The sequence below is a fragment of the Chrysemys picta genome, chromosome 11 (assembly GCF_011386835.1).
Source record: "Chrysemys picta bellii isolate R12L10 chromosome 11, ASM1138683v2, whole genome shotgun sequence".
Lineage (NCBI taxonomy): Eukaryota > Metazoa > Chordata > Testudines > Emydidae > Chrysemys > Chrysemys picta.
The window spans coordinates 14,103,115-14,174,832 of NC_088801.1; the positions used below are offsets into that span (position 1 = coordinate 14,103,115).

General features: G+C 45.4%; 1 protein-coding gene and 2 long non-coding RNA genes across 9 annotated transcripts; 1 reads left to right on the forward strand and 2 right to left on the reverse strand.

Annotated features, from left to right (window-relative positions):
- Positions 1-2,114: 2,114 nt before the first annotated feature.
- Positions 2,115-36,875, reverse strand: MARCO (macrophage receptor with collagenous structure). Of its 7 annotated transcripts, XM_065561588.1 has the most exons (17): positions 28,999-29,178; positions 28,412-28,551; positions 22,868-22,969; positions 21,293-21,523; positions 20,081-20,116; positions 18,680-18,751; positions 18,554-18,586; positions 17,708-17,761; positions 16,481-16,516; positions 16,029-16,127; positions 14,884-14,973; positions 14,705-14,749; positions 11,513-11,548; positions 11,247-11,348; positions 6,874-6,909; positions 5,609-5,791; positions 2,115-3,185 (listed from the first exon to the last, which is right to left on the reverse strand). In XM_065561588.1, the coding sequence occupies exons 3-17, from the start codon at positions 22,905-22,907 to the stop codon at positions 3,055-3,057; spliced, it is 1,224 nt and encodes a 407-aa protein (XP_065417660.1). In that variant the 5' UTR covers positions 22,908-22,969; positions 28,412-28,551; positions 28,999-29,178; the 3' UTR covers positions 2,115-3,054. The 7 variants fall into 7 exon arrangements, with proteins under 7 accessions (XP_065417660.1, XP_065417662.1, XP_065417661.1 ...); XM_065561590.1 differs by lacking the exons at positions 28,412-28,551; positions 28,999-29,178 and adding an exon at positions 36,684-36,875; XM_065561589.1 differs by lacking the exon at positions 28,412-28,551.
- Positions 8,557-42,306, forward strand: LOC135974312 (uncharacterized). The gene is made up of 3 exons (XR_010591539.1): positions 8,557-8,691; positions 33,302-33,379; positions 42,181-42,306. It is a non-coding gene; the product is annotated as an uncharacterized LOC135974312 (long non-coding RNA).
- An 11,921-nt stretch (positions 42,307-54,227) lies between these two features.
- LOC112059110 (uncharacterized) lies at positions 54,228-68,586 on the reverse strand. The gene is made up of 4 exons (XR_002888338.3): positions 68,446-68,586; positions 63,247-63,443; positions 56,658-56,818; positions 54,228-55,028 (listed from the first exon to the last, which is right to left on the reverse strand). It is a non-coding gene; the product is annotated as an uncharacterized LOC112059110 (long non-coding RNA).
- Positions 68,587-71,718: the final 3,132 nt, after the last annotated feature.

Here is a 71,718-nt window from a genome sequence, read left to right on the forward strand (position 1 = left end):
TGGATACCATCATTCAATCACATATGCCCGTCAATAAATATCTGCTGCATTTTGACAAAGGCAGGGTTCATCATTTTATCATTTTGGTTTTGTTACGCCTCTCACCCCATCTCTGCTGAGCTTTCAGGGGCAGAGACCTTGTATCCATAGTTTTCTCTGAAGCATCCACTAGAACAATATTGGTGCTATATAAACAGTCAGAACTACTAATTGTGTGACCTTCTTTGAAGACCATCAGCGTATGCCTTGAAGATAAAGTTTTAACCCTATTTTTTGGCACAGCGTTTGACTGCTACCCCACGTACCCAACACAAAGCAGGTACGACACATGTAAACGTGTACTGAGGTCTGGGCATACATGGAAAGCTGTGTGCCCTGCTAAGGGCAGAAACTGAAGAGATTTACAAACGTGTACACCTCTCAGATACAATGGTGATGAGCGGAGTCCCAAAGCCCAGATACCGACCTTAATACAGGAAATCCCTATGGCCCGTGTTCTACAGAAGGTCAGACTAGACAATCACAATGCTGCCTTCTGGCCTTGCTCTGTGGAATCTCCTGAATGAGAATTCAGCCTTTGGAGAAGGAACTTTAAACTCCAGCCAGGGCCCTATAAGAGCCATTCCTTCAGGAGGTGCACTGAGCCTGTGCCTTCAGTGGGAATTGACCGGAGTAAAAATGGAGTGAGGGTCTAAGGATCTGGCCTGATCATTTTGATGAACCTCCCTCTCCCATGTCCCATTAACAAAATCAGAAAGCGCAAGGACAAGGAGGTATCGGCCAAGGCAGCAAACCACCGATACTGTTTGTAAGTCCCTTCATTGCAGAGAGTGAGGGAGGCTTGATCCATGTGGCTTGCTATTACAAAATGATGGATGAATTAATATCACACAATACAGATTCACTGATTGCCAACGGAAGTCCTATGAGGAGCTACTTTAGTCTTTAATACTTTAATAAGGAGCATTATTCACCACACTGTTGAGACAGGCCAACTCCCTTAATTTATGGGGGATGCGCCACATTTGGATGGTCCACTGCTTCTAGCGCAAGTTTTAAAAATGCTTGTTGCTGATGAGGTTTCAGCCTCCTGTTTTTGATGATGCATGTGCCTTGCCTCCCACTAAATCTGATCCGAGAAAGGAAACTGGATCTATCAGTCAACACTAAAGAGAAAGGAACCTGAGTAGAGACTGGAAAACATTAGCAGATTTCCTTCTCTTCATAAGGCTCATCCCTCTCTCCAGTTATCTACTCTGAGTTTGAAATGAGTTGTGTATTCTGATCACCTACCGGTGATGCTTGAGCCTACTCAAGAATCAGGGTCCAGAGAATCTTATTACATGAGTTCAGGGGACCAACTCCCCCTTGCCTCAGAAACCGCTCCTCCTCTGTGATGTGATCTCTCTCAGGGGATGCCTACACTAGAAACGTAAGTCAACCTATATTAGGTCGACTTGCAGCCACTGCAGTAATTACTGAGGTGGTGCATGTCCACACTACTCTCCTTGGGTCAATGGTGCGCGTCCTCACTAGGAGCGCTTCTACTGACCTAAGAGGGGCAGTGTGGGGAGCTGAAAGCCTGGTCTCTTAAGCTCTGCTGGCAACTCCCTGCTGGGAGTCCGGCTACACCACAGGCTCCTGGAGGGCTTCTCCCCAACTCATTCCCCATCGGGAGCTGGGAGGGGAGGCCACCTGGGCTTCTTGCCCGGCTCACAGCCGGGAGCAGGGTCCAGCCACCCAGCTCTCCAGGGGCATATTTCTTGTCAGATTTCTTGTCAATTTCACAACTCCACATCACCCTAACTACACTGATATAAGCCTTATGCCTCTTGTGGAGGGGGATTTATGATGTCGGTGTAGTAGGGCACTTCCACTGGTGAGAGGAATGCTGTAGTGTAGACACTGACATAACTGGGTCCATGTAAACTGCCTAACCATGTAGTGTGGACCAGTCCTTAAACTTTGTGGCAGGGCCCAGACACATTTCACTTTGTATGTGACGCTGTATTATTGCAGAGAAGAAAATTCCACAGTCCACTAAGGAAAAAAATATAGACAGGGTTGCACAATAATATCAAAGCATAGGAAAAGGGGTTTTGGTAAACTTATTTTTTATTTTAAAGTAACATTCCTGTAAGCAAGATATATTGTACACAGCTCTGTATGGGCTACTGTTCATCCACCACATTACAATATGTAAATGTATGGTGCAGGGGTGTGTTGTGGATCCTTAAGAAGAAAGAAGTGCTCAGTACAAATAAAAATCAATGCATCAGACATGGTTCTGTATAACAGACAGTAAAGGATGGAAGCCATTATGTATCTACATATAGGACAGTTAACTCTGCAAGCTGACTTCCTGTCAGAATATTACTGTGGCTAATGCATGCTCCTGCTTTATATTGGTATATATTTCTATACTTCCATAGAGCCTTATGTCTGAGGATCTAAAAGGACTTTTGAATATGAATCAGTCTTCAGAATACTCCTGAGAGGTCAGTATCATTACCTCCATTTAATAGATTGGGAGACTGTGAAACCGAGAAACAGAGAGGTTAAGGCCCAGATCCTCAAAGATTTTCATGTGCCTAACTCCTCACTTTAAGGATCTGGGCCTTAGTGATTTGGCCATGGTCATGAAGGAGGTCCAGGGAAGAGCTAGGAAGAGTGCAGGGCATAGTCTCTTACGTTTATGCTTTAACTTCCACTATCCTTCCACTCTGTGTAGAATACATGATTGCTGGATACCAGACCGGCCAGGTTACCCAAAGATTTACGCGTGTTTGAATGACTTGGGTATTTCATTGTTTTGTAGCAACTGGATTTCCTGGTTTACTTTTGGCCTTACTGGTTATTAAAGATTTAAGGAAAAATGACTTGCCTCATTAATGCATATTTTTAAAATAGGTAAAGAAACCAACAGTTTTACAAACACAGAAACAAAGAAGCAAGTCCCAGTCATGGACAACAGCAGCACAGGCTATTGGAACTTATGGAATTAAGACATCTTGTGCCAGACAGCAGTGTATCCGTGCCCATTTCTACACCGTCTTAGGCACATTCCACACCAGCATCTTCCATGTGGCTGCAGTTATGCTCCCCCCAGTCGCTTTTTTCACAGTCAAAAATGGAGGCTTCTGTTCCACTGCACTCCACGTCATCAAGCCAAATTGGATTAGAACCTTTTTTGGGGGTGTGTGGTTAAAAATAAAAAAAAATAAAAGTAAAATAAGTCACTGTACGGCATGGGAAACAAATATACAGTCACCCAAAGAAATCTGTAATGTGAATCACAAAGAAGATATTCTTTAGGTTTCACACTTCCCTTAGGGCTAGACTGAGCCTTAAGGCACAGCTCTATGTCAGGAGCGGGTACCTGTGTCACCCCACAAGGCGGCCTGGGAAGGAACTGTGACTGAGTCACATTTCTCCTCCCTGCTTTGCCATGGCTCCCAAGAGAAAGTAACTTATTGCAGCCTTTTAATGGGTGTAGCTGACTTCCCCTCACACCAGCTTGGCATTGTGGGCTGGTGCACTGGGGGCTGGAGTCAAAACTTAACCTATTCCCGGCCCTCCCTCCACCCATCTGCAGGCGAATGGGAACAGTGGGCCTGCAAAGGCTGCTCTTCCCAGTGCTCAGTGACCAGGGGTGGCTCTATGTGTTTTCCTGCCCCAAGCACGGCAGTCAGGCGGCTTTTGGCAGCGCGCCTGCGGGAGGTCCGCTGGTCATGCCGATTCGGTGGCATGCCTGCGGAAGGTCCGCCGGTCCCGTGGCTTCGGTGTACCCGCAGCCAAATTGCTGCCGAAGCCACGGGACCGGCGGACCTCCCGCAGGCATGCCGCCGAAAGTCGCCAGCCTGCCGCCCTCACAGCGACCAGCAGGCCGCCTCCCGCGGCTTGCTGCCCCAGGCACGCGCTTGCTGCACTGGTGCCTGGAGCCACCCCGGTCAGTGACCTGCAGTGCAGCTAACTCAGATGGCAGGAAAGGACTCTTTGTACAGGTTACATCCATTCTGGCTCACAGCAAGGAGTGAGGAAGAAGCCTCCCCTGGTGCACCTTTACCACCGTGTGTGTCCTGGTAAGAGCAGGTCACAATCCTGTCTTTTGTTACCAGTGAAAAACAGCACAAGTCCCCCTCCCCCTAGGGAATACATAATGAATTCCTGAAACAAAACAAAACAAAGGAGGGGAAGGAGCTGGCCGGATTGCAATCAAAGTTGTCACCTGACATGTTGGAGGTTGTCTCTCAGCTTGAATCTCATGCACTTTGCTGCACATATTGCCCATAGTCCCTTCCAAATGGAAGGGATAACACTTACTTAAGAGGCCTTTGGGTACCCTGCTGCAGAGAATTACACTTGCCACTAATATAGGGCATAGCTAAGACAGTGCAGAGATTTAGGTTAGGTGGTTTCATCCAAACAATCTCTACTCTTTGGGTCTGCAAAACTGAGCTGGAAATTTTGCAAGAACAGACTTTCTAGTACTATTGTGGCACTTCTGCTTCCAGCTTTGGCTAGAAGTAGGAAGTGCAGGGGCACATGGAAATGAGAGATCTGAGAGGAAACAATATTAAGTGAACTTTTGTGAACTTTGGAAAAGTTGAGTGAGTTCAGGTTGTGGGTAAAACTTGAGGGTGGGTGGAGGATAGAAGGGTTTTCATTTTAATTATAATGATTCACCCCAGTGATCGTCTCCAATCAGGGATATGTGCACTAATCCCAGCAATCCTATTTTTTTTTAGAGAATTCTCTAAAAAACTTTGCTTCTGTTGACTATCCGTGTATCTGAATGGCTTGTGCCCAGTTGTCCCAGAACACTTCCATTCAACTGTTCTGTAAGTTCTTGATTGCTGGGTAATTATTCTATAGGTTATGATACTGCCCTCTCTGCTTTAGCAGAACACCCATTTGCTTCAGTAGGAGTTTTGTCTCGGTAAGAGTGGCAGGGTCTGGACCAGTGGGGACACATGGGGCAGGGTCATCCCCAGATTTGCTGCTTGGCTTATACTGAGCATGCTCATACGGACTGTGCATGCTCAGTAACACTGCTGAAGCCGGCTGCCCTGACTCCGCCCCCCGCCATCGGCAGGGATGGGTTGCCTCTGGTCTGGACCATCATAATTTCTCTTTCGGAGGCCAGTGGGGTGGGTGGGTATTTTGACAATCGGGAAATAGAAATAGCAGGGGATAAAAGGGACAAATGGAAATTCTAGAGTTATCCTCTGAGGCGGCATGTCTGGAAAGCCCATGCAGCTCACCTGTAAATGCAAGTATCTCAGTATTCACCATCAAGAAACCATATACTTTGTACAACCTTAGACTGTGATCCTGCACTTGGAAACAATTTTAGGACTTCCTACTGTGAAGAGCAAAAATCCCGTGCAACAAGAGCGGCACCAAACAAGTGTGGCACCCTGGACTGAAAAAATTCCAGCTATCTGAATACCTGGCTGTAAGTGGCTTGGGTGCCAGGAGGCCATGAATACTGTTCCTGTAAAGGTTGAATCTTGCATTGAACACCAGCCACACTATATAAAATCACAGATCACAATTTGGGATCGGGAATGTAATTGGTGATTTGGGTGATTAGTTATTAACTTACCTGGAGATACTTTTATGGTGCGAAGTGCATGACTATATCCCAGCATTTTGCAGACCACGGTTCCATCTTTTTTGTCCCATTTATCATCACATATTGTTCCCCACTTTCCTTTGTACATAATTTCGACACGGCCCTCCTTAGCTGTTCCAACGAGCCTTATGTTGGGGTTGGAGTAGCGTTCCGCTGATGGATTATGTGGTTATGAAATAATTGCAGCAATTATACACAAGGAAAATAAGATGTTTGCATAAGAAAAAATGACAGAAGAATAGTGTTAAACCCCACAACACAAATGAATGGTCACACCTAAATGAACATGGCTACATGGAAACAGGTTGCTGTTGTAGCAAAAATGAGATCAGTTCAGGACCCTGTGGTAGATATGATGAACACAGGCATAGCTTGAGACTACTGAATCAATGTTAGGCCTGTTATTCGTACAGGTTATATGCATTATTGTGGGCTTGGGATTGTATTCTACTCCAATGGGGAGGGTTACTGCAGCTCATCCAGGAACTAAAAACAGTGGGGTGTGATTACTGCAGTCCCTGGGACCAGTAAACAGTTCCAGAGAAGTACCACTCTCTGTGGTGGTTTGCATATACTGGTTCAGATTGTGTTCAAGAGACCCAGGAGACTGGGGTATAAAGAGACAGGCTTTTATTCTGAGGCAACAAATGGGCTTGACCATTTGTCCAAAAAGGGGGCGGCGTATCAAACCCCATGGAAGGACTGGAACATGCCGGGATGTCACAGGGGACCACTGGTAAGCTTAATTATGCATTTAGACCTTTTATTGTTTTATACGTTGTTTCTGTACGGCTCTGAGAGAGCTGTTGGTTACCCGTAACCACTGGCACATGCCGTTCATAGCCCTTGGAGAGAAAACAAAGCACAGAAGCTGGACACTAGTCAGACCTGCTGGGATAAGCAAGGACACTGCAGGGAGGTGGGTTGCAACCGAACAACCCTGCTCAGCAGGAAAACTGATGCAGGTCCCTGCCCAGAGATTGGTGATGGTGAAAGGCCTCCTTGAGCAGACCCGGAAGGGCTCAGAGGTGCAGTTACTTCAGAAGCGTCACTGACAGCCCTGATCCTGCAAGCTCTTAAACACTTGCTTCACTTTATGCACGTGGGAGGTTCTGTTGACATCATTGGGACTATGCAAATGGTCAAAGTTAAGCATGTGTCCTGGGTATACACTGGGTTCTATATTGTACTGGTGTTACATGGCAAGCTATGAAGATGAGATAAAGGTCTAGTACCTGGTTCACCCCTGTCACCTTTGTTCCCTGGAAGTCCTGTTCCAAATTAAAAAAAGCAATCATTAGACACACTTTCAAGGTAAAGTATAATGATTACCATTATGTCTTATACTTGTGTTGATGCATGCAAATGTTCAAACAAAACTCCAGCCCCCTCGCACATTTAGAATTTGAAATGTACTCCTGGAATTAAAGCCCTGATGCAGTTAAGCCCCTGGGACAGCTTTGGAACTCATGATAGCAGCATGTTAAAAGCAGCAGGAGTATTATGAACTGCAGAGTATTCGCAATGCATAACACTGGTGAAAAGGTCCTGTGATGGTGTATATACATCAGTGTGCAGAATCCAGCTATATTAAGTGGACAGTATTTTACTGGTGCTGCCATGCATATAATACGTATTTTAAATGTTAAAAAAAACAGCTCCAGAGAAGACATTTTAAAAATGTTGTTTTTTAAAAATACATTTACAAACAACCTCCAGCTGCTTATGTGCTTTTCAAAATATAAAAGTCCCTTTCTCTATTTTATGGTCAAATGGCCTACAGCAATTCATTTGACCAGCTCCTTGCTGTCAGGCGCTGTCTCTCACTATGTGTTTGCACAGAGCCTCGCACAATGGGGCCGCAATCTCAGTTCACATCTCCAGCCACTACTATATTACAATTTAAAAAACCCCAACAATAACAATAAACGTTCATAATTATTTGCACTTCTATAGTGCCTTCCATCCAAAGATTGCAAAATGCTTTAAGGACCTCAATGACTTAATTTAAAAAAAAAAAAACCTACACGAATAAAGGATTACCACCTTCCTTTTATAGATGGGGAAACTGAGGCAAAGAGAGGGAAAGGTCCAGATCCTCAAAGGTGTTTAGGCACCTAACTCCCATTGAAAGGTGGGAATTAGACATCTAAATACCTTTGAAGATCTGGGTCTAAGTGACTTTTATCCAAAGTCAAACAAGAAGTTAGTGGCAGAGTCAGGAATAGGAGCTGGGTCTTTTGACACCACAATGCCACTTGGGCCCTCTTAAAGGGTAGTTTAGTTGGAATGCACAAAGGAATCCCAAGTGGACTTAAAAAAAAAAAATCTTCCCATCCTTTTTCTTTTGCTAAAAGCACTAAATATACAACTCTTCCTTTTAAAAAAGGATAAATATATAAATGGACATACACAACCTATTTTGTAATCTAGTAGGTGTGTTTTCTGCATCATTAACCAGAGTTAGATGCAGAAGAAATCCAAAACTACCTGGCTGCATATTGGCATCTGAGTCGGGTGTGGCCTAAAGCAGATTTCAAATACGTGCCAGGACTGAATTCAGAAATCAATTCTTAACGTACGATCCAGTCTCACTGTTCTGATTGGGGCCAAATCAATTTGAGCTCAGTGGGAGTTTTGCATGTGTAAAGCTGGCTGGATGAGGCCACTTTATATCTAGTTCATCAGCAAAGATGCAGCCACCGTCTGAGTGGTAGTGGGCAGGGACTGGTTAGTGTCACAGTGAAGTGGAGTGATGTCTCACTATAGGGCTATCTGCTCATGTTGATGTTCTGTGTTCAGGGGCGGCTCTAGGCACCAGCAAAGCAAACACGTGCTTGGGGCAGCCCATTTGCAGGGGTGGCAGGGATCCAGCATGGGAGCTGAGAACCAACAAGGGGCCCTGGGAGCTCCTTGCCTATAGAGCCAGCCCTCGAGCAGGGAAAGAACTACACTTCCCAGCATTCCCTTGGCCACTACCAACAGGAAAGAGGGGGAGGGAGTGAGGTAGCTGAGACCTCATGCTGCAGTGAATGGAGAGCTGCACTGGGAAGGTAGGGATACCATATTTTAACATTCAAAAAATAGGACACTCCGCGGGGAGGGAGGGTAGCCCCACCTTGCCCCTATCCACTCCCCCCACAGAAACCCCAACCCATCCAACGCCCCCTGCTCCCTGTCCCCTGATCATCCCCTCCCGGGACCCCTGCCCCTAACTGCCCCCCAGGATCCTACCCCCTATCTAAGTCTCTCTTCTCCTTGTCCCCAACCGCCCCCTCCTGAGACTTCCCCCCCTAGGACCGCATCCCCTACCTGTCCCCAACAAACCCCCGGGACTCCCATGCCTATCCAACTGCTGCCTGTCCCCTGACTGCCCCCCCCCCCAACCCCTGACCCATTTAACCCTCCCTTCTCCCTGCCCCTGACTGCCCCCCCGAACCTCCGCCCCATCCAATCTCCCAGGCCCCTTACCGTGCCACTCAGACCAGCGTGTCTGGCTCCACACAGCGCCAGACACACTGCTGCATACATGCTGCCGTGCTCCCCCGCAGAGCCACAGCCCCCCCCCCCCCCCCAGCACCTGCCTTCCAGGTTTGAACACCTGGAAATTCAGGAGTGCTCAAGCTCAGTTTGGGCAGCTGTTACTTCATTTCTCCCAAATCAAATATACTGATCCACTGTAACTTGCTGTAGAAAAAGTAGGATAAAATTGAGCAAGAAATGCTTCCCAGTGGTTATAAGGACTGGAATTGCTATTTTCAACAGCCATTGCCTTTTTTGTTTGTTTGTTTGTGTAAAAGGAAGACAGTGATATTGCATTGGCAAATTCGCCATAGAAAGAAAGAGAGGAACAAAAGAATAATAAAGGCACCTCAACTTTTCTTCATTTATGTAGGACAGTCTTATAATATGCATCCAGATATCCTTCAATCACACAAGCTGAAAATTGTCCCACTTTACTGCAGTTCTGTAACCATATGGGAACCAATCCTGTCTGTGTTCTGTGCACATCTAAAATTCCTGCTGAATGACCCGCCCTGGGAGCGAGTTACCAGTGACCCAGGGCTGGGGCAGCAGGAGGGTGCAGGTGGGGGTGGGGTGGGGAGAGAGCACAGGGCTGGGGCAGCAGGGGGGTCTGGTGAGGAGCCCAGGGCTGGGACGGGGGGCAGACAAAATTTTTTTTGCTTGGGGCGGCAAAAAACCTAGAGCCGACCCTGTCTGTGTTGTTACTTCTGGGCCACGTAAGCTGCTGTCTCGGCCACTTTTGGGCAACGGGGGACCTCGGAGCTTCACACAAGGAGGAAAATATTACTTCAGTCCTGTGCAAAGCGTGAGTTATTGATAAAAAGAAGGCTCCAACATTAGTAGCTGCACTGGTGCTGGAACCACCAGAATAAATAAGGGCTGGACTGAGCCTTTACATCTTGCCCTGTGTAAAGTAATAGTGTAGCTGGACTACCTCAGAAACAGCCCAGGGAGGAACTGACTCTCCTCCTCAGGCTTCCCCTTTGCTCCTTGGGTTGTGGGAGTAATTTACTTCACAGGGTGCAGGGTTTCCCCCTTTTTTGGGCCAGCTCTGCTGGCTGCCTGGGGTTTGGAACCAGGGCCCTATCAAGTCCCTGATCTCCACTCATTACCTGCCCACCTACCCTCCCTGCCCATTGCTTCCTCCCTCCTCCCCTGTATACAGAGTTATGATCTGAGAAAGGTAAGCAGGGGGTCACATCCCCTTATGTTGCAGGGGCCAGTTAGAATCTAGAAAGAAAGAAGGAAACAAAGAAAGACAGACATTTGGCACAGAATCCCATGCTGCATCAGTGCCTTTTAATGTAGCATCCAAAAGAAATATCTCAACTCAGATGCAAGCAGTGAATGAAATTTCCCCTGTCATCGCTGCACTGAAATGCACTTGTCCAAAAGGCAAATTTATGAAACAAGATGACATAGATGAGTGACATTAAAAGAAAATGTGTTTGTCTCTCATACAGAGTCACATAGGAATTGTTCAAGAACTGGGCATTATTGCCAAAATACTACCACTGCAATGCTGGTACAATTGCTGGTCCTCCAAGTTATGGGTGTCTATGGGCCAGTCTCATGATGACACCTAACTTTACTAAGCACTTTTGAAATGTTTCTTCCAGTCAGTCAATCTTTTCCTTTCCTTATTACAATTGCATCCCTTTATGTTCACTCCTTGTTGCATGCAGACAAATAGATATTGTTGAATTCTTAATTTCATATAAGTTACAGAGGAGAGGTGCATTGCAAGGTGTCTCTGCTGAAATGATACAAGGGAACAGAAATTAACTGCACTGGCAACCAGGGGGACAAAGGTGGCTGGACCAGAGAATCTGACCTCATGACTTTAAAACCCTTTGCATAATTTTTACCAAAGTTTCCAGAAAGATGATACTATGAGGTAGCATCCAAAATTTCAGGAAGATTGGTTTCTTTGTGTGGGAACTTGGTAGTGGGGTTGAAAATCAGGTTTATAATGGAAAGCTAGCAGCAAGCTTAACCATGGAACAACTACTGCAACTTTATAATACACACACAATGCAAAACATACCAGCTAATCATCAGAAACCTTGATAGATAGTCTTACCTCTAGGTCCCATGTCTCCTTTGGATCCTTTCATTCCTGGTTCACCTTTTGGACCTTGAATGCCAAAATGCCTACTACTTTCACCATGTTGGCCTCTAAACCCTAGGTGGAAAATATCAGAGAGCTGATGCCTTTGTCAATTTCTGAAGAAAAGAGCATGACACGTATTACATGCAATCACCTTCAAAAGTCAGTGAAACATTCCATGTAAAGTACCCGATTGTGTAATCATCTATTTGCATAATTTAATACAGCAAGTGCTTTACCTGAATTTCCCTGTTCTCCCTTTGGTCCTGGAATGCCTAAAGTCATCAAAACCAAAATAAATAAGTCAAATAGATATTTTCACACTTTTAAGCTTCCTCAAGCTTACATTTATAGTCAACTTTTCAATTAATGCAGATGGGAAGGCACGTTGGTTCTCCAGCTAATGGTTAATGAAGTGGATAAGGCACGTGCAATATATTAAAATAAGAACTTATTAACCTAGGAAGATTGGGTTTTCAGATCCAAGTCTTAGAGGATAAGTGGACCTTTCACTGCTAACATACCTAAATTGACCCTATGTGCCAGATACACAGCTGGGGTAAGTCACAGTAGCTCCATTAATGTCAACAAAAGGAAATTGGAATGGGTTATCTTAACCTGCTGCACTTTATGTTTTTAAGTTATATCAAAAGGTGCCTCTATGGACCCTTGGCACAGCTACATAAGTATCCTGCCATGGCAGCCTGGCAGAGCTCCATGTCCACTACTAAAAAAAGAACAGGAGTACTTGTGGCACCTTAGAGACTAACAAATTTTGGAACCTTAGAGACTAACAAATGTCCACACTTGTAGGTCCATACTCCATGAGTCCGTCATGCATGGGATTGAGCATACTGCCTCCTGGCTTGAGCTGGTCATTCATTCCCGTGCATCCCCCTATTCGAATAACTTGCGTTGCTGATGCTGAACTTGTCTTGTTTTCCTTTACCTGCTACTCCACTCTGTCCCTTTTCACCTTTAGGTCCCCTCTTTCCTGGGATTCCTGACTTTTTTTTTTTTTAATAAAAAAAAGGGTGCATGGATAAAAAATACCTAGCAGGATATTATTTTACTAAATTAAAAATGCTGGTAGCTATGTGCCCTTCTCCCCTCTCTGACTAGGCATGCCATTTAAACCAGGAAGTCCCCGGGCACCAACTTCTCCATTTAGACCTTAAAGTTGAACAACAACAAAAGTGAAGTACAAAGAACTATAAAGGATAAAGGAACCAAAGTAACATAACATTTCTCCAGGGGCTGATCCTCTACTGCCCCACACCTTGTGTAGTCATCTATTCCTGTGCAGAGTGAGAGCAAAGTGGGTGTAAACTGCTTCCACGTTGGAATCCTCCACTCGCTTTCACTAGTGGTATCATTTTATAACCAACTTTGCAGAGTGGAAATGAACATACAAAGTGAAAGGCAGTGGAGAATCAGGTCCATACAGCATTTCAGTCTGAAGGATCCCAAAGCACTTTCCAAAATTTAGGTCAAATTCTGCCCTGGGATGCACACACATGGGTCACATTGACTTCAATGGGAGTGATGTGTATAGAGCCAAAAGGAGAATATGGCCCTGTAAACTCACACACAAATAAATTAGGACTCTATGGAAATTTAATAGGATTCTATATAAATTGCTCAAAATCTATAGATGTTAACAGAAAAGAAGATCTTTTCTATAGACTTTCTAAGTCATCCCATAGAATTTTAGAGAAGGGATATAATTCTGCAGGATAGTTCACAAAGCCCAGAGAAAGGATAGCAGCATCTACGAGGACTTTTCCATAGGGGTAAAGAACACTCCATCCATATGCACCTGCAGGGGAAATGTTCATAGACAGAAAGCATTTACCTGTGTTGCAATTTTTCCAGGGTACTATGGGACAGATTTGCCTTTCATTTACACTGAGCTAAATCAGGAACAACTCCATGGAGTTACTACAGTGTGAAACTGTTGCTAGCAGGATACTCAGTATCAGTATCTACATATCTAAATGCCATGATGAGTCAGGCCATGAAGCAGGGGAGACACCATATGAATTTAGAATTAGACAAAAGGGGCCTGATTCACCACTGCATTATTCCAGTTTGACACTGGTGTTGCCTCAGTGGAGTGAAACTGGTGTGAAAGTGGAGTAATACAATGGCGAACCAGGCCTTAGAGGATTAGAAAGGGACTTACTGGGTGAAATTCTGGGACCCGTGTAACAGACTGACAATTTCCTGCAATATCGTAAATGAATTTTATTGAATGAAGTTAAACCTTATTGAATTAGTTTTAAAATATTTGAATTCCTTGTATTAAAAATGCAATGGTGCATGTGTTATTGTGGAATTGTATGTATTTTCATACAGCTGGGGGTAATTACACAAATTCACTCAGGTTGTAAAGAAACCCCCCCCCTACCCCCCCGGGAGAGATACATATACTAATTCAACCTAGATTCTCCAGGGACTGACCAACAAAGGAAGGATTTTTGAATAAATAGCCTAGTTTTAAACTGGCGCATGGCCTTTTTCCTGATCCAGCAAATGGACGGACCCTAATCCACAGTAGGCCCCAATCTTTCGGGTAGGGTTGGAAGGACTGGCCCTGCAGAATCCATGTTAGGGTTGGGGTTAATTCTGTTAAATTTATTAGCATGCACGTTGGTTCTTTTATGTTTTAATGTGTTTTCTCTGCAATGCGTTATCCCTTAAGAATAAAGTGCTGTGTGGTAACTTATAACTATCAACAATCATTCTGTTATCAGTCTCTGAAGAAAAAGCAAGCAGGTGGCCTTGGTCAATCTATCTGTGCTGGGAAATACACAGTGAAGGCAAGGAAGTATGCAGCCTGGGAATACCCGAGTCAGATGGTCTCCACCCAGAAAGGCAATGCCTGGGGAACTGGAAGCCGGAGAGTGGATGCCTTTGCTGAACCATCGAGGGGAGACAGAGGTGCAGTTGCCCTGGACTGTGATTGCCTATGATATGCAGGAGGTCAGAAAAGATGGTCGTAATGGGCTCTCCTGACTTTAAAAATCTATGAAAAATATAGAACAAAAGATCCTACTTCTCCTTTCACTTACACCCATTTACAGCAGTTTTACACCCGTGTAACTCGACTGAGTTCAGTGGAATTACTCTTCAAGTCCAGTGGTGTATGTGAGACAACAGGCCTTGAATCTGTAGCTTGCTGTGGGATTGGAGGGAGGGCCGATGTGTTTATAAGACTCTTCCTTGGTAATTGGGACAAATGGACATTTCTCAGTTACAATGATGGTGGGTTTGAGTTTCTTTTAAATTAGACTTTCAGGGCCAATCCACTACGGCTGTTAATTGACCTCGATTAAGTTAGAGCCGATTTACACCAGCTGTGGACCTGCCCTTTTTTAATGAAATGCACCTTTAAGTGTCATACCAACTTTTCTTTTTGACTGGCTTACCTGCCTCTCCTTTCTGTCCTGGAAGCCCTGGTGCACCCACTCTACCTACAATACAATATTGGTATTAGCATTAGTGATATTTGTACAAATCATTAAACATGGCATCTCCCCTTTCCTCCACCAGCCCCCTGCCAGATTTGGCTTTCTGCCTTATTAACTTACCATTTAACCTGACTAACCTGCATCTCCCTTGTTTCCAGGAACACCAATTGATCCTTTGGGGCCCATCTCTCCCTTCTTACCCACTTCACCTTTACTTCCTTGAAGACCTATTTAACAATACAATGAATGTGTGTGAATCAAAGGGTTGGAGTCAAATCTGTCTCTCTCTCTCCCATCGGCTCTAACAGCAACAGCATCTGGGCCTGGGTCTGCCTTTCTAGATCTGACATTTCCAGTTGGTAATCAAGATACTTATGACAAAAGAATGCAACAAAATAATACAAAAGAATGCAACAAAATATTTCGGAAGTGATTGCAATCCCCTCCTTCCCTGTTCTGTTCCAGCATTTTCCCGAGATTCCTTGAATTGTTTAAGATCCGTTTTGCCATTTCTGAGCCAGACCCTCAGCTGGTGCAAATCAGTGGAATTCTGTTAAATAAATAGAACCCTACTGATTTGCACCAGCTGAGCAGCAATGCTACATTTCCAAATGTTTTGTGTATAATCATCATTCTCCGCTCATATGTATCACTTCCACTGGTTTCCACTCTCCACCCTGTTTTCGGCTCATTCTCCCTGTCCACATCTCAGACGTGGCTGATGAATACCAATGTAATGCAAGTTACACAGGTGAGAAACACTGCCTAATTCTTCTGTTTAACTTACACAAAACTCTAGCTTATATGGGGTTTAAACCACTCAGAGGCAGGCTTTTCTATCACTCTAACCAACCAAACCTGCACATGATTGTGCATTTAAATTGAATTGTATTCGTTTATACCATATAAATCCTTCTGTAAACACCACTGTTATAATCAGGGATGTGCTGATAATTTAATACCTGCTTCTTTCATTACACATATATATCCCCAAAAGAGAATATAAAAACTCAGAGTAATGAGTCAGCATTTCTGGAGGACCACCCTCGTTGGTGCACTGGCATAGCAAGAAACAAAATGGCACCCCACAAATAAGGCAAATAACCTTCATCCATCCAATCCCTTTATAGACTGGTAACCCCATGGTCAGAGATATCTGAATCTTTGTGGAAACAACTCACAGAGTAATAATACATTTTACACTGTAAATGGAAAAGACTGAACTAGGAAGGCATGTGAAATTATTAAAATTGCATAGGTAAAAATAAGCAAATTGTCTTACCTGTAGGCCCCCTATCCCCTTTCATTCCTGGTTCACCTTTTGGACCAGCAAGGCCCCTGTCCCCTTCACTTCCATCTTCACCCGGTAGTCCTCTAAAACCTGGATGAAAAATACCAAACTTCTATTGCTTTGTTGCTTTGACCATCCTATGACAGACCCATTACACACACTACAAAATGCAATACCAATATAAGAGTCAAATTCTGCTCTTGTTGTAGATCCAGAGTGACTCCGAAGATGCCAATGCAGTTAATTTTGAAATAGATATCTGTCACTGAGGGCCAAATTTGGGCCTCTCTGTGTAAATTCAGTACTGGCCGCTGGATTCTATTCTCATTCACTGGTTTTACTTGGGTTTATTTCTGCTAACTTCAATGGAGTTATTCCTGATTTACACAGGTGTGACCAAGAGCAAAATCCATAGTAGCAACACAATGAAGGAAATGCATTACCTTGGACTCCTCTTGTCCCCTTTGGTCCTTCTATTCCTGAAATCCCAATACGTACATAATAATAATGATGAATGGACATGAAAGGCAGATATTTTTGAGCCTATGCAATCCACCGGTATTGGGCCAGGTTCTCAGCGGGTGTAAATGGATACAGTCACTCCACTGACGTAAATGGAGCCATGCTGATTTACACTAGCTGTGAAACTGGTCCAACTATCTATGAGCCAAATCTTGCTATCCTGGCTCAAAGACCGAGGTCAGTGGGAATTTTTCCCTGAAAAGGCACTGAAATGTATAGGCAGCGAACTGCAGGATTTGGCCTGAAGTTGTACTTCATTGTTGTAAATCATGCTGCACAGCAAGGAAGACGCGGATGCTTGATGTTTAAAATGCTTGTTTGGCATAAACGTAGACAAGCACCACGGATGGATGAGATGGGGGAGCAGCAGAGCGGACTTGCTGCCTGACTGGCTGTGGGGGCCCTTACCTAGTGAGACTGGTGCGGTACCAGTGCAGAAAGGCTTGGGGTCCCCAAGCCGGGGGGTAGCAGTCTCCCTGCATTCAGAAACATCTGATGTGCATGAGCATTCTGCTCCCCAGCGAGGAGCCTTGGGGAGAACGGAGGGATGAGGGAGAACCTGGTCAATCCATGGTTTGCCATGGTCCTAAATGGAGGACCAGGGCAGCGACCACGGGACTACAAATGTTGTGAGTGCAAAGCACAGCCTGCGGGATAATTCCTTCCCCAGCATGTACCATTTGGGCTGTGCAATAGCTCCAGGATTTAGTCCTAATGAAAGGCCACATTCCGATTTCATTTACACTAGTGAAAAATTGGGAATAAATCCATACACTTTAGTGGAGTTACTCCCAATTTATCCTAGTATAAATGAGACCAGAATCTGGTCTGAAGACTGGGTCTCCAGGAACAGGACACACAGGACAACTGGATCGTACGTTGATTACAACATACAAATTTTAGTGTGCATCTTATAGAGCAGTGGCTGATCAAATTATGTTGTATCAGTGTGGCTCTATCAGTAGGACTGTCATCTCTGAGACAGAAAGTTAAGTTACCCTCCAGTTATGACTTATGACCCATAAAACACCATGTAAATCACTTAGATTGCTGCTGCTTGTCCTGGTTTTACCAAACTTTGTGTATTCAGTTCTTTGCTTAGCTCTTCGTTTACTTTTTAGGAGGTGCTGCTACTAATCCTTTCTTACCTGCTTCTCCCTTGTCTCCCTTGGCACCTGGAGCTCCTACTCCTCCAGGTATCCCTAAAATATCAAAGGAAATATGTGGCTTGAGCATTATGTAGGATAACGTTTGTACAGTGGCTGTAAAGGTTAGTAACTCAGTATCTGGAGTTCCATCCTTTCCAGATGAACCTTTCTCCCCTTTCTGAGCACCCCCAGGGCCAGAAAGACCTCCAGCACCCTTTTCTCCAGGATTACCTTGAAATTGAATTGGCAAAAAATTAACATGGATTCTTTTGTGAAGACTGAAACCACAGCTCCCAAACCAGTAAACTAACCGAAAAACACACACAAAACCTGCAGCTACAGAAGTTCGTCACACCTTCCTATTTGTTTTCTACAAGTGAATGGGGTGAAATGCAGGGAATATCAGAAGCGTTATAAAGGACAATGCGCGGGATGTATTCAGAGGTGGATTACAGTTTTGTGGGGCCCTGGGCCAGAGCAAGTGGCCTCTCCCCCATCATCCCCCCGTGCTCCTGCCAGGGAGCAGGGTTAGGGTGCGGGGGCTTCCCCCACTCCCTGGCAGGAGCGCTGAGCGGGCGGAACAGGTGCGCAGGGTGCCCATTTTTCCGGGGGCCCCACTGGATACATTCACATTCTCAGAGTTTGCAGTGGGAAGCATGTGCTTAAAAACCATTTCAGGTTTAAAAACAGTGGCCAAAATGTTCACATCCGAAGTGCTGAACTTTGGGTATCTCAATCCATATTTAGGCACCAAAATCAAAGTGCCAACGGGAAGTCTGAGAATCAGGGTGTTTTTATTTCTATTTGTTCTGATGATGCAAGGGAGGGTTCATTTCCACAACTTACCCTTCTCTCCTTTCTCCCCAGGAAATCCAATACCTAAAATACAAATACATCCACTTTTGTTCTCCTCTGCTTGTCTACATTGTTACATATGTCCCCACCCCTCTGAGTTTTATGTTATTTGCTTACCCTTTGACCCCGGTTCTCCTTTGCTTCCAGCTGGTCCTCGGGGACCCATGTCTCCCTTCTCACCTTTTCCTCCTAGAAGATGGATTTGACAGCATAATGAACAAGTGTAAATTAAAGGCGGTGACTCACTGAATTGAACAACAACATTTCCATTGATTGTAATGGGACCAGGATTTGACCATAACTAGGACCAGAGCCTCAGCTGGGTGTAATTTGACATAGCTCCATTGAGTGCAATTGAATTATGCTAATTTACATCCAATGAGAATCTGGCCTTGTGTATATTTCAGCATGTAGCCAACAGGAGGAGTAAGCACTTGAAAACTTGAAATCCTTTTCACCTTGACTTCCTTTCTCCCCCTTGGCACCTGAGTTGAACAGAATAAAGCCTTCATTTCAGGCAGGCAGAGATAACTTGGCTAAGAAAAAAGGTTGCAAATATAGGCACTAGTTAGACACCAGTTTGAAGTATAAGTCTTGGGGAGATTGAGGAACAGACAGTCAGTGTTAGAAAAGGGAAGCAGGGTCTCTCTTAAAACGCCATGTGAATTCATCTAGGAGAAGTAATCTTCACATCTGGGGAATTTTAGGAGCATGTGCAAACCCCGCCCCCTCAAGTCAGTGGGCCCAATCCAGCTCCCACTGAAGTCAATAGATGTATTTCCATTGTCTTCAATGGGAAATGCATGAGGACCTTATTCAGCTTGTCTACTGCAAGAACAAGTGCCAGAATGTGGGGTGCAATCCTATGAAAGGCTGAGGCCCCTAGTGCCATGTGGGAGCTGCTCAGCACTTTGTAGGATCACACCTTAATCACATAGGAAAACTGGCCTGTTGTATTACTCGTTGTGGACTAGATGGAGCCTGTAGGCTCAACCCTGAGTAAAAGGTGCTGTGAAATTACTCTGCAGCGGTGGCTCCCACCCGGTTCCCATCAGTTCCTCCCCTGGTCCCATCCAGATTCAAGAAGGGAGGAGAGGATGAGTAAGTTACTGATAAAGCTCTTGATAAAATACAACTTACTTCTCCCATCATGTCTGCCCAGTTACCCTGGCTAGTGAACAGCAGCAGGGAGGGGAGACAGAGTTGAGATTCTACTAGCTCCCAGCTTCTCCTCACCCACTTGCTCAGAATGGGGAGTATCCAGAGAACAGGGACTACGCTCTGCACCCAAGCCAGACTCCCAGCAGGCCATACGAGGGGGTGTGGGAGGAGCTTGACTTCAATGGGACCATTCACGTGCGTAAAATTATGCAGGGTAATTACATCTTTGCAGGAGTGGGGCCCAAATGACTTATTGAATAGGGCTCCAAAATCTAACTTCCGATTCTGTACAGAGCAGGGGAAGGGAGAAGGAATGAGAGAGAGGGGAAGCTGTTCATTGCTCAAATATTTACTTACCTGGAGGACCAGGTTCTCCTTTGATTCCAAGTTGCCCTGAAATGGATATTTGATGTGCATTTTTAAACTGTCAGCACTCAATCGTTGATTAAACAGTACGTTAACAAATTTAGCTCTGAGTTGAAAACGTCACCCTCCCTGCAGGAAGACTAGAAGTCCTAGAGAGGCCTGAAAAAAGTCTGAGCAACATTATGTGGGTGTGCTGGGGGTAGGGGGGGGGAGGGGCTGGGTACAGGCAGCCCACGCCCATTCCAGCACAGGAAATAGAATCTAGCTGCAACGAAGTGGGACCACAAAAGGATGCGCCAGCCTGGGCTCCATACTTCCACCCTATGCATAATCTTATCCAATTCTTCTTATTCTCTGGATAAATTCATGGAGGTTAAGGCCATTAATGGCTATTAGCCAGGATGGGTAAAGAATGGTGGCCCTAGCCTCTGTTTGTCAAAGGATGGAGATGGATGGCAGGAGAGAGATCACTTGATAGCTACCTGTTAGGTTCATTCCCTCTGGGGCACCTGGCATTGGCCACTGTCGGTAGACAGGATACTGGGCTAGATGGACCTTTGGTCTGACCCAGTATGGCCGTTCTTATGTTCTTAGAGCCAGATCCTCAGCTGGTACAGATCATCATAACTGCATTCATTTTTTGTGGCAGCCACTGTCTACTACTCTGTGTTTATACAATGGGGCCCTGTTCCTGGTTGCTCCTTAAGTATTACTATATTTTCACAGCAGTGCCTCTCTCTCATATCGTGCTTTTCCTCGGTAGATTTCAAAGCCCTGCACTTTGCAATCGTTAACGTATTTATCTTCACAACACTCCTGGGAGGCAGGGCAGGACTGTTATCCTCATTTTACACATGGGGAACTGACGCACACAGAGGCTAAGTGACTTGCCCAAGATCACACAGAAAGGCTGTAGCAGAGCAGAGAACTGACTCCAGGTCTCTCAAGTCCTAAGGCTAGTGCCCTAACCACTGGACCATCCATAATAATGAGTCAAGTTAATGGAGCTACACCATTTACATGAGCTGAGGATCTCCCCCCACCCCTTCAACCTTAGAGAAGGAAACTGGAGTTTCCCATAGGGACCACTGAATTGTGCATTTTCTATTTAAAGAAGGCTTTGACTCTTGTACAGCACTATCAGGCTTTGAGATTATGAACAAAATATGACAGTCAAAAAGATAAGGTGAAGCGGAGAGATACCTGCAGCCAGTGTGATATTGTTCATCCTCATCAATAAATTGTGGTTGCTGACCCTAATGGTGTCGATTTCCTCTTCTAAGCTTTCGATCAATGTTTCTTCATCTTTGGTGTTCCTTCTGTAAAAGCTTCTCTCTGGAAGAGTTTCATTGTAGAAGGGGATGACCAGTTCCTCTGGTAAATGAGAGTCGTCTTCTCTTTGGATTTTGCGTATTTCCTCCTGCATGTTAAACACTGGGAAAATGGAAGGCATCAGGGAATAAATATTCTCAATCTCCTTCTATCATCCTGGGAAATTCCTGCTCTACAGGGCAATTTCTATTGACTAGCCCTGAATTCCTGTAAAACAGACACTTCTTTCTTGCACAACAGGTAGAATGTAACCTGAAACCGGGGCGTATGTACTGGGCACAGCTCAGCCATGCCTCCGCTGCTAATCTGGCTACACTGGTGTTTATACTCATGCTAGCTCAATGAGAGTACATTGAGCAGGGCAATACACCCCTAACTTAGTGCAGAGAGAGCCATTGGCTCTCATCGATTTATGTAGGCATTTTTAGTACGCCCTTCATTATTGTATCCAGGTGCCACATATGCCTGGATATGTGGCCAGATATGCAACATATCTAAATGTGCATCTGGGGGGGGGGGGAAAACAGTTTCTAATAGAGGGAGCCTTCATTCTTAGAGTGCTCGGGATCATCTACTGTCCTCCAAAAGTTTCTCTGAGGAACTGAAGGAAGGCGGACTTATCCTCTGCTCTTCATGGCACTCATCCCTTACCCCCCTGAAACATTGAGATCAGCTTCCTGGCATGAGGAGAGAGTGCACAAAACTCTCCCCATCCTGTAAACACACTCGTTCTGTGTGTCCTCTTTAAGAACCAGCCCTGAGTGACAGATGGGCAGAACAACTGTTTATAGGAGTGATATGGATTGCTCTTGGATATTAGCTGGGTAATGCTTAAATAGTCTACCTGGCTGTCTATTTATAATGCACTGATCATCACAGTATCTTAACTGGCTGAGCGAAGAAGGACTCTCCCAGGCAGGAAGAAAAAAGATATGAGAATGGTGGGAAGGAGGAGGAACTGAGGAACGGGGGACACACAAAGCACTCTGGAATGTGGGACAATGGTATGGAGGAGGGACACGTGAGAGACTCAAAGAGCCTCCTGGCATATGGCAGAGATGGAATGGGGGGCACTCAGAGCCCTTCCCATGGTGGGGAAGGGGAGAATGAAGAGGAGAATGAGGAACAGTGGTATGGGGGCACACAGAGCCCCAGGCATGATGGGAAAATGGGGGACACTAGAGGGAGAGGGGGATGGGGCACACAGAGCCCCTGGCATGGGGAAGAGGGGAACATGGAGTCCCATGAAATAGAGGGGTGGAAGAGTGGCACACAGGAGCTTGCTGGGGCAGCGACTGGAGGGATGCACAGAGCCCCTGGTCTGTACTGTATGCTCAGCCTATTGAAGCATGCAGCCCTCTAGGATGGCGTATTGCAAAAGCATCAGGCGCAGATATGTTGCTAATCATTACAAGCATCTTTGGATTTCAAGGCTTGTGGTTTTACCTTTTATCGCCAATAGTCCCAGGCCTAGAGTTAGCGTCATTAAGTAGATTGCCAGTGCAGTCCAAACACAGCATGCAGAAGGCTTCTTCTTGCTTTGTGGTTCTAAAGTCCAGCAGAAACAAGACAAATTTCCTTTCAAATCGTGTTCACTGTGACATCCTCTGTTCATTTACAGCACACACATTTCTTTGGCCAATTCTGTGCAAATAAAGTATTTGTACCATTCTTGAAACACGTGCCTTATCTACACTTGCAGGGGCATGTAGCTGCTGGGAAAAGCAAGCTGTGTGCACACTACAGTGTGTAGTTACACGCAACAGTGAAAAGCTCTGGCACCGGGGAAGTAGCAGGAAAAGGGTCTGGCAGGGGGGAGCTCCTGGAGTCTTTCTCCGCCGCCTCCCCCTGCCAGAGCCTTTCCCCACTGCAAAAACCATTCACTGTGGTGGGGCAAGGCTCTGACAACATAAGAGCATAAGGTCAGGAAGATTCCTGTAATAGAAGGCACTGTACACAGAGTTACAGTAGGAGAACTTGGTTGGTACTAAAAGGGGAGGAAGTCCTGTGAAAGGGCTTTAATTTTAGAAGCTACAGTATTAAAAAACACCACACCGAACTTTTGAAGAATTGTTCTTCAAAACAGCTATTCCGTCCCCATCTGCACACACTAAAAGATCCAGAAGCATGTGATCCTGAGAGCAATTTACAAACTCTTAGTTAAACAGGAGTTTCATGCAGTGAGTGCTAGGATTGTACAGGCTGTAAGTCCAGGCAAACTTAGAACATAAGAATGGCCATAGTGGGTCAAACCAAAGGTCCATCTAGCCCAGTAACCTGTCTTCTGACAGTGGCCAATGTCAGGTGCCCTTAATTGAGTTTAGCGAAGTGTATGATGCTGAGTCATAATGATTAAAAGGAGCATCATCTTCATTAATATTACAATAGAATTGTTTTGAGTCAGCAACAGTGTTTTTATATTCACCTGCAATTCATAAATTTACATTTTTGGTTAGCTTTTGGTGATTTGAATATCTGAAATATTTTAGGCATTGAAATTTTACACAATGGAAATGTATTTAGATTATTTAAAAACCACCAGAAGAAAAAATTATTAGTATTTGCTGGAAACTATCTCCTCAGCATTTTTGGCTGGAAGAGATGTGTCCCAGATACATCTCTTGATTAATGTTCAGATACATTTAGGAGCAAAAGTCACAGTAAAAAGGCATTGCATATGTAACGCAAATAGATCAGCTATTTTCTTCATAGAACAGCCTAAATACTTATAAATCAATTTAATTAAGCAATAAAAGTACTTTACCATATAGTTCAAATGTGGTGGTACCAGATGAAGCAAACCTAATCTTGTCTGACATTGTGAGTATTTTGGTATCATTCGAAATTCCATCTTCATTGTTACTCTTTGGATTTTCCATGGTGAATTTTTTATAGTTAACCTAGAGTCCTGTCAGATTACAGACACCGAGGAAATAAGGAACTTTCTACTTCATCTGCTGAATTTATGTCATCTGCTATGCATTCCGATTAACTTGATTTTTCTAGACTTGCAAGATACTTCTGATGTGGTAATTTGATCAGTTCCTCAAAAATCCTATAACTAAGATGTTTAGCTTCTCCCTTGTGCTTATATTAGAACACAATCTGGATGGACCCTGCAGTTTGATCCTGCAAGGTGAACTCAATAAGAATAAACAACAAAGAGTCCTGTGGCACCTTTAAGACTAACAGATGTATTGGAGAATAAGCTTTCGTGGGTGAATGCCCACTTCATCAGATGCACTATTCAATAAGAATAGTGAATGCTCAACATCACTCAGATTTGCTTAGCACTTTGTAGCATTTGAAGCCTAAGTGGCCAACCCATATGCAGGTAAAACTCCCACTGAAGCCAATATGATGTTTGGTTGAACACAGACTTCAGGATCAGTTCCTTAGGGACAGAAGGCTAAATGTTGAGTGTTAACACAATAGTGTAGCTTGCACTGAAATGACATTTAGTAAGTGCGCAAAATGAGCATGATTGGGGAAGGCACTAACAGGAACGTGTAAGGGTATGTCTACACTGCAAATAAAAGAGGTGTTCTTACCTCGGGTTAGCTAACTCAGGTTAAAATAGCAGTGAAGACATCACAACTCACCTTTTAACTCCTTTAAGGTTAGCCTCTTGAATATAAGACTATAGAGGAGACTGGGGTTGAACGCAAGCTGCTAACCTGAGTTAAAAGCTGAGTTGCTGTGTCTCCATTGCTATTTTAAAAGGTGTGTTCCTAACTTGGGTTATTTGCAGTGTAGACATACCCTAAAACAAAGCAGGGGACCTGAAGATCACTGAGGTGGATTTCAAGTAAAAGGAGTATGTAGAGAAAGCTGGGAGGGCTGATTTCTCTTATACAGTCCTTTTAGCCCTCGTCTACACTTGCAGCGGCATGTAGGGTACATGTAGCTACACGCTGCAGTGAAAAGCAGGCTGCATCTACACTGTGGTGTGTAGCTACATGAGGTGGTGAAAGGCTCTGGAAGGGAGGAGGCAGCTCCCCCTTGCTGTCTGGCTCTGCCCTCCCAACCTTCCAGATCCACCGCCCAGTTGCATTTATGAGGGGTTTGTGTAGCCTTCCAGGCTGTACTTCCTTCCTTTGTGATACATTGGGGCAGGCTCTTTGCTCCTTTTCTCCCCGCCCCTCTACAATGCGGAACAGAGGGTTAATTAACATGGTGATAAAAAATGTGTCTGGCCATGAGAGCCTTATTTACAGTCACGCCCCCACCGGTGAACTGATGATAGCAGCATCAGTGTAAAACTCTTTAGTGTAGACTAGGTTGATCTGTGCTGAGAGCTAAGTTAGGTAAACAGGGCTCCTGGTTACCTACAAAAGGACAAATCTTATCGGCAAATATGAAACTGCTGAGGCATTCTGATTACTTACTGAACTTCACCCAAACCACTCCAAGGAAGTTCACATCATCTCTGCTAGGACTAATGCATTAGTACATTACTTTGTGAAAGTTTGGCCTAATGGGAGCAGCATCAGGCGTTTAAGTAATTACTTAAATAAGAAATGACAATAAGAGAAGGGCCACAGGGCACAAACGGATCTTTAGATGAAGGAGAATGCTGATCAAACCTTGCAACTGGGATGACAGTGATAGAGAAACATAATAAGAAAGTGATTTGCTAAAGGCTGCGTCTGCTGAGAATCACAAAACTCCCTATTTTTCAAATTCAAATACACCAGGTCTCATCGAATCAACATTACAAAAGTGGATCCTGAAAGCAAATGAATGGCAAATGCTTACGCCTTCCATTATTCAAGAGCATTACAACTCATTATCATCTAACAAGCTATTTAACAATATGTTTTAAAACACAAGCACACAATTAAGAAACAACTGTAAAATAGGACTAGAAGATTGGGAATCCTATAGGATTCCCAACTACCTGATGAGATTTTGCAGTACTCCTGGTCACTGATGTCTTTATTCTAGAATCCCAGTAATCAACCTATTGGTAACATTTTGCATATGGTAATTGTGGGATATGCATGAAACTATGATGCTTTCCCCCCTTTTTTTAAAATGCCATGTACTTGATCTCTACCTTTCTCAGAAGCCTGCCAGCATGGAGAGACAGCAGCCAGTTTGCTCTGAGAATTGCTGCAGCCCGTAGGGAGGAGGAACACACACTGTGCTCTCTCAGGGAACATAAGTCAAGTGGTTCTCAATCAGGGGTACATGGCTGAGGCATGTAGGCCCAAATCTGCAAGGGTATTTAGACACCTAGTTGCTGTTGAAATCACTGGAAGTTCAGTGCCTACATACATTTGAGGATGTGGGCCTTGGTCTCTCTGTGCATCAGTTCCCCAGCTGTAAAATGGAGATAACAGCCCTCCCCTACCTCACAGGGGTGTTCTGAGTAGGTGACCAGACGTCCCGATAAAATCAGGACTGTCCCAATATTTAGCTGTTTGTCCCACGTCCCAACCGATGTACGGTCGGGACGCAATTTGTCACGATATTTGGCGCCTGGCCGCCCCTGACCCTAGGAGCCAAAGGGACCTGCTGGCTTCTTCCTGGGAGCCACCCCTAGGGTGACCAGACAGCAAGTGTGAAAAATCGGGACGGGGATGGGGGGGGTAATAGGAGCCTATATAAGAAAAAGACCCAAAAATCGGGATTGTCCCTATAAAATCGGGACATCTGGTCACCCTAGCCACCCCAGATAAGCGCCGACCAGTCCCTGCCCCAACCCTCAGGTGAGGAGGCAAGCGGCGGGCGGGGCAGCCAGGGGCAATGGGGCATGCATGGCATGGCCAGATGCACATTGGTCCACCTGGTCCTGTGCTGCCAGCGTGGCCCTTCTTGTTGGGGGCGGGCCCACACAGCTCCCCCACCAACAGTCCCCAGACCTGCTATGCCCAGTGCCCCCCACAAACCTCCCCACAAATGCAGAGTGCCCCGAAACCACCACAACTGCCCAGAACCCCCCACACAACTCCACACTCCCTAGTTCCCCAACACACACAGATCTCCTCCTCCCCCGCAACCCAGTGCCCTTCCCCACAGCCCCCCCCACAACTACACAGTGCCCCACACAGACCCCTCTGCCCAGTGCCCTGACACACACAGATCTCCCCCACTGCCCAGCGCCCCCCCACAGACCCCCTACTGCCTAGCACCCCAAAACACACCAACCTCCCCCACTGCCCAGCATCCTCCACCCCATTACAGCCCAGTACCACCCACCCCCACAGACCTTCACAGACACTCCCCCACACCCTGCCCCCCTCCTCTTGCCACACTCACCCACTCTGCTGAGGGGGAGGTGACTTTCAGCTGGGCTCAGCCAGCAGCGTGGCCAGGGCTGGAACTGGAAAGTCACGGGCTGGAGCCGGGGCCCTGCCAGGCGCGCCATTTCAGATTTTGGTGTGTGTGTGGGGAGGGAGGGGGGAACAACTTTAGCCGTTATTCCAAGGGCTCCTTAGGCTCCTGAAAACTCTAGGGGTTTTTTTTGTAGATGGCTTAGAAGTTAGCTGACAGGAGAATTGTATCTAATTCCTATGTAAAAAAGAGGAGTTAATAAATATCAGACCCACTCAACTCTAATACTAACATGTTCTCATCTTGCATCAAGTCACTTAAGGAACACTGGTTAGGTTGAAACATTTAATGTACATTCTTTGTCACTAACTCTTGAATACAATTGAAACAATTGTAGAAAAATCTAGATGACTTTCTATCACTTTTTTGCAGTTCATCAAGCTTGGAATAGACCATTTAACTTTGGAAACATCCTACGAGGGCAAGGCCCCATGAGTTTATACTGCACCTGCCTGGGGCTCTAGAGGCGTTACCTCACTACAAATAATAGACTAGAAACTGACCTTAAACAGGAGTGAAACTGACACTTTCACAGTATTGCCAACCCCAAATGTGCAAAAATCCTGAGTCAGGCTCACCAAAAATCATGAGATTGGCTTTAAAATCGTAAGATTATGTAAAAATAACAGATTTGGGGTTCTTTTTATTTACCTTCTGCTTTTTGAGCCTTTAAGGTGCACTGGGGTCACATTCTGAAGCTTTCTCCACAGCCATGAGGACGAGAAATCTCATTTTTCTTTAAGAATGAAGGCTGAAATCATCATATATCCACTTGACTCCAGGAGCTGGGGCTTTAAGGAAAACGATCATCTTCAAGAGACTCATGACAAAATCATGAGAGTTGGCAACACTGCTTTTACTTCTGTTTAAAGGCTAGTTACTGGCCAGAAGGCTTTTAAACACAAAACTACGGCGATTGAGTTGCAGTTCTCACAGGAGAATATTTAAAACCAAACACTAAGAAAATTCTATATTTTACAGTTGAGGAAAAAAAACAGACTTCTAAGGTATCTCAGGGCCACTGCAGGCAGGAAAGGAAAATAAACAGGCCCAGGAGCTCTGGGCAGCTCTTCCTCTTGAAAGAGAGTTGGAGGGTCAAATCTTCTAGTCCTTAAATCAACTAAACCTTTATTGCCATCAGTGCCTCCACTCATAGATAAAAACATCACAGTGAACATGTGATAACATGTGTGGTCAATAACTATACACTTCATACTTAAATATCTGAGCCATCTTACCCCGTTACACATCTTATATGCACTGGCTCAGGGACTGGATTTTCTGGCATATTCTGAACAGTGCTGAGCACACAGATGGTGAATAATGCAAATCATGACAATAATCGTCGACTTTACGGACTCTGTGGATGCAGTTTCTGTTCTTTGTTCTGGAATTGTCCTGAATGCAGCTGAAACCCTAAGAAACTGAGGCATAAACACATTTGATACTTAGATGACACTTTCTCATTCCTACCTGTTCTCAAACTCCGAACAAAAAAATGACAAAACAAAATGGTTTGCAGTTTACATGTAAAATTGCCCAGCAGCCATTGCTGTACAACTCAACCTGGGGCAGAACCTGCCACCCTTGGCAGTTAAGTGCTCTCCTCTCATCTGAATGTACCACAGGTAGAGTGGGAACTTCTCTATACACTGCTAGCCCCGCCTTGGGTTTGACCCCTTCTTTTCACCTACGCCCCCAAATCTCTCCCTTTTCTGAATGTAACCTAGGGTCTGTGCTATGCTGTATTTTTTCCTGAGTTCTCTCTAAAACAACCCCTCCTCCCTCTCCCCTCCACAGACGGATTCCTCTTGTAGAAAGCTTATGTTCAAATGAATGTTCTTTTTGCGGATACAGACTAACAGGGCTGCTACTCTGAAACCTCTTTTACAGGCTAAACTTCCATATCTTTAATTTAATCACCAGCCCTTTCTTATCTTAATCACTCTGCCTCTGTTTGTAAACAAAACACTGACTCCCTGCCCCAGGGGCACCTCTCCTCTGCAGAACTTACATTTCACACTCATGCTGTGCTGTAATTAAGAGCTCCACCTGGGAGCTTCCACAGCTGTATGAAACTCTTGGGAGGAGCTTCCGCCCTCGCCCACTAATTGGCAGCCTTGGGCCATGCGCCCCTGCCCTGTGGCTTCTATTGGGGGCTGGAGCTGGGGCCATAAGCCCATCCCATGGCTTGTGGTGGGGGCTGCAGAAGGGGCTGTATGCCATAGGCACTGACTTCGTGGGTGCTCCGGGGCTGGAGCACCCAGGGAGAAAAATTGGTGGGTGCTGAGCACCCACCGGCAGCTCCCTGTCCCCCTGCTCCAGCTCACCTCCACCTCCTCCGCGAGTGCGCCACCACATCCTGCTTCTCCTCCCTCCCAGCACTTGCGCCGTGAAATAGCTGTTTTGTGGGGCGGGGGGGTGGGAACGCGGTGCACTGGGGGAAGAGGCGGGGCCGGGGTGGGGATTTGGGGAAGGGATCCAATAAGGGCAGGGAGGGGGCGGAGACTTTGGGGAAGGGGTTGGAATGGGGCAGGGCCAGGGGTGGGGAAATGGTGGAGTCAGGGCAGGGCCGGGGCGGAGGGGGCACGAGCCCCCACTGGCGCTGGAGAAAGTTGGCGCCTATGCTGTATGCCCCCCTCGCAGCTTCCTAGGGCTGTGCGTCCCCCTCCCCTATGGCTCCAGTTGCGTCCTGATATTTTACTCCTGCGATCTGGTCCCCCTAGTTGTGAGTATAAACATATTAAAGATTGTAAGATGCTCAGATACTGCAGTAATGCAAACCAGGTAAATGCCATGGATGCATAGAGACTACAATTCAACACCCCTTGTGCTTAATCCAGTATCCCCACTCACTAGCATGTGAGACTTTCGGAAGCCGGGGGCAGGCCCTGTTCCATCACTCATAAGTGCCAATTTTCTGGCAAAAGGGGTCTCTCACTGCTAGTTATATTGTTAAAGCTACTTTATAGACTATGCCATCAAAAATTTGGAAATTTCATAACATGATTCCAACAGGGTGTAAACCAAAACAAATGACAAAATCTTCCCTGAAGAATCTTTCACCCGGCTCTAATATACGTTTATATCACAGTAAGGACGAAGGAGCGATCATTTATTGGATTTGCTTCCTTAGCCTCCGCTGCACATTCACTATAGCTGCTGGCTCCTCTCCTTCTGTGATGCTTCAGATCCTGCTGTGCTATCTCTGGCTGCACCAGTTGATTGACTTTGATTGTGCAATGGGGTTACTAAATAAGGGGAAAACATGAATGCTGAAGCAGGGTGCCCGACTGGGTGGAGGGCTTGCTAACGCAATGTGATTATTAATAAAAGAGCAGCTTCCAGCACATTGTAGGGGCAGGAGGAGGATGAGCGGCTACACCCGTGATTCCTTTCATTGACGGTAAGCAAAGGGACTCATTTGGGATGCTCACCATCTTCAATCCTTGGGCACATCCCTTCCAGAAGAACAGGAGGGCCTTAAAGACAGGGGCTCTCTCTCAGCACCAGCAACTGCTGCTCTTCTCCTTCACCACCTGTCACCTCTTGGACATCATTTTCCTTCCAGCCAGGGGTCAGTGTAGCCAAACAAGCAGGAAAACCTCCCTCTCAGAGGGAGCTGACAGCCTGGCTTTATCCTCGGTGGGGCATACCAACAAGGCCCGAGAAAATCCTTATACTTTGTCAGCACTTACGTAGCTTGTCATGCCAGTGAAGTCTTACTGATCTGAACGGACTGACTCCAGGGACTTCACCCACATGACATTCTCATAAGTAAATTAGGGAAATGTGGTCTAGATGAAGCTATCATAAGATGGGTACATAACTGGATGAAAGATCGTACTCAAAGAATAGTTATCAATGGCTCATTGTCAGATTGGGAAAATGTATCTAGTGGGGTACTGCAGTGATCAGTCTGGTGTCCAGTACTATTCAACATTTTCATTAATGGATTCGATAATGGAGCGGAGAGGATGCTAATAAAATTTGCAGCTGACACCAAGCTGGGAGGGATGCAAGCACTTTGGAGGACAGGATTAGAATTCAAAATGTCCTAGATCAATGAAATTAATAAGATTAAATTAAATAAAGACAAGTGCAAAGTATTACGCTTAGGAAACAAAATCAAATGCACAACTACAAAATGGAGAATAACTGGTTAAGTGGTAGTACAGAAAAGGACAACAAAAATGAGTAGGTGTATGGAATAACTTCCATATGAGGAGAGATTAAACAGACTGGGACTGTTCATCTTGGAAAAGAGACAACTAAGGCAGGATATGGTAGAGGTTTATAAAATTATGAATGGTGTGGAGCAAGTGAATAGGGAAGTGTTATTTATCCTTCACCTGACAAGAACCAGGGGTTGGCCAATGAAATTAATAGACAGCCAGCTGAACACAAATGTAAGGAAATACTTCTTCACACAATGTACAGACAACCTGTTGAATTCGGTGCCAGGAGATGTTGTGAAGGCTAAAAGTATAACTGGGTTCAAAAAAGAATTAGATGAGTTCATGGAGGATAGGTCCATCAATGGCTATTAGCCAATATGGTCAGGAATGCAAGCCCATGCTCTGGGTGTCCCCTAAGCCTCTGACTGACAGAAGCTGGGACTGGATGAAAGGGAATAGATTATTCGATATTTGCCTTGTTCTGTTCATTCACTCTAAAGCATCTGGCTTTGGCCACTGTTAGAAGACAGGATACTGGGCTAGATGGACCATTGGCCTGACCCGGTATGGCCGTTCTTTTGTTCTTATGTTTGTTTTCCTGCGTTTTGTTGGCTTAGTGAGGTACAGTCTTATGCTCAACTTGATGACATTTCTCTGTTTGTAACACGGTAACTTTTTAATGCCCCATCAGACCAATGCCAACATTGCAGAGAATGTTCTAGGCATCAGTAGGTGGAACCCTACCTTTTTTAGGGAAAAATCAGGAAACTGGAAGAGGGGAAACATGGGATGGGGGGGAGAACAGGAGACAATGGTGTGAGGGAGGATGACATGGAATACACAGAATCCCTGGCATATGCTGGATGAGAGGGTGGGGAATACAGAGCCCTGGGCATGGAGAGGACGAGGGGATTGCGGGGGCGGGGGATGTCCCTGAAATAGAGACTTAGAAGGGTGGCACACGGGGAACTTGTGGGGGGAATGGAGGAATGCAAGGAACCCCTGGTGCCTGCAATGCGTTTGGCCTATGGAAGCAACAAAGTGTGAGCCCCTCTAGTTCAGTAATGTCTCCTGCTTCCTGATAGCAACCCCATGTCTGCATTTCCCTGTTAATGCGCTGCCTAGCTAGGCTTTGCTCTGACAACCAACACTTTTTTAAACTTCTCTAAGAAACTCGATAAGCAAGTTGCCCCCGCACTACAGCTTCCGCACAGCTTTCTGACCAAGATAATTGCATCCAGAAACCTGAAAAGCTTAAGTGTTATTTGCTTCCAGACCTTTTCAAAAGTAATACCCCGGCACTGGCTTTACAATATTACACCAGTATTCTGCTCCTCTCACCGGGAAATCTCATTTGTTTTAGTGCAATTACTCGAAGAATAAGGTGCAACTCAAGGTGAGAAATGCCAAGAAACAATGGTGATGGGCAGCACACCCTAAGGTAAGATAGCAAAGGGGGCGGAATCTGGCCTTAGTTTTATGCAAATGGTGTGCTCGGGTGCAAAAAAAAAAAAAAATAGGTTTACTTTTAACTCCTTTGCCTTCTGACTTTCAACTTCCAGTCAGGATTGGGAGTGAAGGCCCATCCACACCAGAAAAGGTTTGCCACTCTAGCTATACTTGCAAACTATCCTAGTGTAATCTCAGTTTATACCAGGGGAAAAAAAAGTTCTTTTGGCAGTATGGTTTATGCTGGTTCCCTGAGCGAAATAAGCTACACACACAAAGTACTTTTATGCCAATATAATGGTGACTACACTAGAGCTTTTGCTGGTATAAAAACGGTGTAAAAAAATGCATACCCCTAAGCGACACTGCTTTATCGGCAAGGTTTCTAGTATAAACCGATCCTGAAACACAGAAGGCCATGAGAGTGGGAAACAAGAGTTTTATAGAAAATAGGAGGCACATGAGAGCTGCCCGGATAACTGATTGTATGCTAATAACTTTACACCAGACTCTCAGCCTGAACTTCAATAGTGTAGCTACAAGATTGTTGATAAATTGGCTTATTTAACCTCTGATTCACCTAATTAGTGTGTTTCCTGTCTCTCTCCCTTTAAAAAAACAAAACAAAAACATTTCATTATTGAAATGAGTATCAAACACATGTCCAGCCTTCAATTTTACAAACACGGGGCCTCATCCTGAAAGCACGTAAGCACATGAGTAACTGAGAGACTAAGGGCCCAACGCAATGCCCAGTGAAGTCACGGGGAGCCTGTTGAGTTCAATGGTAATGGGCATTGAATCGGGTCCTAAGTGATTCGTCCATGGTCCACAGCCAGTCACTGGCAGAGCTAGGAACACTATCAATCAGGCTCGGGGCTCCCAGTTGAACACCTCATTCACTAGACTACACTGTACTGGGTGCAGTTCTGGGTACCCCATCTCAAAAGCGATACAGCAGAAGGAGGATAGGAGTCCAGATAGGAGTGAAAGAACTCATTAAAGGCCCTGCAGAGACATTCACATGAGGGGAAACTGAAAAGACTAGACTGAATCAAACCCCTGGATCTGAACACCAGTGGGTCAGTGCTGGCCCTTGTGTTAACACAAAACACTTGGACTCAAATATCGTCAGACTCGGAGTTTTCAAAATTCAGATCCAAATTTTCCTGTTCGGGCCCATTTTTTATAACGTGGCCTGGCAATTTCCCCAGAACTGGGGAGGTGTGTCAGCAGGAGATATTTGCAGCAGGCAGGGCCCCTTTACAGTGCAATATCTTACTCCAAAGAGCGTCTCAATGCCCAAGGGAGGGGACCATTTGCGTTGAATCTCCTTGGGCTGATTATGGATTGGCACCAGCCTCCCTGCTTCCCTTTGAGACCACCAGCTTTACTTTTCTCAGGGGGATAGCCATGAAATGAACACATTGCTTTGCTCATCTCTTCTTCCCCTGCCCGGGACGCAGATTCTCTTATTCCCCAAAGGGAGCCAGGAGTCAGCACGGAGTACATGAGTGGTATCAGCAGCAGTAGGGAGGGGTGTGTGTGTGTGTGTGTGTGTCAGAGAGAGAGAGCGCGAGCCCGCCACTGCTGTGCAACCTGAGAAATGGAACCAGGCACATCCTGAAAGTCTGCGTGTGTGTATACAGGTTCCACAGCTGTGGGCAGTAGCACGCACCTGCCGACTCCCCCGGGATTCATGAAGAAGCACTTGTGCTAAAGCAATAAAAGCTCAGATGCTGGAGGGCTGACGTGTCTCCTCCCTAGCTTTGGCGTGTAGAGATTGAAACCAGATTTCTTTTCTGTGGTGAGCTACGTTAATTTGTGCGCCACCAGAACCTGCTCCCCTCCAACCCATCTTTAGGCCCTGCTGCATCATGAATTCAAGGAACCACCTGCAAAGTATTTTGGAGACTCAGACCTGCTCTTTGAGGTGAATTAACGCCAGGGAGGCCCCCTCAGCCCAGTAAAACGGTCAGGGTTGCTTAAGGGGGCCACCCTCAGAGAAAAAAACATGCTCTGTAAGAAAAGAGCTACCTCTGACAAGCAACATTGTTCTCCAAAGATCCTATACATCATCTGGTCCCTCCCATCTGAACACACAATTGTTCCCTACACAAGTAATATCTGAGCCCAAACATTTCCCGGGTATAAAAGCCAAGTTGGAAATAGGATCATGAGATACACAAAAACATGAGCTCTATAAAAATCAGCCACATTCAAAATGGGTTCCTCTCTTCTAATGACAGATTTCAGAGTAGCAGCCGTGTTAGTCTGTATCCACAAAAAGAAGAACAGGAGTACTTGTGGCACCTTAGAGATATGCATCCGAAGAAGTGGGCTGTAGTCCACGAAAGCTTATGCTCTAATAAATTTGTTAGTCTCTAAGGTGCCACAAGTACTCCTGTTCTTCTCTTCTAATGGGCTATTAGAAACAACAATTACAGCTGGCATGATGCATCTTTTTGAGTTCAAATCCGCACACGGGAGCTCTGAGCTGGAGAGGAGAAGTAAGCGGATCCCTAACTGTGTCTTGTTTAACTTGGCTGTTGAACTGCTGCCCCTTTGCATTTCATAAAGAAGCGCAGCAAGTTTTCCCTAAGCACTACTGCATCATTCAGGAAGGCCCGCAACTGTCAGATTCCTAAATCAGACTCCGGATTTACACTGCTGTAACTAAGGTAAGAATCTAACACATGGTCTCCTGCTTGATGAATGGCACCACGCAGCAACTTGTCCTCTTACGGATCCTGGCCGGAAGTGTTGCTCTCAAGAGCCACCAGCTACTGGCAAACATTTCAACTTGAACCACCGTGAATCTCTGGCCACTCTAGTCCCATATCACTTGTCTGGCGAGCAGATATGTGCATGAACAAAGTTGAAATATTTCATCCAGTGGTAAATGCTTTAAACTTCTGTATGAAGGACAGCATAAAGAACTGAGTGTGCATGGTTACTGAATGCTGGGAAGTCAAAGAACATGCTTCACACCCCACTATCTTGCAGCTTCCTGCTGTGAGCAAAAGCCAGAGCCACAATTCAAACTGTCCCCCAAATTATGCCCCTTTACCCATTTAGCAGAAATCAGATCACTCTTATGTGTATGCAACAAGCACACTCAATCAGGCTAATACTACTCTGGGTTCAGCTCTCATTCTGAACATAGCAGGTAGCTGACTTGGGACCATTTGCAACACAGGCATAGTTTAGAGCAGCGAGCTGTAACCGAAGCTGAGGACCAATCCGGAGGCTGGATTGGGGAAATGCAAGTGGCTCCCCTTCTCAGCTGCACCCACCAGATAATGGGCAAAGCTGACTGGGGCAAACTGCAGTCTATAAAGGCCACTCATCATTGGCAAGGCAGTCGGACCAGCTGCCTCTGCCTAATCCCGGGCTGCACCTCTGCAACCCCAGTACTTGCTTTGGCCTTTGGCAAGGCCCCAGACCAGACCAGACCCACTCCACTCCCAAGCAGCCAGTTCCTTTTCTCTCCACAGCTCAAGAGAGACTAACCCAGCTCCTCCCTGAGCCCTTATAACAGGGCCAGGTGTGGCCTGATTGGGGCGTGGCCCCAGCTATGGCTGCTTCCCCAATCGGCCTAGCCTTTTCTCACCAGAGTGGGGTAACTACCCAGCTACAGGGATTTATTGGATTTACAACGGAGAGTTCAGCAGCTGCTTCTCAGCACTCTGTCACACATTTGAATACACACATTTTTATTTTCTTGCTGGCCTTTCTCAACTGAATGAATTACGCTGAATCTTGCCACTAGCAGGTCAGGTAGAGAAAGGTAATTAATTGTACCAGTCAGAGTTGGGCATTTCCACCTGGGCCTATCTTTGCCAGCTGGTATCTTCCATTTTCTGCCTGCAGCTAACTGATCAATGTATAATTCCCCCATCCTTTCTCTATGTCGGACTCCTGTTGTTCTGATTAACCTGCCAGCAATGAATGAAAGATACTTTGCAATGCATCCCTGCACCTTCTATAATTACATCCCTCTGTACAAAACTTGATTTCCGTGAATGGAAATAAAGCCCAGCTTAAATAGAGGAACTTATGTAGAGGCCTGAAAGCTGGGACCTTCAAAAGTACCCACGGGAGGCAGGTGCCCAATACCCATTGGCTGTAATTCCCTTAGGCACCTTTGGCAAAGCAAACCTATGTTTGTTGTTGAATTGATTATAATTTAGACAGTACGATCTCTGGGGCAGAGACTGTCTTTTTGAGCTGTGTTTGGACAGCACCTCACACAATGGGGTCCAAGGCTGCAGATCCGAGGCGCCACAGTAATCCAGTAATAAATAAATAAATAAATAAATAAAATAAAAACGTGGTTCAACACAGAGAGGCTGATCGTTTAAAAAAAATAATAATCCAAATAAAGTCCCTCTGTTCTAACAAAGAAAACAAGACTTAAAAAGACACTTTAAAGAAATAGGGGTGGTGAATCATGTTTTCATTATTGGTCAAATATTTAACTCTAGCCCCATAAAATAATAAGACCTGACTGTCATTATTTACCTTTATTAACTGGAGTCTGAGATTTGTGATTCAGTACAGCGCTCTTGATGGGATTGAGAAATCCGATACGGAAGTAGCTGCTTTATATTCACCGTTGTGTTTAAATTAATTTAGCGGATGTAAACACCTGCACTGCACATTGTTTAACCTTTCCAAGCCATGTGCAGCCCCAAGGCTTCAGGGCCTGATCCAAAGCCCACGGATGTCAACGGGAGACTTTCCACTGTCTTCAGTGGACTTTAGATCAGTTCCTTGGTGAAGCAGATCTCCTTTAAGTGGAAGTCACCTCTTCACACGCAAACCCCAAGTGGTCTGGCTTGGTGTAGGGGACTCAGTGGGGTGGGGGGACAGAATTCACACTCTCCTGAACCTGGGGCTCCTGGCGGCTATTCCAGCCTTTTGGATAGAAGGGCAGCAGACTGCTCTCTGCATCCCTTATGTGTGAGGAGGGGGATTGGGCCACTAGATTCACATAGCTGTGGTGGTTCCCGCGGGCTCTTCCGGCCCACTACAAAGCCATCTCCACACCAGCCTATTCAGCACCATTGCATAGTCCGCATTTGCAGTCTGCATGGGGTGCAAGAGGCATCTTGTTTGCACTTGCTCTGTCTACATCCCCCGCATCAGCCCATTGTAGGACCTAAATGGTGCAGAGGGGCCAGCACCCTGTGCACCACAGTGAACTCCCTGAGCCAGCCAAGCATTTAAACACTGCAATCAATAGGACCACTCGTGTGCTTGAAGTTCAACATACACGCAAGTCCTGGGCTGAATCCAGGCCTAAATAAATGGAGTATCTGGATCAATGCAGTCAATTGGATAGAATACCAAAAGCCTGACTCTTACTACTTTTGCATGCACACCCCAAATGGGTTTGCAAGGAATTCAGGGGCAGGCTGTAAGCGGGTATTAATGACCAAATTATTAGACAACTATCATGTATGCCCATTATCTGCTGTTTTGTGCCTCCTTAATTATTTTAATTAAATTGCAGAGAAACCTAGCAGGCCAGTAATCAGCTTTCACTGGTGTGTAGTTGAGGGAGTATGACCAACGCAACAGGTGTTAATCATTACAGGACTTTGGCTGCATAATGCCTTTAAATCTCGGGCTGGAAGAGTCTGCTTATGAAATCATGCTGTTCCCATTAAAAATGGATTGATTTTCAATGGATAGCTTGAGATTTGCTTGGAGTGAATCTCTGCCAAGAAATGCGTAGAGATGAGAAATCAGATAATCCTGTAAGATGTGGTCCCACTTTCAGGGAAAAAAAGTGATTTTGATCTCCCTTCCCCCTTCTATAAATTAAAGCATTCACATGTTCTGTTATAATGATTGCAGACTGATGGAGTAGCCCTAGTGCAGGCAGACTAAAAAGAGAGATGTCAACATGCCAATAAATGTATGTGCCAGACATAAATATAGTCAATGTCAGACTGACTATCTAAACACAGAGAATAAAAGAGAGACTTTCTTTCTGTATGGACAGTAAAGCCAAATCGTTCACAGGAGATATACTTCCCCCCTCTCCTTCCCCAAAAAACACCTTATGTAAGGCTCAAGTCACAAACTTAGACCCTGATCTAGATTTCAAACACTCATGCGTTCAGGGGAAGGCTGATTGAGAAATTAGATCTAGGGTTTTAGCTCAGCCCATTATAAAGATTTGCACTCAAATTTTCAAAAGTGTGCACTCATTTTGTGTACCTCGATTGCACACACAACCTGAGACACTAGATTAGAGGCCACTTAAATGCTTTAATGCCACACTTCTATAGTCACTTTTGCTGTCCATTTGCTCGAGACCAGTGGTTCCCAAACTTTAACAACCTGTGAACCCCTTTCACTAAAATGTCAAGTTTCGCGAACCCCCTCCTAAAAATGAATATATCCAGGGATTTTCTCCTTTACCTGAGTATAAATTATAAAAGCAGTGATCTTGGAAATATAAAATTTGTTTTTATAACATGCTTATTACACACTATTTATTATTAATTATTATTCATCATTACAGTATTTTATTACATTATGAAAACAGCAACACTCTTCCAAGATCTCCCTTTCCTTTGGTAGCTTGTATCACTTTGAATAAGCCTGTTATAAGACAAGGCTCCTATGTTTCATCAAGGAGTATCAGATTTGAAACAACATGAAGGTATTTAAGAAGGCAACTTGAAGAGTTCCTCCTACACAAGCATTCAGGTCTTGAGCAGTCCAGGCAAACAACGCATGTTACAACAAAGCTTAAACTTATGTTTTTTAAAATTATTATGAAGAAAACTAGCTGCCTATTTAATTTTAAAAACAGCAAAAAATATCCACTTCCCTTTCCATTTCTTATAAGGAGTCTTGAAGTTTAAATCTCAGTGTGATAGATATGCTTGCTTTGATCTGCTTAGCTCTTGGAAGTCCAGGGGCTCTGGGCTGCTGGCCCTATGGGGTCCTATAGACAGCTCTGTCTGCCATTAGGGATTTTTTCCCCGAGAACCCCCTGTAACATTTTGTGAACCCCCAGGGGTTCACGAACCCCAGTTTGGGAACCACTACTCTAGACAAACAACAAAGAGTCTGGTGGCACCTTAAAGACTAACAGATTTATTTGGGCATAAGCTTTCGTGAGTAAAAACCTCATCCGAAGAAGTGAGGTTTTTACTCACGAAAGCTTATGCCCAAATAAATCTGTTAGTCTTTAAGGTGCCACCAGACTCTTTGTTGTTTTTGTAGATACAGACTAACACGGCTACCCCCTGATACTCTAGACAGATATCCAGTGATCCAAAACCTCCTGATGGGGATCAGTGCTGAGTCTAATCTGAAGTCTTGTCTAGGTTTGCACTGATTTAAACTGGTTTAGTTAAAACAGTGCAAACCCTTGTGTGGACCCTCTTAAAGCAGTTTTAAATTGGCTTATAGCGATTTCGCTTAAGTCAATAAGAAACAGGCTTCCACAGAGCTCGTGTTCTAGCTTTTATCTCTTTGGTTTACAACAGAGTACACTTTGCTTGGAAAGCACCCACAGATAACTAGTTGCTGAATAACTCACTGTAACTAAACACATTATTACAGTACCCAAGCCTACTCCTCATGTCAAGGTTCAGTTCCTCTCTTTCAGACACCTGTCCATAAATGTCCCAAATGATTTTGGGACCCAGTGTAAGTGCTCTTAAACAAAACTATATTTTACTGGCAATTTTACAGAAGCTAGGACAAAATTAATAAAATAAAAAATAAGTAGAAACAAACATGTCTAGTCAAATAGTACAACAGTGGCTCTAGGCTGGCACAGAGTTTATATTACATGATAATGAAATGTTTCTTATTAGACTGGGTTGGAAACGGTCAAAAATTGCTTTTCACTGAAATTGATACATTTAGAAAAACTTGCAGATTGACAACATTTTGTTTAGAAAAAAAATGAATCAAAGCATTTCAGTAATGTCGAAATATCCCATTTTGACATTTTCAGAATGAAGTTTTGAGTTTTTGAAATGAAACTCGTTGGTTTTTCTTTATGTACAAACATTTTAGAAGGATGAAATCGGAACAAAATGTTTTAATTTGATCAAAACTAAATATTTTGAGTGACCCAAAACAAACAAATATTCAGAATTTGATTTTGTGGGACATTTCAATTTTTTTATTCGTTTTTTTGGTTTTGTTCCATTTCAGAATGACCGGTTTTTCAGAATCAGAGCATTTCTCACAAAATGGCAAACCCAGTGTCCCACTCACCTCTGCTTAATATATCAGGGAAAAAAAGTTGCCTATTATTTGCCCAATCTAATGTGACCTGTTTGTGCCTGGCAGCTATTCTATGGATGTATCAAAGAATCGGTGCCCCGCTCTAAATAGAGATGTTGTAGAGACAGGCCGTGGCAGTTAAGTCTCAATTAGCATTTGGCATTACCTCAGCTATATTCAACACATAACTATCTTTTTCCTTTTGCAAACCCGTTTTTTATCATTCAGAAGCAAACTCAATTATAATTCTTCCCAGGCCAGACATGAGATCATTTTCTCTTCCCCTCTCATCAATGTCCATCAGCCACTCTTTTGTTTCTCTAATGATTCCCAATCAGTGTGCTGGAAACAGGCCTGGACGTGGGGCCTGGGAACTTGCCAGCAGGCAGCACTTGAAGGCTACATGCCAATAGAAAGATTTAGTCCAATAACAAGAGGAGAAATATCAGGTGACATCAAAAACCTGGAGCAGCTTGGTCTTGTTAGTCATTTGCTCACTCTCCCATTGTCCCGTTCTTCCTCCCCCAGACAAAGGGCTCTGATATGCCATCAAGCTGCTGTCCTGAGCTGGAGGCAAGATGGAGAAGCAACAACCTGTGAAGGCATAAGGACTCCAGCTGCTGCTCCTCCTTTTAAGGGGATGCAGCATGTGCTGTCCTGTCTACATGCTGGCCGGTGCAGCACAGAGGAGGTAGGACAATATTTACACCTTTTCCCCACCCCTGCATGTCTCTTCTTTGCCCAGGATCAGTCTGAAAGAGGAGCATGTCACCCGCCTGTCCTTGCGCTCAGGAAACAATAGTGTCCTATCCCGGGTTGTTACTGAGCAGCCATGATAAGGCTGAGAGCGCTGTGTGGGGAGCATGGTGCCATTTGCACTGGCCCTGATACTTGCCCACAGTATTCGCATGTTACCTGGCTAATCCACACCGTGTTGCCTTTTATCTTTGGGGCGGTTCTACTGTTGGATAAATCCTGGCCTCAATGAACATCCTATGCAGCTGGCTTGTGTGTTGGGGAATTCCTTAGGGGCCAGAGGGAGAAGGAATCCAGACCGAAAAAGGTTTAAAAGTTGCTAAAATTCCCCAATCTGGCTTATCTGTTCAGTCTCCCTAAACCGCTGCCTTTCCCTGAGAGATTCAAAACCATCATGGCTTCTTCAGTCAAACCCTCCTTGTTACAGGCCCTGAATCTCACCCAGCCAGGGAACAGAAATGATATCATGTGATGTACATGGCCAGTCACAACTAAGCAGCTCATCTTATATTACAGGTCTCAGGTATCTGAAAACTCACGGGGAACTGTTTCTCACCAATTATTGGATTAAAAACACGCTCCCAAAACCTTCAAATAACAGCTTGCTATCGGATTGAGGGTATTCCGTGAGCTGAAAAAGAGGCTGAATTCACTGAATAAATGATTCACTGCAATTGACACACTAAATGCTAGTAACAACTTTCAGCCCCTGTGGACCACTTGGGCTGGTTTTGAAATGACCAGCTCGAGGTAAAAGGCTTCAGGCCCCCTGAACTATCCAGTCCCATAATTTTCTATCATATAAATCAAAGAGCTGTAAAATCACAAGTTAATAATTCTCTGTAAAATCTGTAAGCCTGGGAAGGAAGGTGCTATTCATCAGTCTAGGACGGTTTGCGGAGCATTGTATCTCTACGGCATGAAAAAGACACAGCGTCACAATGGGCCTGGTCAGTGCCGTGATGTTTGTGTGGAGATGTTGCAGGTGTGCAGTGATGTTGCACTGTGTATGTGCGGGCCTTTAGAACACACATCCTGTCTCTTACAGCGTGTTTGTACAGTCTCTAGTACAAAGCTCGGACCCTGCTTGAGGACTGTGGATGCTACTGCAATGCAATAACACCAATACTGATTAGCAGAGAGCTTATCAAACTGAGGTGATTTCCTCAGAGAAACATAAATAAAATCAGGACTGGGGGTAAAGACACCCTTACAGTCTGGTCAAATGTAGCTATCATATAGATTCTATCCCAGCATGGATGCGGCACAATAAATAATATGGAGTTAATAAAATAAAGGCTGAAAATAGGATTAGAGTGGCATTTGAAAGGAAATATGCTTTCCGGGCTACATTTCCCACTGTAGTGTGGGGGGAGTTAGCCACATAAATCCTATTAATGCTGACTGCATTTGTCAGATAACTCCATGCTTGGTTCTTAGAAAATTTACCTCCTGGTGTCTTTTTTACTTTAAGAAAATTAAAGGTTTCGAAATGTTTTCTAGTAAAGTGCATTTACAAGGAAAGCACATCGAGTCAGACTCAGTTGTAGAAGCTTAATTTTAGTGGAGGCTGCATATGCATTTATTTATCTAATTTATTGTAGATGTAATAAAAGTCCATATAGAAGCTCTGAGCATCTTAATGATCATTAAACTTATAATACCAACGATAACCACGCAGCAGACATAAATACTACTGTACAGATAAATGAACCCCACTAGCAAACAGCAGTCAATAAGCCAATTTACCTCAGACAGCCGATTAATCAAAATGGAGAAGCCCTTTAGCCTCCATCCTTCACAGGAACATACCCTCATCCTTCCCCAAAAGCCTGGGTCAAAGAATTTTACAGCATTCCTGGAAGGTCAAGTGTGGGCTATTTTGGATGCAGCGGGTAGAATGTTCTAGAGCCTATAGTTGTCACAGAGAACCCCCCCATGGCAGCCCTGGTCTCTTTGATAACAAGGGAGATCTACCTAGAGCACCTCCGCTGGCTACTGTGGCAGTATGTCATGGGAAGAGAGTTGGTCTCTAAGGCAGGCAGGACCCAGGTCATTTAGGACTTTATGACCAACCAACACATCCATGAAAACTGTTCCTTCTCTGCAGCAATACACAGTATTTGTGGGGATTGGGGAGAGCTCCGTTAAAGTGTCTTTAAGTTTCCCGAGTCAATAAACTTTACAGGCTGGCTTTGTAGCCGCATGGCAAAGAAAACCCAGCCCTTGCCGCTGACATTAGTTCCAGCATTTCACACCACACGAGTGAGTGCATAGTAAAGCAATAAAGAAGAAACTGCTGTATGTGATGTGTCATTTTGGGGTGGCTGGGGATAGTAATAAACCAGTCACAGGTGAATGCTTTCATCTCCTAAGCGATCTATAAATAGAATGCCATGTAGGGCAAACTTTCTTTATTGATGCTGATTGTCACTTTTCTATCACATTCTTAAAATAAAAAAAGTTCCCACTTTACCAGTGTGAAAATGTGCGTTGCTTTGCTGCTTCTGCCCAACTGTTACCCCTATTATCTTTGGTGACTTCAAACTGACTGGACATCTGTGGTCTGATTAAGTAGCTGCTCTATGTGACTGCAATGTAATTCCATTCTCTTCTCTAGCAAAATGCTGCCGCGTAGATAAACAACTTGACTAACGCGGGGTAACAATTGTGAGCTGTTGAGTCAGGATGAAAATTACTGACAACATTGAATTTGTCCACAAATATACTAAATGACAAATCATTTCAATGCGCATCTTAGGGCATTTTCTTTTCTTCCGCTTTTAGGGCCCAATCCTGCGAGCCCTTTGCTCCCACTCAGCCCCCCTCTGGAGATGATCTGTATCTCAACTCTTGGGCCCTTGAACTCCCACTCAGCAAAGCACTTAAACACGTGCTTAATTTTATGCACTTTAGTAATCCCATCCCTAGTCCGCAAAGCACTAAAGCACAGTGTTTATGTGGCACTGAAGTCAGTTAAGCCAATTAAGATTAAGCACGTGCTGAAGGGTTTTGCTGAATCGGGATGGGATTACTCAATGCTTAAATTTAGCTACATACTCAAGTGCTCTGCTGAATGGGGGCGTTGGTGCAGTTAGGGCCTGATCCTGCACCACTGAAGTCAGCAGCAGAGCTCCTGTTGACTTCAGGGATGCAGGATCTGTGCCGTAGTGCTTTCACCAGCCTATCTGAAATCTTGGAAGGGTGGGTGGAGTCCATCACAGGCCCACTCCTTCAAATGTGGGAGGGCCACAGAGCCGTGAACCAGCTAAACAAGGGGTCAACCAGTGATAAAACAGAAATGGGATCCAAGGTGTGAAACAAGGGAATGCATTGGGGACACTGAACAGAGAACCCCGGACACTGGTCACTGCTCTGCTAAGGAGCCCAAAGAATCCATGGATGCTGCCTGGAGGACCTCTGCCTGGAGACATGGAATGACCCCAGAACAGACAATGGCTCCACCATAGCAGAAAACCTCCCTGTTGAGTTTCCTCCTCAGAGGAGATATGCAAGAGAGGGAGGAGACAGGGTGTCCTTCACCTCCTGGAGCACAAGGCAGGGGAGACAAGAGGTGGGCAGTCCCACCAGCCACAGTCGAGGAGGTCACCCAGCGACACCTGTCAGGAATTAGGGCCTGCAGCAGAGTCAGTCTCTGGGCAATCCAACAAGCACAGCTGCCCTGAAGTAAGCTGCCTGATTGGCTATGCCATCTGATTGGTGGGAAGAGTCAGCAGACCAGCTCTTAAGTCCAGCAGCAGCACCTCAGCAGCTGTTCAAAGCATTTGCCCACAGCTGCAATAGCTCCCACTCCTGCCTTGTTCCAGCCTTGCCCCTGCCTCATACCTGACTCCAGGTAACCCGGCTCTGACCCTCAGCTCTGATTCCTGACTTCAGTTCTGGCATCTGCCCTCTGACTCTAGTTCTGACCCTGGGCTCTGATTCTTGGCTGCTGACTCCTGTTGTAACCATTGGGCCTGACTCCTGCTCTGACCAGTAGGCTTGACTCCTGTACCAGCCACTAGGCATGACCTCCTTACCTTAGTCAGGCAGCAATACCAGCTGGGACCAACCTCCTGAGCATTGAGGGGTCTCTCCCGGCCCAGGAAAACGTGGATTTGCAGCAGGGTTTCAGCCAGGGCCAGCTCCAGGCACCAGCCAACCAAGCACGTGCTTGGGGCAGCACCTGGGAAGGGGCAGCCAATCTTGGGGTGGCGGGGGCACTCGGGGTTTTTTGGTTTTTTTGGTTCGGTGGGGCAGTGCTCGAGGTTTTTTGTTTGTCTGTTTTTGTTTCAGTGGCGCGGCATGGGGGGGAGGGGGCTTCGGCGGCGTGGCACTGGGGGGGGCGGGGGTTGGCGCGGCACAGTGCTCGGGGTTTGGGCGCCCCAGCGCGGTGGCGGCGCGGTGCTTGGGGGGGGCAGGGGTTTTGATGGCGCGGTGCTCGGGGGGGGGGGGGGGAGGGGGAGGGTTGGGCGGCACGGTGCTTGGGGCTGTGAAAAAGTTAGAGCCGGCCCTGGTTTCAGCAAGGACAAGTTTACAGGTCCTGAGGATGTCCCAGTAGAAGATAAGCAGCTCAGAGGAGACCTCTCTGGTGGACATAAAACAGTTGCCAGTCACAGTGGAGCCCTTGAAGGCGTGGCAGCAGGCTCCATGCCGGACTAGGAGCAGGGCAAGCACCTTAATGATGTCACCAGTTTGACAGCCCTTGAGGCTGAAGTCTCTTATTTTATCCACAGGGCAGGTACCGCAAAGGCAGCAATTAATGCTGTTCTGCAAACCTACACAATCTTTGGATAATATCCCAACTCATCGCTGAGCCAGGATACCGTCCAGGCATCTACAAGTCTGTGCTCTGGGAGTCCATCCGGGGAGGTTGTCAAGCACATCTGTACTCCAGTAGACCATCCCCAGAGGAAAGGCAGCAGAAGGGAATTGCTATGAGGGAAAGCCAGGGAAGTCTCTGTGTTCTCTGATCCCATTCCTGGACTAAGGGCAGCAATGGCAGGTCAATCACTTTTGTTTGTGGCCAACCAAGATGAGCCTGAGCTCCATAGCGAGGGCAGCCTTTTCCTCATAGAGGCATCCAGGGTGAAAAATACGCTCCAAAAACTCATCCCTGAAGCACAAGCAGCAACATGCTACTAGCTGCATGAAAGCAACCAGCTCGAAGAGCATGTATTCCAGGAGTTCACCCTGCAGTGCAGGTGGTAAAAGGAGGATGGCCACATCTCCATACACTCAGCCATGAAGAACCCAAGTCTCCAGGCGATAGGGAAGTGGTCTGTAAAGAAGCCCAGACTTGGAGCCTGGGAAGCAGAAAGAGACAAATGCTGAGTGATACCTGGGGGAGGGGAGATCATAGAGTTTAAGGTCAGAAGGGACCAACAGATCATCTAGTCTGATCTCCTGCATATCATAGGCCACCAACCAGCAACCACACACTAAACTCAGCAACCACACACTAAACTCAACAACTGAAATTAAACCAAAGTATTACAGCCCACAGGAGGCCAGACTATTATGTGCTGCAGGCAGAGAATAGGAGGGACTGAGGTGCACCAGTGCCCAAAGCCCCCATAAAAGCAGGGAATTTAAGTAAAATATACCCTGATAATCCTGGCAAGAAACCTGCACCCCCTGCTGCAGCGGAAGGCAAAACCCCTACCAGGTCACTGGAAATCTGACCTGGGGAAAATTCCTTCCCCGCCCTGAGTGTGTCAGCAAGAGGTGAACACAGGAGAATAGGAGTTGCCTTACAAATTACAGTGGTCCATCTAGTCCAGCATCCTCTATCAGACAATGGCTGGTAACAGATGCTTCAGCAGAAGAAACAAGAAACCGCAGTGATCAACACCTAGAAAAGATTTCCCTCCAGCCCCCAGCAGTCAGTGGTTGGCTTATGACCTGAAGAATGAAGGTTTATAACCCTTATTCAAAATTAAAATAATACATTATTCTATCTAATGTAAGTGTGGGATGTTCTCATTATAATGTCTACATCTTTTTTGAATCCTACTAATCTTCAGTAATATCCGGTGGTGGCAGTAAGTTTCTTAGGTCAATTACATGCTGGGTAAAAAGTGTATCCTTTTATTTGGCTTGAATGTATTGCCTTTCCCTTTCTTTGGATGTCCCCTTATTTGTGTTTCATGGAGAAGCAGGAGCACGTGATTCACTTTCTCTCTACCAGTCATTACTTTGTGTAGCTCTATCATGTCTTCTCTATTCATCACTACTCTCAACTACCAGCCTTTTCCTTTTAATTCTCTCCTTGATAGGGCATGGGAGTTAGGTAATTTTGAGGATCTGGGCTTTCAGGCCTCCACTATGCGTGCCCCCGTAACTTATAAAACCTTTAACCATACAATTGCTGGGGAGAAAGGTAGATGGAGAAAAAGACTGAGGCAAAAGAGAGAAGAAGGTAGAGAGATGAAGAAGGGAAGGAGGAGTAAAAGGGGGACAGGGGAGGGATAGCTCAGTGGTTTGAGCATTGGCCCGCTAAACCCAGGGTTGTGAGTTCAATCTTTCAGGGGGCCACTTAGGGATCTGGGGCAAAAATCAGTACTTGGTCCTGCTAGTGAAGGCAGGGGGCTGGACTCAATGACCTTTCAAGGTCCCTTCCAGTTCAATGAGATAGGTATAGCTCAATATATTATGTAAGAAAGGGAAGATAAGTGAAAACAGGGGATGGGAAGAAAGAGTGGGATGAGGCAAACAGGAGATAATGTGAATGAGTGGGGCAGGTGACAGGAGAGGGGTGGGACTGGGCCAGGGTATCTTCTTTTTGCCTTCCTGGGATATTGTTATTTATTTACTTAGAGGGGAGTCCATTGAAAGAGATAGCAGCTTCTCCCTGAAAGTCCTGTTCCCAGGGAAGGAGTCAAATAAACAGCTTCGTATCCTAAAATACCCAGTTGAATGAAAGCAGCAGTGGTAAAGCAGTATTCGCCACACTGCCCACCATCATGTCTCACCCCTGAACTGGAGGGATCATCTCTGAGGGAGGAGAAAAGGTCTCTGTGCTCATTCAGTCCTTCATCTCTCTGCTGGGACTGTCAACTGTGCACATCACTTGTTGAATGGCATCCTCGGACAATGGAATGGGCCGTTGGATGTCAGCGGAGAGCTGTATGGAGATATTCGTTGGCCAATGGTGTCATAGTGTATATGAGCAATGACATACTTGACAAATATAGATGAGAACTCCCAAAGAACTTGCGGAGCTCCCTGAAATTGAGCCCATGTGCTGCTTGATTCACCTAGCAGGCCATCAGCACGAGCACTCTATAAAAACATGTACTGAATGTGTCACCAAACCTACCTTACACTGTGAGGGCATGAGCTGCTGATTGCCAGCCACCGAGGGCCTGATTTCCTGCTGTGGAGTCACTCCCTCCTGTGCACAGGGGACATGCAGGTTTGCATTGTACTCCTGTTTGGCATGCAGTCTGTTCGGGTGTGGATGGCTGCACAAGGTGCAAAGCAGTGGGGAGGGAGTGGCTGAGCATACAGACAGTGGGGCTGCTCCCCCAGCACCCTTTTGTTCACTTTCAGAGCCCAGTCCATTGACTCGGGAGGAATCGGCCTGTGGGGCTAAAAACAACAGTGTAGATGTTTCCGCTCAAGCTGGAGCCTGGGCTCCAAGAACCTCCCTCCTCACTGGCTTTCAGAGCTCAGGCTCCAGCCCGAGCAGGAACATCTACACTGCTATTTGTAGCTCCGCAGCCTGGGCCCCATGAGCCCAAGTCAATTGACTCAGGCTCGGACACTCCGTGCCACAGATTTTTCTTTGCAGTGTGGACGTCCGGTCAGAACTAGGGCATGGTACACTAGAGAGTGTATGCCGACATCAGCTGTAGTGTAGACATAGCCCTTTATTCTTACTAGAACTACACGCTCGCACAAGGGGATGTGGTGGTGGGTTTTACCCCTACATGGACTACGTCGAACTTGGGTCCGGGTACGGGGGGAGAAGCAATTAAACCTACTAATGATTCTGGGATCATTAGCAGCTAGAGACAAATGAAAACAGCTCCTCTGTGCCTCATGGACCAGAGATTCATTTAACAAGCTGCCTGACATATAGCATTGTAATTGCTCCATCTTGTGGTACAGTACTAGATGGCTGTTTACCTGTAGCTATACATGGAGGGGATCGAAGCACACAGTTTGGATCTGGATGTCAGACCTCCCCAGTCCACATACCCAAAGTTTAGGGATACTTAGAACCAGTGCTTTGGTTTGGGCCCATCTCTAGTCACAGCTAGATTTTTCATTGCAAGCAGGCCTGTGCAGATATGTCCTGGCTTGTCTTTCAGATAGACATTGGCAGGAACTGAAAAAGCCCAGCGTGGGCATGTTGACGCCTACCATGTTCCTATGATGCTCTGGTAAGTTTTAATACAGAAAAGTTTACCCCTGAAGTTGTGATACCACAATAGAATTTTTCTATGCTGCAACCTTCATACAAAGTCAGTGATATCACTTAACTAGCCAAAAATACCTGCCAAATTATATCCTTTGTGGCTGCTATTGGGACGCATTCTGAGGATGGCCAATCAAGGTGGCAAATGCCATTATTACAGAAATCATATTTTGCAGGTAAAATATGTAGCAGTTAGTGCTGTGCGTAGCCCCTGGTTTTTGGAAGTGCCAAGAGTTTTCTGAGCCTATCCATTAGAAAACCCTTCCAATTAAGTTCTCAGTGTTCTCAGTAATTAAGTGTGTCTCTCTCTAGGTGAAAGAGCGAGACTTCTCTGTATGGAAAAACTGGTCAGAAATAAAAATGCATTTTCTGAAGGTGAAAACCTGGAGATCATTTTTAATCTTCATCTGTGAAATATCACTGCTCAAATCCACAGGGCAAATGGAACAGTAAACAAAGCCTAAGTCCCTTCTTTTAAGGGGCCCAGTCCTGCAAAGTGATGATTCGTTCCCATTGGTTTCAATGGAAGTTGAAGGGGCCCAATACCACACAGGTTTGGGCCCAAAGCATTCAGGCAAACAAATATAAGGGAATAATACATTTGCCTCAACCTCGTTCTCTTAAATCAGCTTTGTTGAGCTGGGATGGAATGGGTTTAACGTTCATTCTTTTAGGAAAGTTGGCATTAAAAACTGACCATACAGCTTTGCACATTGTTAAATACAAACCTGTATTTAAATACAAACCTTTTGTCAGTGTCCGGCTCCACTGAGCATAATGGAGCCACACTGATTTACACCAGCAGACGATCAGACCCTGATAATCCAGACTTTGGCTCTGTCATCATCAACTCTATTTCCAGCTATCTTATTCTTCTAAGGCTTGACACCACCAAGCTCCCAGAAATGATTCACAGCAACGTACATCAAGTAAAGCTGTCAGCGGCTTTAACTAGGAGACACCAGACCTACAGTTGCGTTCTCCCTGGTTCTTTTCGCTTGTATGAAGCTGTGAAATTAATCAAGTAATGAAGCTTATTCATAATCATTTTCAACAGGAAACCATGACTAGGAGAAGCAGGTTGTGCAGCCTCCTTCTTCCCTTCTCTTCCTGTGGCTCAGCGGTAGACCCGTTAACGCAGTGACAATCTGTAGGTGCACTCTTCAAAAGTTACTTGCTCAGGCACTTACTTCGCCCCATACCGATTAGCTGATGTGAAACAGAGGCCTCAAAAATGCCGGGGAAGAACAGCAACACAGAACACTGGATGGATATTTCATATGGAAGCCAAAGAGGATACCTCAAAAAGGAATTAAAGCGGGCCACGTTCAACTGCAAAGCAATAATAGGGGTAAGTCATTCCTTCTGATTACTGGTGGCATTGAGTAAGAATTAATTGGCATTTCTGTGCATTACGAATCCTGTCTTCAAAGCATTTCTATCTCTACTGCCTAATGAGCTAAATGACTGATACAGCTGTCTAGTTGGTTCACTAACCTGGTTAAGTGTTGGGTTTAGAATGTAATTCCCAAAGAAGATATGCTAAAGATTCTTCCGGTAGTAGTAGTACCATCTGAGTCTTGCCATTCCCAAGGACTCTGTGGCATGTTAGACCAATAGCTGTTCATGCTCAGGAGCCAATGTAAGGATTGTCTATGGATGGGCAAACTGGGTTCCCCTGAATTTCAAACTCACTCAAATCCTGCGAGGTTTGATATTTTTTACTTGAACGTTATTGGGGTCATGTTCTACTTAGGTGAGATTGTGAAATGAAGGAGAAGAGAATGGGGAGAAGGAAAAATCTCCATGCGGATACTCTTATTCCAGCAGAAGAGGGTCTTTCTATGGTTTAGTTTGCATCACTTGGGAAGGGGTTTAAGGTCAGCCAAGACCTATATATAACTACGTACACACGACTTTAGTCTGAGAGTTTTGTAGAATCCTGAATTCCATAAGTTTCTTCCATCCCTAGATTTAACCCATCCAGCTTACTAGATAGAAAAGTTTCCTCCATAATATTAAACAGAACCTGCATGCTACTTCTGTGTCCCTTTCTGAGGGCCTTTTCATGGATGGCATGAAGGTGAGGTGTCATGAACATTGATGAGGTTGTAGCAGGGCACACACACAGCTGAAGATATTCAGTACACGGGGTCCAAGAGTCTGACCTCTTCTTGTCTGTTCATTATTGATTTTGTGACATTGGTTGACTAGCATAATTCTGAGCTACGCTTTGGTAGGCTGTACGTAAGCAGGTCGTACCGCTGCTATGCTGTGAATAATATGAATTATTGTTCTCTGGCATCTCCAGAGACCACAGCACTAGTAGAATGAGCTCTCTCTGGACTGTAGGCCCAGCAAAGAGACTCACCCAAATTCCCCTGGAACCTCATTCTGACCAGGGCTGTCTGCAGAGATTCTAACAAGCAGCCAGATGCAGACGAGGAAGTCAAGTTGAAGCACAACTTCCCGAAGAGACTTTTGTCAATGTTTTCCCCACTTGTCACTGGTTAGTAAGCCACTCAGAAGGGATCCTGACTAGAAGGAAAGAGTGAGCGGGAGTGTTTGTGTTGACAGAGTACAGCTGTTCCATCTGAAAAGGGGTTGGAGGAGACGGAACGAGCTGAATGGGGCTCACAAGGTTGAAATAAAGGATTTCCCCAAAGGATTTAAACACAGACCTTCTAACTAGTTGGTAGCAAATTGTGACTTGGCTGCCTTGCTCAAGGGAATACAATACCACAGTGATAGCCAGGGACAATTGTACTAGGGCCCCCAAAATGTCTAACATCCATGTAAATAACGTCACAGTATCACTAAAAGAAATAAATTTGACTGATGAATACAAGTAAAGAGATGATCATTAGAAGGCAGAAGTAGAGCAGTGTTTGCCTTTAACAAGCAAGATCTGAGGGAGGTCACATGTGCATTGCGTGAAATGGGGATGGTGCTGCTACCTGCTGCATGAAAGTGGAACAGCCGTGAAAAGACCAACAAAGGCACTTCTATCATGCGGTATCTAGGGTTATATTGTAGCATTACTAGCAAGTTAGAAACAGTTACAGCAGTTGCGGAAATGGAGCAATGTTTTAAAGTCCCCCCCCGCTGATGCTGATACTGACACTGCAAACATAATATGAAGAAGAAAAATATGTTGGCTATAAACCTAGGTAAGGAACTACACGCAGCAGGTAGCCTAAACAGGCTAGGATAGAGATCAACTCTCCCATGAAAGTGCGATTAATAAATATGAATTTACTGCAGTGAGGCATAGTGCTTATGCAGAATTTCAAATTCAGACTGAGATCCAGCTGAGAGATGAAATGTTTTTTAACATACATGTCACCCAAACACTGAACAATGGAAGGACAATGAGAAATATAACAGGCTAGAATGTTTGCTCTCCAAACACAAAGGAAGACACATGCCGTCTCTGAAAGAATGCTTTAAAAAGCAAAGGGCATGAGATATTTTGGTCCGTCCTAGAATGAGAGTTCCTACAAGAGACATGATAGCTAATTGTGAGGTTAGAGTTCTGTTCCCACCCCCCCTTTTGGTACAGGTTAATAACTGCCTCTGCTTTTAGTTGGGACCTCGTAAATGAATGAGTATTTCACTGTCAATTTTGCGTGAATAAAGACAAAATAATAAATTAAGAGGGAGATACAGAAAGCATCTTTAGTTTGGGCCTAAATTTAGCTACATGTGGAAATATTCACCCAAACCTACTACTTGTTCTGTTCTCTGATCAGTGTCAGAGCGCAACATGATGACCTCAGAGAAGAAAAGCATACACAGACAGTCCACACCTGTAGAGGGAGACCTGCCCAAATTTATCCTTAGTGTTGCAGTTACACCAGGGATTAATTTGCCCTGATGTGTCAAAAGCTTCCATTAGCATTTGGGGTTACATCACCTTGCAGTCAAGCACAAAGTGATTACTTCTCTTAGGAGACAATCACTTGTTAGTGAAATTACAATTCCTTTGGATACCAGTTAAAGGTGACCAACAATTTTTCCTGTTCCCAAATAAACACAAAAATTCATCAATATTCTTCTTAACTACTCTCAGATGGATCCCTTAGGTACCAACTTCCACTTCTGCTGAAATACATCTGTTCTCCCACCCCAAGGAATGCTGTTGTTCCATTCTTAATATATCACGGACAGTCATCAGTCAACTTTAGTGGTTCATCTAGTAACATATAAAAAAACACAGCCTTTGAGTTAATGGGATGGTTCATTCCAGCTGACAAAACAAAACAATAGACTGATTCCATAGGTTTAACAGGCAACACTACAATGTTTCATTTGGTCTTTTACAGTTCATCAGCCTTTATAACATTTAGTGGTTGTAATGGAAAAAGTATTTGTTGTATTGTAAGGATGTGCCACTGTAGAAAATCCACTACTTAGTGGATTTTCTACCATCTACTTGTATATTCCAAAATGTAACAATACATAAAGCTACTTCAAGGAAAGCAATATAAAGCATTAATGCGGATACAGCAGGTAAGATTTGGATCTGAAAGGCTGGACACCATCTGTAAAGGGTGCGCACCTTCAATGAAAGGCCTTGGGACAGATTTCTTCATCTGCTGACCCGTTCATGTGAAAAAGCTATAGTCATGTTTTGGACAATGCTTTTGCAGTCAAAGACAAGGAGCTGATGGCTACTTGAAGAGACTCAGCTCAGCATGGTGCCTAATCAACTAGCAAAACATTGTTCGGTGCACCTGGGAAACTATTTTTTAAAATCTGTAATACCTTATCTAATCCTGGATGAGTGATGGAGCATTCTATGGTCCAAAGTCATGGAAAATTTAGCTACAGAGCCATTTCAGTGATCTCAGCTTACATCCTGTTTTTACACCCAGATTTTAAGAATATACATGACAAGTTGGACAATCATTTGTTAGGCTGTTCTAAGGCTCTCTCGGAGTTTGTGGGACCCTTGCCATAGCGCATTATATGTCTTTACATAGGCAGTCTCCATAAAACTGTAAGCAACATGTCTTTTGCCATAAATCTTTCCTCATCGTCAGCAATGAAGCAGTCACATTTCATCCCACCTGTTGAAAAGTTGGTGCCAAGAAAGTTATTAGCCAGTGGGAAAGGAAGACGAAGTAGCTACCAGCAAGACAGTCTGAGCTGGTGTGAATACATGGGAAACCCATTAAAAAAAACCACTTGGTGTCAAAATACATGTAACAGAATTCTCTGTGCAATGTGAAGGCAATCCCATGTTAGACAATGAACTACAGCAAACAGCATTGCCAGCTCAGATACCATAGTGATGGGGGTTGAATATTTTAAAGAGGATAGAACAGAATAAATCCTCATGGGACTGATTCTGCCACCCTTACTCACGCTGAGTAGCCCCGCTGTCCACTAAAGTAAAAGTATCTCAGACTTATTCACGTTGAGTAGTAATTTACTCCATGACTTATCCCAACGGATTGACTCAGGGAACAAAGTCCTACTGAGCATGAATGAGTGCTAGTATGGGGCCCAGTGTGACTAAAGGTGACCAAATCAAACCCTAAACTAGCACTATTAGATGTTGGGCCAGTTCACCATTTTTATTTTCGTAGCTGTTGTTTGCCTTCCATTTTGGTCCCCTGTTCTTGTTGACTAGTTGGCGAGGTTTTTTTGAGCTAAGGCAGGGAAAATAGTGGCAGGAAAAGAGTCACATAATATGGGTAATCTGCCCAGCAATGGGAAACTATAAAGGAACGGTGTGCCCAGCACCAAATGCTGTCCGCCCCAGTGGCAGCCATGCTTGCTATATCATCAAGAGAGAAGAGGAGAAGACTTCACTTACCTGCCCTGCTATCATCGTGTTACTGCCTCCATTGATCCTGTGTGGTGTCCCTCCTGACCCTGTGTGAAGTTCCAAGTGGTCCTTGTCATTGTCATTTTCCAGTGGTGGTCTGTGTTCCAGTCGTGATCCGTGGTCTGTGGTGTTACCTGTCCAGCGTGTCTCTGCAGAGATGGTGATGTACTCATTTAATTTCTCTTTATCCACTTATTTGTTCTGGGGTCCTGGATTACTGCCAATATTAGGGTGTGAACTACCGAGTGGTTTTATGGTTCTGTGGTTTGTTTAATAAAATACCTTGTTTGCTTATTCTATACCTGCCTTTCCATTGCATTATTGGGATAAAGAAATCACCATTGGTGATAGATACATTCGGGAAAAAGACCTGTGGGAGGGAGGGGTCCTTTATAAATATTGCCTCCGAGGGTTAAATTACTGTCTAGTAGTTTTTCCAATCAACATAGACATTTGTTTATATTTTTAAAAAATATTGTTTCATTTAAAGGAACACAATCCTCTACTTCTGAAAAATTGTAAAGCCCCATCTTTCTTTATTACCATCTCTAAGTCTAACATTTCTCTCCCTGTTAATTGATTTTTTTGATGGATCAAAGGTTAAAAATACCCTTTTGTCCTCCATGTGGCAATGTTTACTTGCTTTTCCAAGGCTGCCACTGTTTGTCACTGATGGCTTCTGTTGGCTCAGTTCTCTGGCTGTGCAGCCCTGTCCTCAAGTGAGCCATGAGGAAACCGCTGGGGGAAGTTAATTCCTGGTGCTCACACATGGGATCATGTTCTTGACCTCACCAATGCACCAAGATGTTGTGTGTGTGTGTCAACTATTCTAGAATGCAAGAAGAAATCTCTAAGGAAATCTGCCTTACACTAAAACACACTGAAAAGGCCGTTCCCACCAACATCAAGTTGGAGATATCGTCATTCTTCAGGTTCATGTACAGGGAAATTAGGACTTTTACTCACTTCCTAGCCACAAAAGTATATGGGAGCCAATTTGTCTGATGCAGCAACCACACCTAAAAGGGCAAAAGTATCATGAGAAGAGCAAAAGACAAACTGACTTTCATAAAGCTGCTGTAGTGTAAGGAATCCTAATAAAAAGAGGCGAGTGTAATAGTTTGCTTGCAGTACCTAAAGGGAACCACAAGATGTCGCTGGAAACCAGCATTTGAAAGCAAGCCCTTAACAACCCAAGGAAAAGCAACTGCAACATGGGTCATTTCAGCTTGTAATGAGTTCTGGGTGCCCCAGTCACAGATGTGCATTACTGTGGGTATAAATTTAAAGGGCCAAATTCCCTACAAGTGTAAACTGGTACTGCTTCCTTGAAACCAACAGAACTATGACAATTTATGCCTGCTGAGAATTCGGTCCAAAAGATTCTTTACCTGGCTGCTGAGGTTTGTATGCTCCATGGATCCACAAAGGGATTTAGGCAGTACTACGATCCACAAAATCCCCACACAGCTAACACTTAACCCCGTAAGGGCCTCAACTCACTGGGCACCAAAATATTTGCAGTAAAACTCCCCTAGGCCCTTAAGTTTCTGCCTCTGGGCACGCACAGACAGGTGCCCAGACAGCTATCTCAGCCCAGCAGGATCTCAAACAGAGGGAAGATAGATGGGCCAATGCCTATCTTGTCTCCAGGGCCTGAGCACACAAAACAGCTAGAGGGGGCCCACCTTATAACTCGGCTTGGGAGAATTAGATTGTTACTGATAAATGTAAGTAGGTGTCAATTTCACTGGACACACACAAACCAATGAAAATATATTTCCATTGATAAATAAAATGTATGGATGAAGTAAGAAAAATGCCGCTTGAGAACTTAGAGTTTGATTTAAGGATATTTACTGTATATATTTTGTCATGTGATGATGACAAATTGTGTTTTAATGTGTATAAAGCTTTCATTTTTTGAATAGTATCAGAGGGGTAGCCGTGTTAGTCTGGATCTGTAAAAAAGCAACAGAGAGTCCTGTGGCACCTTTAAGACTAACGGATGTATTGGAGCATAAGCTTTCATGGGTGAATGCCCACTTCGTCGGATGCATCCGATGAAGTGGGCATTCACCCACGAAAGTTTATGCTCCAATACATCTGTTACTCTTAAAGGTGGCACAGGACTCTGTTATTTTTTGAATAAACATCTACTGTCATTAATTATTGACTGAGCCCCCCATAATTTCCAGCAACTGTGAACATTTAAATGGATAAAAATAAAAAAGGGCTTAAAAACAAAACATTGACATTATCCATCAACACTAAAAACAAAAAAACAACCACCACCACCAAATTCTGCCAAGCCTACTTATAACCCTTAGCCTAGGGGACTCACCCAGGATGTGGGAGACCCCAGTTTAATCCCCCCTTCTGTCTGACAAGGAGAAAGGATTTGAACTCCTCTCAGGTGAGGGTCCTGGAACATTGGACTATAGCATCATTATTACTCTCTCTGGCCTAGTTAATCTTTATTTAATACACAATGGAACATCTTCAACAGACAAAATTCTCACATCAAATAACCCACATCTCAGTGGTTAGGGCACTCGCCTAAGAGGTAAGGAACCCCTCTGCAAATCCCTTCTCATCAGGCAGAGAAAGGATTGAACTGACGTCTCCAATACCCTGAAAGAATTCCCCAACCACTAGCTGCTGCCTCCTCTGCTGGTGTGTGTGAAGTTAGGAAGGCACCATTCTCACAAGAAATGGAGGGGAGGGATAGCTTAGTGGTTTGAGCATTGGCCTGCTAAACCTAGGGTTGTGAGCTCAATCCTTAAGGGGGCCACTTAGGGTTCTAGGGCAAAATCAGTACTTGGTCCTGCTAGTGAAGGCAGGGGGCTGGACTCAATGACCTTTCAAGGTCCCTTCCAGCTCTAGGAGATAGGATATCTCCATTAATTATTATAAATGGTTTAGGTGCCTAAGCCATCTGACTCCAGGAGATGTAGGCAGGCTGGCCTAATAGTCAGAGCAGGAGTCAGGGCTAGTGGGCAGAGCAGGCATCCAGGATGGGCCATGAAGCTAAGGGTCAGCACCAGAGTCAACTGCCAGTTACTCGAGCCAGGGGTCAAGCCCAGAAACTGATGACTGGAGGCAAGGTATAAGGGCAGGAACTGGAGGAGAGGCAAGGATCAAGTATGGAGCAAGAGCAAAAGCAGGCTGACACAAGCAGAATCTAATACAGCCACAACAGGAATTCAGAATCATCTTGCTGCTCGACAAACGTCCTGTGCCTCTTTCTGGCTTAAAGAGCATAGTTGGACCAATCAGTGGAGCCGGGTGATCCTCCAATCAGAGTTCCCATAGGTGGTGCCTTGGCTGAGGCTATAGTCTTACTAGTTTCCCAGCCCCCCAAATTTTAGCAGACACTGTGTGGAGGATGTGGCTCTCTGGAGACTCCCAGGCCTGGGTTCAAGACCTGAACTATCACAAAAGGCTCCTGGCTACAGCTCATAAGCAGAAAAAGCCCCAAACTCTCTGAGGTGAGTGGGGCGGAGGATAAACCTCTCCCATTAGCTAGCTTAGGCAACTCCCTGCCAAGTATGCTGGCTTTTGTACATCCCAATCTCAGGTGCCTATTGCACACCAAACCTAGGCACCTAACGCAGGCTTTCTGGATTCCAGTGATTTAATAGGTGCCTAAAAGTTAGGTAGTGTGATGGTGGGGATTGCAACGCCTACTCCCTTTTGTGGATGTGGGCCCCGGATCTTTGACAGGCAAATTAACAAAGAGACTCAGTAAATCAATAGCCGAATAGCCTTGGCACCTAAACCATTAATAGCAGCTGTGTTCTTTAAAAGAAAATGAATTAGTACTAAATGCACACTTTAAAAATTAGATGACCAAAAGGGCCAAATTTTTCTGTCACTTACCCCAGGGCAATGCCATTGGGCTGACACACGTGAGGTCATCCCATGTTTACATCAGTAAATTTTAGCCACCAGATTTCAGGGAGGGCCTTCCACATAGGACTTGCACAGAAGACGAAAATGTAAGAAATGTGTAAATGTCTTGCAGGTCACTGCCAACGGTTTGAGGGGACGAGTAGCTGTTCAGGTACATACAGGAGGCATATGGGCCATGACTTCCCCTGTCCCTCCAGGTAGTTAAAGATGGTGCTCGTAGTTCCTAAGAACATCTTTTACATGAAGACAATGGGACTGTGCCCAGCAGGACAGAGCCCACAGTCTTCCAATATTGTGCTCAATTCCATAATTCTGCCTGTTCGGTGATACTAATGGTGTTACAACTGTTCTTTGTTACTTACAACCTTCTGCCAGTCCAGCTCCACCACAACTCCCAGGCTAGCCCTATTTCTCTCTCTGAGCAGGGCCAGAAGAAGATGCAACAGCTTCATACCAGCAACCACCCACCCTTCAACAGTGGAACGCTAATGGGAGGGTAACGTGTGGTGTCTCCATTGTAGCAGCATAGGATCCTGCTCAGGCAGGGCCGGCTTTAGGCCAATTCCACCAATTCCCCCGAATCGGGCCCCGCGCCTAAGAGGGCCCCGCGTCCAGTGGCAGGGCTGCCCAGATTGGGGGGCAAGTGGCAGAGAATCCCTTCCCTGGCTAGAGGCACCTTTTTAATTTTTACTCACCTGGAGGCGCTCCGGGTCTTTGGCGGCGGGTCCTTCAGTGCCGCCGAAGACCTGGAGTGAGTGAAGGACCCGCTGCCAAAGACTAGGAGCACGGCTGGGTGAGTACAAGCCCCGCGTGTTTTTTTTATGTGTTCCCTGCCGGAGCCCCGTCGAAACTGTTCGAATCGGGCCCCGCACTTCCTAAAGCCGGCCCTGTGCTCAGGCATAGGTGGCAGGAACGGTGGAAGGAAGCTCTCTACATTTGTCTAATCAAAATATTAAGACAACAGGGCTACTTTTAGGAGAAAGGCAGATCATGGGGAGGAGTGTGTCTTAATTGGGCCAAATCCTCAGCTGGTGTAAATCATCATATCTCTATTGCAATCAGTGGAGCTACACCAATTTGCATCAATAGAGCAAATGGCCTAATGGGCAAATGAATTGTTCTTTCTCCCACAGCATCACACTGGTGAAATGTTTTCTGGTAAAGGAAGTTCTGAGGGGAAAATGTTTGTATTGATAAACCAATAGGAGAATGTGAGCTATTGGGGCAGCACAAGCTGCCAGAACAAATTGCGGTGAGGGGACTTGAAGCCCCTCGCTGGTTAATGTGGTCAATAAAGGGACAATCTCAGGGTTACTGAGCTTTAGAAGAACTTCTGCCTTACAGTGAAGGCAAATAAGCCATGCACTAGATCAATAAATAACCAAATAGGGGTCACATGGCTTTGTGAGGTTACACACACACACACACACATGCGTTGGCTTGTTTAGGATGACAAAAAGTCACAGACATGGATTTTCTGCACCAGAAATTAGAGCTGGAATCATCTCTGTCAGTGCAAAAGCGAAAGAAGAAAGACTTGCCAGAACCCCAAAACCGAATCTGGCCCTGTAAGAGCTTGTCTGCATTGTGCTGCAGCGTGGACTAGAGGGATGTGAATTGCAGGGGGTGTGAATTTCAAACTGGACTACGTTAGGTGTTAGAAAGTCGACTCTAGGTAAAGTCGTGGTGGAGGTTTCCAAGGCAATTAGGCATGTCGTTTACCCCAAGGTGGCAGGCATAAAAGATATTCCTGAAGTAATTCATGGCTTTGAGAGAATGAGGTTTCCAAACGGTGCTGGGGCCATGGATGGGTCTTGTTTGTCCTCTGCAAAGAGCACATGAAAACTCCAAAGGGCTCTACTCCACTGCTATGCGGGTCTTCGTGGACCACACTGGGAAAGTTCATGATACCAGGGATTTTCATTGTTTGGGCGTCTGCATTCATGGAAGGCTGGGACACTATTCCCACCAAATGCTATTGTCATCAATGGAGTTACTGTCCCACTGTTATACTGGGGGACCCCCATAAGTCCCCCCCCCTTGATTTATGAATCCGTATCCTGGTTTCAGAGGTCCTGGCAAAAGATGGTTTAATTATACCCTCAGCTGGTTGCTAAATATACTTTTGGCAGATTGAAATCCCATTGGAGATCTTTACAGACCTGTTTGAGTTCCAGGATCATCAACACTGTGCATACAACTGTGGCTTGCTAAGCTCTTCACAATCTTTGTGAAGCCAGAAGTGAACCATTTCTCCCTGACTAGATCTATGACAGGTAGGGGTCGCTGAATCAGTACCCTGAGTTAGAAAGTCCGCCTAGCACTGCTGGAGCTGGATGCACCCGGGCAGCAGAAGTCAGTGATGCTTTGTGCTCCCACATTATGGACTTGCATGGCCCAAGGGAAGAGGGGGAATAGTGCTTTATGATGTGCTTGTGGGGTGGGGAGTGGGGTTTCAGTGCTGGGGAATTGGTGGGAGGTTGGTTGCCATGCAATGTGCTTATGAATGACATGACCACTTCCCAGTTGTTTTCTGCTGAGCTCTGTCCACCTCCCTTGGCCCCCATTCCTGTTCCAGGAACCGTGAAGCAAATGCCTGCTCCTGCCCTGAAACCCCATCCTTAAGCTGTTCAGCCAGCCTGAGCCTTTCCTTGCCTCTTACCATGCCTTTACTCTAGCTGTAAGTCCCTCTGTCTTTGGTACTGAGCCTGTTTGCTGGCACTCTCCAGAACTTCAACCATTAGGTCATCACAGAAACACTTCCTCTTGGAATGGTCTGTGGCAGTATATGTTGGCCCAGGTTTCTGCTGCAATGTGGGCGAGCTGTGGAGGTACTGCAGCCCGTAGAGGTCGACAGGCCTGAAATATGACAAGACACAGAGGGTTATTGTCTCAAATAGCACAGTGCAGGAGCACAGAAAAAATCCCGTGTAATTTCAGATAACATGTTATTTTTCTGAACTTTAGTCTATTGTGAGAGGGATACTTCAGACCACAGAAAATCCATAGACAGAGTTGGGTTAATCGCAATGAAAGAAGTGCAGAGACAATGGTAAGTTAAAAAGTCAAACCTGTTTTTTGTTTTCTAAACATTGCAGAACTCTTTGGGTTGGGGATAGGGGGAGTGCCATCAAGAGCGGTGCTGCAAAAGCTTTTTCTGTCATTTCAGGCCTTCCACGTTTTGGAGGCCAACGCTGTTTTTGTGGTGCCTGAGGGAGATGTTATTCCAAGCTGCTGGTGGGAAACCCGCAGTGTACGGAGCCAAAGCATTCAAATGTATAGGGACTGAACAGCACATCTATGAGTTGCGTGGGCTGGTCAGCTACCGAGGTCCCTGAAATGTGACTACCAAACTGGAGTCCCTGCTTCAGGAAAAGTTTGCACCTATCAGCACGCAGAATTGGGTCAGAATTCAGGAGGGAATCAACAGGATGATGCATTAGCTTATGCATGGCTTAATGCAAACACACAGAACTCCACAGCCAGCCTCCTTCCTCCCCATTCTCTCCTGCCACATTTCTGGAAAAAAATCAAATTCAGTCGAATTTGGCATCCATGATTTTGTCACCTATGGACTGCAAGGACTACCTTTAACTGAAGTGAACTAGATTTGTAAAGGCAAAGTATTTCCTCCCCCCCTCTCCAATCAGTTCACTGTTTCCAGATGGCTCGTTACACCTGTGAGTGGTTACAGAGTGGCGTACTTACAGGCCTGGCAATGTCAGGTTATTATTTTTAAGAAATAGGACTGCCTGAGCAAAAAAATCTGTGCCTGCTTGAGTCAAACTTTACTTTCAAGGAGTTTTTATTATTTACATTTCCCAGTCGCTATTTTGAAAGGCACCTGGTAGGGGGTGACAAGGTGAGGGAGCCATGCCCCCCTGGTGGCATACAATCCACCATTCGTAGCTGCACACTGGGAGCTGGGGCTTCTAATAACGTTTGCATTGGTTCATAGAATGGAAATCCCACCCTCACTGTATTAATAAATATTAACATGTCCCTTCCACGTTTGCTGTGGACTGGTTTCAGCAACAGAGTCACTTCAATGTCCCGACTCAGCACCTGCTGTTAGCTCCCATCATGCCCCATGCTGGATGCTGGGGCCAGCAGGTCACCATCCTGGCTGACCAGGTCAACATGCAGCACCATTGGCTCTGCACTTGGTGCGGTGCCCAGCACCCAGTCAGACTCTTCATAAAACAGGCATGATATTGGCGAGTTGCCTGAGATGCAGATCAGGTTCCTGGTTTTCCTATACTCATTCTTCAGCCGCTTAATCCACTCCCTGCACTGGTCAGTGGTGGAGTAAATTAGCAACACTGCTAGCTTCTTTGCTGGCATGCATGGTTATTCCTGGTACTCTTACTAAAGTCCTCTGTTTTTCTGGCCTTGCACCAGAGGTTTACCCAAATCTGGCTGTGCCCCCATGACCATGAAGCAGTGTTACTTTGCAAAGGACTCTTCGGTTCAGACCCCCTTGCAAACACAGCAGGCTCTCTGACAGTGTTCAGAAGACAATGGAAGGGTTAAATGTTGTCTCAGTGAGCTGTTGCACCACACCAAGGGGGGCTGCTTTCATTTCCCTGAAGTCAACTGGAGATTCTTCTGATAGAGAGGACAAAGGAAGTTGGCCCATGGGATTGTGGGGCTTTGGCAGACTCCCAGGACCTGAGTGGGGATTGAGGGGGCAGGGGAAGCTAAGTGTACACTGCAAAGCAATAGGGCTCAAACCCTCCAACCCCTCAGGGTCCAAGCCAGAGTCTGAGAGATTTGTGTGTAGACAGAAGGTGGGTTTGGGCTGACGCTTAAGTCTGAACCCAGTCTTACATTGCAGTGTAGACATAAGATGCCAGGCACAACCTACTATCCATACAAAGAACCTTGGAGGTCACAAGGAGGAGATCATCATTCTATTCTTCTCTTTTTTAAACCACAAGATCATGAGTAGCTCATGAGGGAAATCTTTGCCTTCTCAAAAGGAATCATCTTTAAATAGTTATTTTGGTTTTGGAGAGATTTATAATGATTTGGGGCCTGATCGAAAGTCCACTGACGTACACTGGAACCTTTCAACTGTCTTGAACGGGCTTTTTACACAGAGACAGGAACCTATTGACTCATTTTGGACCTGATGCAAACTCAGTCAGGGAACCTTTCTGTTTACTTCAATAGGCTTTGGATCTTAATTCCTACACAACAGGAAAAAGTTCTATCAGCCAATATTTTCAAAAGTGATTAGTGAGTTGGGGCTTGTCTCCTTTTTTAAGCACCCAGTTTAAGACATCTTGGGTTGCAGAAAGTGCTCAGCACCCACTCTTTAAGATGTCTCAAGTTGGAATGATGGAAACCCCCCAAATCGCTAGTCACTGTAGATAATCTTGGCCCACAGCGTCAGAGCCTAGCACTAAAAAACTTTTACTGCCTCCTAAAGCCAATATTATTTTAGGCCCTGTCAAAGTAAAGTGAGCCAGACATGAAAACTGAAACAGATTCAAAGAACGTATGTATTAGTTTTATTGGACCAAGTGAAAACTAAGAAGAGAGGTGTGTCCTGTTTTATATTTAAGAGATGCATCGCCCGCTCTCACTCATATTATTTCATTTACTTACACTCAGAAGAATTTTAAAATAATACTATGGAAAACTGTAAGAGAACACGGAGATTTATTCCATAATGTCTTGACGGAAACAGGCTCTGTAGCATCTCTCACATGTTGGTCAGTGATGTCACTCTTTTTAGTCCAGAAATTAGCTCCATTCCACCCACATGTCCTAGAAACAAAGAACTTGAAACACGGGCTAGAGAAAGAATTATTTGCGCTAAAGGAATGAATCCCACAGCACACTAGCAGTTTCCTGCATGAATCATTTTTTGTGTCCCTCATTTTGGGTCTTTGCCACACCTTGTAGCTCACATTTGCGCCTAGCTGGGCTGAGAGGTGATCTGTAAGGAAGACTGAAAGCCAGGTGAAGAAACAGTTCCAAACTACAACAACTTCTCCCATGTTCAGGGCTTCATCCAAAGTGCCAGGGATGGTAAAACTCGGAATGTGAAATCTCCCGAGTGAAAAGGATTTAGTCAACCCCATATTCATGAAATATTGAGGGCTAATTATATGTGCATCGGAAACCTCTGGGGAAGGGAGATGGAGGCCTTTCATTAGACAGTAACTGGAACTTTTTCATCATTTGTCTAGCTCAGGAATGTGATGTTGTTAGCCTGGCGAGGGACTCTCCATTTGGCTTCAGGGCTGGGAGTGCTAGTTCCATTTTCCTATGGCATACCTTGGAAATAGCCCTTAGCATGTATCTTAAAAGTGCTGGATAGCCCTCTCCGCCTCCCTTCACAAGTGATTGTCAATGAAAAAAATATATATATAGCATGCACAACATGACATGGACAACAATATTGTGAAGTCATTCTCCAGTCCAGAAAATATTCCAGCTGGCCTTCCCACCTGCCCTCCCCTCCATAAATCAATCAATCCGGATTCAACCCCTTTCTCTTTGGTGTCTTAGCTCCAGAAGCCAGCCTCTCTCCCAAGATGTTTCTGTCAACTTCAGATTCATGGTTGTTGTTATTTATTTATTTATTTTACAGCCCTGCGGACTCCTTCTGCAGCCAAGCTGAGTGCATTTCGCTCCCCCGCTCCACTCAGACAGGGCCCAGAGCTCGGCAAAGAGTCGAGCTGGGGACTATTTCGGATCAGGGGCAATTTTCAGATCTCAAACCCCCTTCTGCGGTGGTTTTCTTTTAAATAAGGAAGGGGCTGTTTTAAATAGTTCAAAGGCTTTTTAAAAGGCGCTTCCGTGGACAAAACCTCCCAGCAAATCTCCTGCCTTTCATAACTGTGTGGTCACTTTGGATCCCGGAAGGCCTCCCCGCCGCAGGATTCCTAAACAAAGAATGCCTTGAAGAAGGACGAATAGATACAATCCAGGATTATTTGTTACTGAACAAAACCTCCAGGCCTGAGCTCTGCACTCTACGTCTCTATAATCCACTGCCGTTCAGGGGCGCTGGGACAATTTGTAGGTGGGGGAGCTGAGAGCCCTTGAACCAAACTGTAAATCCGGTAGATAATGGAAACCACTTAGAGCCAGGGGGTGAAGCAGCACCCCCAGTTCCAGCACCTAGGCTCCCCTTGGAATCAAAGGGGATTCTGCTATTGGCTGGACTGGGAGCAGGATGGGGTGCTCTGGGGTTTGACCTGAAAGGCCTGGCCAGCAGGACCGGGTTCTCCAGGCCAGACCGGGAGCAGGATGGGGTGCTCTGAGGTTTGACCTGAAAGGCCTGGCCAGCAGGATCGGGTTCTCCAGGCCAGACCGGGAGCAGGATGGGGTGCTCTGAGGTTTGACCTGAAAGGCCTGGCCAGCAGGACCGGGTTCTCCAGGCCAGACCGGGAGCAGGATGGGGTGCTCTGAGGTTTGACCTGAAAGGCCTGGCCAGCAGGATCGGGTTCTCCAGGCCAGACCGGGTACTGCAGAGGAGTGTAACCTTTGCCCGCTGTCCCGTGGCAGAGGGTGTCTGCGCTCTGGAGGCGAGGTGGTCCGGCGGGCAGCCAGAGCTGAGCTCACCCGGACCCAGGCCGCCCGCCTGGCCCGTCGCCTCGGTCTGTGTAAAAGGCAAAAGCAGGAGGAGGCCCCGAGCGCCCCACCGTGGCCCAGCGCCTCGAGCCTGCAGGTCCTGGGGCAGCCGGGGCTGATCTCAGCCCCCCGGAGCCTGAGCCAAGCCTTAAGGCCGTCACCGACAAGGCTCCCTTTGGCTCGGGCCTCTGCTGCCCTCCGCAGCTGGCTCTGGGGCAGTAGGGGCAGGCTGAGGGGTGGGGTGGGGACCACCTGTGCGCTGCGGACTTACGCGGAAGTCCTAAGGGCGGCTGGGTCTGGCCCTGCTGTAGGAAGGGAAGGAGACTCTTTCGGTCACCGGGCTCCCCCCATCTCGACCCACTGACTGAATCCTGGTCTCTGCTGGTGCAAACGGCACCGTCTGCACGCATTAGGATCACGTGCCCAGGCAATCAGAGCATATTGGGAACAGGACAGTATTTTTTTAAAAAATGATGATCTCGGTGGTTACAGAGTTGATCAAATATCAGTTCTTCAAAGCCAGGCGCAGGAAAACGAGCCAGTGACTTTCCCAGTTACAGTGGCAGAAACCACGGCAACCTCTTTCCCCCTCCATCCACCCTCCATCCACCCTCACTCCCTCTTTCTCCCTCCCCCCCGACGCTCCCCCACTCCCCTCTATAAAGTACCTGGCTCGGCTGGATGGGGGATCCCTAAGTAGGTATCTGGAAAACGCGGGCTCCTTTCCTGTCTTCAGAAACTTTAGACAGGAGGGGATTCCTTTCTATCTGCCCTGAGCCGAGGTGCGGACAAATCCCGCAACACTAGGACCGCTTTTCTGAACATCGATTTAATCTCTCACTTACATGCCGCTATACACATGTGTCCCGAGACAAAGCTAGGCGCTCCAGGACCTAGAAGAGGGCAGAAACGTGTGCTTTGAAAGAGCTGAGTAAATGAACAAGCTTAGCCCAGGGAAACAAGCCCTGCAGGGACATAAGCCCCCACAGACCACAAGAGATCCCATTGCTTTTAAGATTGCTTTCCACATTTCTAGCCATTCTTCTTTTAATGTTTCGAGGCTACTTTACTTTGCTCTTAAACACGAAATTAACCACCTGCATTCTTGATGAGTAACTCCGAGAACAAGAAAATTCTAAAGAGGCAAAACAACCAAGCATTACTCACTTTTGTCTGCTCGGTCTAATGAGAGACTGATTTGCTTTAGTATTCTTCACCAGCACAGAAACAATAGTTATTTAGAAGTAAGATCTTCCTCAGCATGTCTGCGCAGTTTCAAAATCAGCTCCATCTTTCCTTTTTGGACTCCTTTTCTTTTATCCTCAGCACATGGTTAACTTGCAGCAACTCAAAGTATCTTTAAATTCAGACTGCAACTCCCCCCCCCCCCCCCAGCCCTTTCTTCCGCAGTACCGACGACGCAAATGCACTGCCCTTAACGGAGGAATAACTTAAAGTGGGTATTTTACGGAGTAAACAAACTCTTCAACTAATTTCAAAAATAATGGTGGGTGGTGGCAGAAATGCGCTTCCCGTCCCATTACAGTTTCCACCATCGTAATAATTTGAATCCTTTCAACATTCAGTGTCAATCGTTGCATAAAGAAGTTGCCTTTTACAGTAAATCTTTTCTCTCGTGACAGGGAGTTGATGAATTTCCCCAAAACTATATTTTCCAGAGTTTTCTTGGGCATAGCTATTTTTGTCCTGCTTCCTTGTCTTAGAAGTAGCATGAAATGTGTCGTTACCTAGAGTGTTCTATTAATCTATTATCTGTCTTTATCTTCTCATCTTATCTATAGTTTAGATATCCTAGTCATATCTAGCTACCCGTATCTCTCTGTGTGTTCGAAATGACCTCCAGTTATTACATTTTCATAATTGCTTGTCTAGTTATCTGTGATCTCTTTTTAGCTGATCAGTGAATATGAATGGAAGGATTTCGAAACCGAAAGAATATGCGGATGTGTTTGTGCTTGTCAATATTATAGAGGGAACTTTGTAAACACTGAGAAGTATCTGTCTCTGTAAAACGATCTGAAATCTGACTGTCCGACACATATACCTCTATATACTGCACAGTCAATGAGCATGGCTGTACCACCACTCCAGGTGGAAAAAGTGACCCAGTGGTATTTAGCCCCATTGTCCACTAAAGGTCACTTTTTCAGTCCAAGGAGCAACAGTTTCCCGCTACAAAGTAAGCTCTAAGTCTAGGCAATATGTATCCAAGGCTTCTGGCAGGCTGAGTCCAATATAACTGAAACTGCCTGTCCTGCATGGCTAAGAAAAAAGCTGCCTTCTGGTAGCTCTAGAGAAGACAGGGAATCGATCTTCAGACCCAGAGAAGAGAAGATGCGGTCCAAGATGCGGTATGCGCATAGAGAAGCAGAGCAAACCTGTTCACACTAGCATCCAGGTTCGGACTAGTTTGTGAGCGATAGCACCAAACTGCGTCGAAGTTTCTAGCCAAACAGATTGTAAATTCCAAGCCATTCTTTTTTAATATCAAACCGTCTGGATTGTCATTCTCCAGTTAGAAAACTTACAAACCCCGGGTGCCCATATCTGTTACTAGTTTCTACCTAATGGGGTCAGAAATGAGGAACCTTAGAACTGGTGGCAGGTCCCCAGCCATTGCTCTTAGGCGTCTCCCTTGGATTAAGGTGCCGATTTCTAGGGTGCAGATTCTCAGCTGGTGTCAATTATCAGAGCTCTCTTGAAGTCAGTGGAACGACGACAATGGATCTGCCCCGAGCTGTCTAACTTCCCTGGGGAAAAAGGTGGGGGGATGTTAGCTAGTAAAATGTGGTCCTAATGAACTCGAGTCCCAAAATTAGTTCAATCCGTAATTTGGGCAGAGAGTAAAACACCCCTTAGTTCAAAAATTCAAACCCCAACAAATAAAGACCTAATTACTTTGTAAAGGTATCAAAATAAATCCATCCAATTAACTAGTGAAGATAGTAAATCGGTCTGCTGTGCACAAATAACAGTTTTTTTCAGACGGGGATGTTTTAATTGTTTCAACTAAAGCCCAGATCTGCTATACGAAACGGTTCAAGGGACAATGCGCTTTGCAGAGAATCTCTTCCTGTTTTGGGGTGCTGAGGGTCGGAGTGTGGGAGAGGCAGGAAAAAGGAAGAAGTAACCGGTTATCTGCTTTGACTTTGGGGCAGGGGGATCTATCACCATATTCTATTGTAGGTAGAGAGATAGATCTGATTTCTGCATCAGGAAGCTAAGGGTTTGGAGCTGTATTCTTGACCTTTTCTTTCTTAAACATTTTCTTCATACAGTGCCTTAAATCCAGTTTCCTCTCTGTCTCTTTTCATTCTTTTGCCATTTCACTGACTTTTTAATATCCAAATGAAACCCACCCTGCGTAAAGTGAGATCAGATAATTAAGTAATCTGCCAATCATTCTCTTGAAGTCTAGTCTGACTCCAACCCAGCTGTCTCTCTCTGATACCCTTTGATTTTTGAATGGCGTCTTCACATTGTCTAGAAGACGCTCCAGTGAAGAATTCACTGGCACTCTGAG

What these genes read in the sequence shown, in the direction of transcription:
- MARCO (XM_065561585.1), bottom strand. Translation starts at nt 24,300, where the DNA reads ATGGAAAATCCAAAGAGTAACAATGAAGATGGAATTTCGAATGATACC. An exon ending in GGGAGAACAGGGAAATTCAG is followed by an intron (nt 11,349 to 11,512) that starts GTAAAGCACTTG and finishes TTTTCCACCTAG; the next exon opens with GGTTTAGAGGCCAACATGGT. An exon ending in AGGTGACAGGGGTGAACCAG is followed by an intron (nt 5,792 to 6,873) that starts GTACTAGACCTT and finishes ATAATCCATCAG; the next exon opens with CGGAACGCTACTCCAACCCC.